This window comes from Ostrea edulis, chromosome 5, assembly GCF_947568905.1.
Source record: "Ostrea edulis chromosome 5, xbOstEdul1.1, whole genome shotgun sequence".
NCBI lineage: Eukaryota > Metazoa > Mollusca > Bivalvia > Ostreida > Ostreidae > Ostrea > Ostrea edulis.
In genome coordinates, this window is record NC_079168.1 from 65516265 (window position 1) to 65588353 (window position 72089).

Consider the following 72089-nt stretch of genomic DNA (forward strand, 5'->3'; position numbering starts at 1 on the left):
TATAATGGAATCTGCATCTGGTCAATTTGGTATCCTAGAAGAGCCCGTTAATTACGCTTAACAGATTAAACCAAGTTGATACTCACGGGTGATTAGTGTTTCAGATAATGGCCCGCTAATCTGTCAGGGGTTGTGCGTATTTAGCCTTTCTTCAAAGCAGGGGTAACACATTTAGAAAACTAAATACTGGTGAAAACAAATAAATAAGACTAAAGTCTGACTGGATAATATGACGTTTTAAAACGTGTACACAAATCATACAGAAATCATCCATGTAACTGTTCATTACAATTTTTTTTAGCTAAAATATTTCCTAAATTTTGGTTCCAAAGAAGATGTAGACCAAATATCAAGGGCGCTAAGTATAGTGACGTTGAATTGCAAGTGTTCAAAATGCTCAAAACGGTACGAATATCTAGTGACAAACTTAATATGCAGGACAGAACACAAATTTTTGGTCAACGCTTTAGAAGACGGCAATAGAATTATGGCCTACGCCGTCAGAGCCTTGATATCCTGCTACGGAGGGGACTGTCGTAAATCGTGCCAGAAATATTGCTTCGCGTGTTGGGCCCTTAAAACGAATAATTTGAAATCTTCTGTGTTAAGGAGACATTTTGATGTTCATACGAGTGACCTTGACGGGCATTTACCATGAATTATCTGAATTTCTCTTTAGGACATAAAATTAAAAATAAAATAAAAGTTCTACACTCTACGCAGAAATACGAAATCTCTTAATTGGGTTAATTTACAATAAGGACATTGAATCAAGAAGTCATAGAGTTATGTGTGATGCTTATGAATATCAAGGAAAGTCCATCTAACAGTTGCGCAAGGCAGGAGGGGAGGGGAGGGGTTATTGTGCAATATATGTATTGTAAAATTTATGTGAAATTTTGATACGTCTTTTGGATGTGTTAAGTGTTAAAACCGCCGGTGTATGCTATGTAGATGGGTGTTTATACAAATATTTCCGATTTTCTAGCTGTATAAAGCAAAAAATACGTTGTTGATACGTATTTAGATGTAATTGATATTTCGCATTGTGTATTGCGTCATGTTTCTTGAATGACCTATTAAAACACCGTTTTGTTGCTCAAACCTCTTGTTTTGATATCCTGTACTGATTTTGAGCCGATGAAAAGGGAAAGGACTGAGAAAAACGGGAAATTGTGAAATTCACGACTTCCTTCAAGGTATCACACCGGTAATTATTTTCACTATATATTACTATAGAGGAAAAAAATTCATTAAAAATCAGTTTACAGAATTGATGCCGAATAACGCAGTCAGAAATGTTCTATGTTACCTATCTCGTCTGCCGACACCAGAAAAACACCACCCTACGCGGCATTTTCGAAAATAAATTACCCGCAAACAAGACTACCCTCAAATCCACGTGTTTTTCATATGTGTGTAAACAGCCGGAGTACACCTCAGGAAGTAGCCTCAGCTACCAACAGCAAATAGTTCCTTTGTATACACTTGGTTATTTCTACAAATTACACAAAATTTCCTAATCAGGGGTGCAAAAATTAAGAGAAAAGAAGAAGAGGAAATGAGAAAAATCGCGCAAGGAAAAAAATATTTCTTTAAATATATGGAACTACAATTGACTAAGTTCATTTTGATTGGACAATTACCGGTGTGATACCTTAAATCTCTGTTGCATAAAAACCCACATGTTTTGCACATCACTCGGACGCCATATTTGTTGTTTTGGTATATGTAAAATCTAAACCGAACCGAAATCCGGAATTTGTAATTGGTGCATCGAATCGAATGCTATGAATCGCGGTGCACCGAAATTTTCGGTGGACCGCACATCCCTAATAGTGACACACCGCGCATTTTGTGAAACTGTCTACGATTACGAATACATACATGTATACTCGTTCCATCCCGCTCGCACCGGTAAGTGAGAAAGTTTCCCAGTTTACTTTCGGAAGGTTGGTGGTGTCTTCCCAGGTACATTGTGTCTGGGTTCTCTCTTCCACCATGCAATAAAAACTGGGCGCCACCATATAACTGAAAAATTGTTGAGTGTGGCGGAAAACATCAATCGATCAATCAATCAAACCGTGATATCACAGGTACGCGACTGAGGCCTAGGAAAATCTAGATGTACCCTATCCATCAACATAGTCCATGATGTCAACGACATTCGCCACCAGTATAAGTCCTACTGAAGTCGTTCCATAGACCGATTAATAACCTGGTGACCAGTGGAGGGGATATCATGGCAGAGGTGAATGACCTCGACACACAGCTCGGTACCAGGAAGCGTTCCGGATCACCTATGTCATCTGCAAATCGTAAATGATAACAGTCAATTTCTGGGTTGCATCCGAAAAGTTCCCCCTGAGGCGAGCGTGACCGGACGAGAGGGGATGCTTACTCCTCCTAGGCACCTGATCCCATCTCCGATATATCCAGGGGTCCGTGTTTGCGCAACAGTCTATTTTGTATTGTTTATGGTTGTTATGAAATTGATCACTGTTCGTTGTCTTCACCTTTCATATTGAGACGTCACCAGCTGTAGGTGAAGTACCAGAAATTTAGATCTATTCTTAGCGCTCAAGGCCGTGATAGTCTTATCATGACAACGCCAGTCGCGACACGGGACCTCCGTTTTTAAGGTCATATCCGAAAGACCCATGATTCTGACTTATAAATGCCGAGCATTTAGCAAAGGAGCAATTACCACCTTTTTTTTTTTTTAAAGTTTTGGTCGCCATTACACGAGCGGGGCTCGAACTCCCGAGCTCCCGGTTACGAAGTGAACGCTCTACCACTGGGCTACTGCGACCGGTCAATCTAAATTGAATGAAGACAAGGAAAACCCCTAAATGCCTGACCCTCCCTATTATCAGACCTCGCCCCCTTTACCTGACACAGCTGCACTGTACTGCTAGATTCATACATCGCATCCTCTCTCATTACGTCATGGATATAGAGTTTTAACCATTTTTATCATCCCACCCCAGTTGTGGCTGTTAAAATATCTAGCACAAGTAGACCGTTCAGACACCCAAACAACCCTCAGAAACCCGCTTTTGCACCCCATCCCAACGAAAACGGGCTTTATGTCTGCTGCCTAATCCTATCACTGCATATAACACTGTATTACGGCACCGCAATATCGGAAGAGAGGAGATATTTGTTCCCCAAGAAAATTGATTCATTTTTCTATTGTTCCATCTATACACCTGTTATTTTCGAATGTTTGATATTTGTGTTGTGATAAAAACGTTGTTTACCTGGTGGATAACATTACATGGATGGTCATGATATGGAGTCCCGGATTTTTCAAACACTGTTCGTTAGATTAATACGTAGAATTTATAAAGAAACCATGGGCTCATATCGCTCACTAAATTATAGCAGTTTCTCCCATGTAGAGCTTCAAAATCCTATCGTGGCTCCATCATGGTCACGGGGCAATGTCTAATTGAAAAATTATTCTTCCGTCTCTTTATTTAAACATCATGTTCATAATAAACTCTAAATAGATCGTTCGCCCGGCATGCGGAAGGTCTGAGTTCGAATCCCAGCCGTGACAGACCCAAGCCGTTAAACAGGCAATGACAGTTCCATCGCCAAACGCTCGGCATCGGGTTGGAAGGTCACTGGTCTTCGGAGATGACCTTAAAAACGGATATCCCGTGTCACAATAGGTGTGGCACGCTAAAGAACCCTTACTGCTCAATGGCCATAAGCACCAAGCAGTCTTCACCGGTAATGGTGACGTCTCCATGTGAATGAAAAATTCTTGAGAGGGACATTAAACAAGATATAATCTTGAATCTACAGATCGTATATACAAATGTATAAGGATACTAACATATTCAGTTTACGAATTGTAGCGATCTGGCTCGTAGGGAAAATTTTAAAAGGATTTTTTTATGCTTAGGCCTAAAAAGAAAATTGTGTGTTTCGGGTAACACTGTTGAAAAAATTAGGGTAGGTAGGTAGGGATTCTTTTTTTTTTTTTATTATTTTTTTTTTTATATGTGTGAATACTGAAATATACGGTAGATAGAAAATCATGAGAATATTATTTTGTATTTTATAATTTAACTCCAACATGTTTGAAAAACATCAGACAACTAAATTTTACAGAATTTCATATTATCTTAATTTTTCATTTTCTCTTCATTTCTGCTGTGTCACAAAACCTTTAAATTACAGAAATATCAGTGTCAGAATTATATTATCCAAAATATTTCCCATTCCATAGTTTCTCTGCATGAAGATGACATGTCAGACAGATAGAAACATTTTAAAATAGTGTAATGATTTCATGTTTTTCAATGTTGCAAGAGGCCTACAGAAACGGTGATCTAGAAACTTAACTATGGCTGATACATAATTAGCTAGCAGCGGGTGATCTAGAAACTGTTGCTGATCATGTGACCCACAGAGGGTATATATACAGCTGCAGCCAGTCAGTAAGGTTCTTTTTAACCCAAGCGGAGGAAGGAGAAGCATTATAACGGTTAGTTTGGTCAGGTGGATTGCCTAATATTGGAGGCTTGCCACAGGTGGATTGCCTTATATAAATATTGGAGGCTTGCCACACTTCTTTGTTATATAGGACCATTTGTTTGGAGTCTGACCACAGTAGTGGCTAGCATTTTAGAGGTTGACCTCCTGGAGGTTCGCCTATTTAGTTGTCATTCTTCCTCGGTTAGGGAAGGTGTAAGGCTTCAGAGGTTAGCAGTTCACTGTCCGTCCTGAATAAGGCATTAACACAGTAACTGCTGCTTCTGGAGTTGGACCACCTTTATTCGGCTAGGGCTTACCTCTTAGATAGTTGTTACTGCCTGAATAAGACATATCTCTATCTAGAGGTGTATAAACTCATAAATTAGTAATATAGGCCGACCAAGTGTGATTTTCCCCTAAGTAAGGAAAGGGTCTTATTTGTATATATTTGCAGACCAGTAGTTATATATATTGGAATCACTTTAGAGAGGAAAACTGTATCATTTTGTTCAATCATTTTTACAGAGGAAAATTATTTACTTGTTGAATTAATTCAAAACCCCAGATCCTGGAATCAACCGGGTACGAACCCCCTTGACACGTTACAAAATTTGGTGGCAGCGGTGGGATCTGGGCAACTTTTTGTTGGTTTAATTCATTGATTTTTGTCCCTCTTTTGTAATTCGGAGCTAATTCATATATTTTATCATTGTGTAAATACTTAAAATATTATGATGTCGGCGATAGAAAAAGAATTAAAGAAATTACAAGATAGCTTAGGATTGTCAGATACAGTCAGGAAGACAAGCGTCAGAGATTCAGGCATACCTGAAAGCAGGCATACCACAATAGGTGACAAGTCATTAGAGGGAACTGGAGCGAAACCTAAAAAGGGAAGGAAGACCACTAGTTTTCTTGAAGATGACGAGCCTAGTTTTGTAGTAAAGGACAATCCGTTAAGCTCTGATCAGAGTCGATTATCAAGCACGCCGTACATTGACACTGCAGCCTTTGATGAGGTTTATGGAGATAATGTTACACGCCGGCGCCAGAAGAAGACTGAACACGAGGCCGTCCGTTCTGGAGTGAAGACTGACAAATATGATGGCAGTACATCTTGGGTAGATTTTAAATCTCATTTTGAAATATGCGCTACCCTGAATAAATGGTCAGTAGCAGAAATGGGCATGCATCTGGCGGTATCCTTGAGAGGACAAGCCCAGGGTGTCTTAGGTAATTTACCTGAGGGAGAAAAGTGTAACTACAGATTGTTGTGTAAGGCACTGGAGGAGAGGTTTTTACCCACCAACCAGACCGAACTCTACAGAGCACAGCTCAGAGAGAGACGACAGAAAGCCACAGAGACATTATCCGAACTGGGACAAGAGATTCGGCGGTTAACAAATCTGGCTTACCCCACAGCTCCCGTAGAGGTAAGGGAAACCCTTGCGAAGGAACAGTTTATAGATGCTTTAAGGGACAGAGACATGCGTCTGAGAGTGAAACAAGCGAGACCTGCCGACTTGAATGACGCTGTCAGACACGCAGTAGAGTTGGATGCATTCCAGGCAGCTGACCAGCGTATGCATGAAAGCCCAATTTACGCTAGATCCACACATAATGAAGACGAAAAACTGGACCCCATTTCAATATTGACCAAGGCAGTGGTTGATCTCAAGGAGGAAATAAAGGTCCTTAAAGATGAGAAGAGGCATACTGAAAGCCTTCAGTCTGTACAGAGAAGAAGTGGACAAAAGCCTAAAGTTGTATGCCACTTTTGTAAGAAACAAGGTCATGTTAAAGCAAACTGTTTTAAGTACTTAAAGTCCTTGGGTAAAGCAGCCAGCAAATACGACTCTTCAGGCAGAAAGGGTTATCCTGCTTTCCGGAACAGCCGTGATAAAACAAATACAGGCAATAAGGAAGCAGGTAAATCAGGGGTTACCTGTAAAGTTGGTGAGGCAGGAATGTTTATACATGCTGAGATTAAGGGCAAAGTCGTGAAGTTTTTGGTAGATTCGGGTGCAACATTGAGTATAATATCTCCTGATATTGTTAACTCTGTTGTAGGTGTTACTTCAAGCTTCGCTAAGTTAGATAGACCTATAGTGACTGCTAACGGCTCACACCTGAAGACAGACGGTCTAGTCACCATCACATTTAAGTTAGGAAATGAAAATTTTGTGCAAGCTTTTGCTGTTGCTGAGATAGGTGTTGATGGCATACTAGGTTTGGATTTCTTACGAGATCAGATGTGTAATTTAGATATGTCTTCTATGACACTAAGAGTCAGAAACAAACTTTTTAATTTGCACCTTGAGGGTAAAATTGGTTGTTGTAGAGTTACCCTGGCTGACAATGTTTGCATACCACCAGGTAGTGAAATTGTTACAATGTCCAATGTTTTACCTCCATTGTTTGATAAGGTCCCGGAGGTAGGTCTTATAGAGCCTTCTTGTCGATTTGTGGATACTGATCGTGCTTTGGTAGCTAGAGCCGTTGTATGTGGAGGCAAAGTAGCACCAATTAGAATGATGAACTTGTCAGATCAAGCTCATACGATCTATAAGGGGACATTAGTGGCTAACTTGACACCTGTTGACAGTGTTTGTGCTGGGGTACAAGAAAATAAGAATTTTGTCAAATGCCAAAGGTTGCCCGATCATATAAAAAACCTGTATGAAAGAACTGTAGAAGGGATGGACTCCAAGAATGCCAAAATGGTGTACAAACTGTTATTACAGTATTCGAATTTGTTTGCCGCAACTGATGCAGACCTAGGCCAGACACGTGTAATTGAACACAAAATAGATACTGGAAGTGCACCTCCCATCAAGCAGCATGCAAGACGTCTTCCTGTCCACATGCAAGCAGAAGTTGATGAGCATGTGGATGACATGCTTAAAGGAAATGTCATTGAAGAATCAACAAGTCCGTGGTCTTCGCCTGTCGTCCTTGCTAAAAAGAAAGATAGTACAACTAGATTTTGCGTTGACTATCGTAAGTTGAACGACGTTACGGTAAAGGATGCCTACCCACTACCAAGGATAGACGACTCGATAGATCAACTGAGTGGAGTTAAGTGGTTTTCTACACTTGATTTAAACTCCGGTTACTGGCAGGTGGGAATGACTCCAGATGATCGAAGCAAGACCGCATTTGTAACACGACGAGGCTTGTATCAATTTAAGGTGATGCCATTCGGGCTTTGCAATGCCCCGGCTACCTTTGAGCGTCTGATGGAAACAGTGTTAAGAAACCTACAGTGGCGTATCTGTCTAGTTTACCTAGATGATATAATTGTGGTAGGGAAAAGCATAGAAGATATGATTCAGAATTTGACTCAGGTGTTTGATTGTTTATTAGCTGCCGGTTTAAAGCTAAAAGCACGCAAGTGTACCTTATTTGCAAGGAAAGTGGAATATTTGGGGCATATCATATCAGAGAAGGGTATAGCTACAAGTCCTGATAAAGTAAAGGCAGTTAAAAATTGGCCAGTACCAACCAACCTCACTGAGCTGAGATCTTTTATTGGTTTCTGCAGTTACTATCGAAGATTTGTGCTAAATTTTGCCATGATTGCGAAACCCCTGCATGATCTTACAAAGAAAAATGCAAAATATATTTGGACTGACAACTGCCAAAATGCCTTTGACAGATTGAGGACAGAATTATCGACAGCCCCTATCTTAGCTCATCCAGATTTTGAACAAGAATTCATCCTCGATACAGATGCCAGCAATGAGGCAATCGGCGCAGTACTATCTCAAGTACAGAAGGGAATAGAAAAACCAATAGCATTTGCCAGTAAAAGTTTATCGAATTCCGAAATAAAGTACTGCGTTACAAGAAAAGAACTCCTAGCTGTTGTAACTTTTGTAAAGTATTTTCGTCAGTACTTATATGGAAGAAAATTTAAAGTAAGGACAGACCATAGTTCGTTGAGATGGTTGATGAACTTAAAGGATCCCGAGGGGCAGTTGGCCCGATGGAATGAGGTATTGTCCTGCTATGACTTTTACATTGAGCACAGACCAGGAAGATTACACAAGAATGCTGATAGTTTAAGTAGGATCCCATGTAAACAGTGCAAGAGCGACCACCAGCATACCTGCTCAAGTCTGATACCAGAATCAGACGCAGTTGTAAATAGTATTATCGACTACTCTGACAGACCACTGAGTGAAATGCAAGATTCTGATAGGGACATTAGTAAAGTTAAAAAGTGGATTGCCGCACAGAAGAGACCTGAATACAATGATATATCAGGAGAGTCAGTGGCAGTAAAATCCTTATGGTCTCAATGGGATAGATTAGTTTTGCAAAATGATGTCATCTGTAGGAAATGGGAGGATTTGGTTACAAAAAGTCAGAAATTACAGGCAGTTATTCCTAGTGCAGAAAGGAGAGTAATACTTAAATTTTGTCATGATGATAGGACAGCTGGTCATTTAGGCATGCATAAAACCTTGTCAAGGATAAGACAGTCCTATTACTGGCCAGGCTTACAAAAAGATGTGCGTCAATACATATTGGGTTGTGAAATATGCTCAAAGAGAAAGGCATCAAGTATGTCAAACAAAGCTCCTATGCAATTGGTAGGTTCAGGGTATCCCATGGAAAGGATAGCCACTGATATTCTTGGCGAGTTACCTGAGACTGACAAAGGCAATAGGTATATCTTAGTCGTTGCAGACTACTTTACCAAGTGGACAGAGTGTTTTGCTCTGCCCAATATTGAAGCCAAGACAATAGCCTCCGTGATTGTGGAAGAGGTAATTACACGCTTTGGTGTTCCTGATACAATACACTCGGATCAAGGTCGCCAATATGAAAGCGAGCTCTTTCAAGAAACATGCAAGCTCCTGGACATTCAGAAGACCCATACTACTCCCTACCATCCGCAATCAGATGGTATGGTCGAGCGTTTCAACAGGACATTGACCACCATGCTTAGTGCCTTCGTAAATGAGCATCACTCAGACTGGGATGTTCATTTACCTTACGTAATGATGGCTTACCGGTCTTCCATACAAGAAACTACTGGCATGACACCAAATATGCTGATGTTAGGGCGCGAGACGAAAACTCCCGTAGACATTATGTATGAACCACCACGTAATGTTAAAAAGGCACCATCACACAAGTGGGTGTGGGAACTTCAAGAGCGCCTAGAAATTGCCCATAATACAGTCAGGAATAATATTGGCCAAGCAATGGTGCGACAAAAGCACTATCATGACCGAAAGCTAAAGTGGAAAACATTTCAAAATGGTGAAGAAGTATATGTATTCTTCCCCCGAAGAAGGCCTGGTACATCTCCAAAATTTACGAGCTTTTGGCAGGGTCCCTATAAGATTATCAGAAAGATGTCTGATTTGACCTACATGGTTAACTGTGGACCCCGAGGAGGTGAGCAAGTAATACATGTGGATCGCATGCGGAAGAAACATCCACAAATACTTGCTGGTGAAGAAGTTCAGGAAACAGAAGAAACTGTGTTGCCAGAGAGAGACACTGCACATGATACAGTCCCAGATCAAGAAAATTCAAGAAACAATTACAATGATCGCCCTGTTAGAAATAGAAAGCCACCTACATGGCTGCATGACTATTTTGTTGATAAATAGTCTATGTGATCAAAATTATTTATTAGTATTAATGATCATTTATGTAATCTCTCTGTATTGTAGATGGCAAAGACAAAGACAACTCCAAACTATGAGTTTCGGCGCTGCCCCATGTGTTCATACTCAGCTAAGAGTGAGGAGGACTACAGGGAGCATGTTTTCGAATGCGCAATGAGGACTTTTCAATGTCCAAGTTGTGACTTTTCTAATAACAAAGAAGCTAACCTGAAGAGACATGTAAAGAGATGTCACCCAGGATTGGCACAGGAAGATTTGATTAAGCTTGGGGTAAAAGAAAATAGAAGTGAAGAGGTAAATGAGCCGGAGGATGATCACGAATGGTTGTCTCAAGATCCGGGAGACCTCATTGGGGACGTTTCGGACAATGGGAGTGATGAAGATGAAGATTCATCAAGTCAAAATACAGATTGCTCCCCTAAGGATGATGACTGTCTTATGGAAGGAAGACTGTTCCGTAAACCAACAAAGCCTTCCTTACCAGTGTCTCTCAAACGGAAAGCGGATGCAGTGCCTCCAGTCCCTGAAAAGAAAACAAAAGATCAGGCGGTCCCGGTCAATGCTATAAAGAGGAAAAGAGACATGGGAACCCAGACAGATCCTGTCCGGAAAATCGTTAAAACCAAGACTGTAAAGAAATTCAGAGAAGGGAGCGTAGATACTAAGATTATTTCCGAAGAAAAAGTCGTGTATAATTAGTAATATGTGGTTGAATCATGAGCTTTTGTTAAATTATTGTATGTAAAGAAAAATTCTTTTGTTACTACAGGGATAAGTAACCCTGTAGTGTAGAATGTACAATAAATCCTACCCTGTGATTTACATCATGATTTTCATTTACATGCGGGTCGCATGTCATCGAAGGCGTGGGTAGTGTAATGATTTCATGTTTTTCAATGTTGCAAGAGGCCTACAGAAACGGTGATCTAGAAACTTAACTATGGCTGATACATAATTAGCTAGCAGCGGGTGATCTAGAAACTGTTGCTGATCATGTGACCCACAGAGGGTATATATACAGCTGCAGCCAGTCAGTAAGGTTCTTTTTAACCCAAGCGGAGGAAGGAGAAGCATTATAACGGTTAGTTTGGTCAGGTGGATTGCCTAATATTGGAGGCTTGCCACAGGTGGATTGCCTTATATAAATATTGGAGGCTTGCCACACTTCTTTGTTATATAGGACCATTTGTTTGGAGTCTGACCACAGTAGTGGCTAGCATTTTAGAGGTTGACCTCCTGGAGGTTCGCCTATTTAGTTGTCATTCTTCCTCGGTTAGGGAAGGTGTAAGGCTTCAGAGGTTAGCAGTTCACTGTCCGTCCTGAATAAGGCATTAACACAGTAACTGCTGCTTCTGGAGTTGGACCACCTTTATTCGGCTAGGGCTTACCTCTTAGATAGTTGTTACTGCCTGAATAAGACATATCTCTATCTAGAGGTGTATAAACTCATAAATTAGTAATATAGGCCGACCAAGTGTGATTTTCCCCTAAGTAAGGAAAGGGTCTTATTTGTATATATTTGCAGACCAGTAGTTATATATATTGGAATCACTTTAGAGAGGAAAACTGTATCATTTTGTTCAATCATTTTTACAGAGGAAAATTATTTACTTGTTGAATTAATTCAAAACCCCAGATCCTGAAATCAACCGGGTACGAACCCCCTTGACACGTTACAATAGTATTGTTTGAACATCAATTAGTACATTGACAAAATTATAAACATATCAAAAGTTTCTTTGTGTTTTAATTACAATGCTAATTATCCATTTTTCCTCTCTGTGTGAACATTTTTTACTCCAAATATTGACCATGGACATAGGCGCCTGGGTCAAGATTATTGCACTATAACCCATATGTAGATAATGGAGGAAATTCGAACCTCGAATAAATATTTCTCTCCGACCTATGGTGTCTATTTATACATTTTTTTTTTTAATGTTTCACAGAACATTAATTTATCCACGTTTTAAAAAATGTCTATCCCACCGATTCATGAATCCATGTATCTAAGCTTCCTGAAACATAGTTGCAATAATGTAGCCCTCTCTGATTTTTTTTTAGGCAGAGGGCTACAACTCCTTAGGATCTCCGTAATGGTGCAAATGCGGGAGTGATTCACTCCCGCAACATTTGCTCACATTCTAAACATTTCCTGACTTTCTTTACGTAAATAAAATGATATTCTGTTTCTTAGTCAATATATAAATTTACAACCTGCAACTTTAGATTTGTGAGGCTATATTCTACCGTTTTCAACAATTTCGATAAATTCCAATTTCTCGATTCATATTTGTGCGCCATGTTTGATGTATTGACGTTTCAAATTCCGATTATCAAGTCATTTGCATATGCCATATACAAGTCATTTGCATATGCCATATAAGGTAGTATTTACATCGATGGACAAGTATGGAGGCGAAAGCTATTTCGTCGGTATTGAAAAGGTTTGAATTTAATATCAAGTTAAAAACCGAACAGCAGAGTGTAAATTCTTTCTGCAACAATATGATTTTCCTTTCTTTGTCGAAGTGGCTCGAGTAACTACATTTTCGCACTGATTGTCAATGTTTAGGTTTTTCATTAGATCCACCTACGAGATCTCGCGATAACAAGCATGGCGGAGCAGACGAAGAATTTTGCATGCTGTACATTATATTTAATGAAAAACACCTTTATTAGACATGCCCGAGCACAAAGTTTGTACTCCTTTTGGTGTAAAAAACATTTGGGACTAATACACAGAGTTTATTATCGGTTATTCATAAAATTATTTTGCACCATTGTAATAGTGTTTATTAATTGATTTAAATTAATAAATCTACACAAATTTGTATATAGATTTTAAATTAAACATTATCTGAATAACCACTACATTGAGATGTGTTTTATGCTCATCCAAGTAGAACAGGCAGTACCTGTTCTGATTTATTGAATTTTGCCTTAGGTCATTATAATTAAACTTTTGTAAATAGGTTTGAAAGTGTTCGAAGTTCCTATTGGTTTTAGTGTTGTTAGCTGGTGTTTTATTGGTCAGTTCTTTTTCCCTCCAAAAGTTCTTGGTGGTGTTCAGTCATTCTTTGTCTAGTTGGTTTATAGAGAAGTTGGTGAAAATATATGACAGATATTTGACTGTTGACTGATCATTTCTTTAACAAGGTAAGCTTATTTTCTAACTTTAATATTATTTCTAATTTGCAGTAAACTTAATAATTTGGTAGATTTAATTCCATAGCACTTGCACAGTGAGAATGATATTTTGTGAGGCATAAATCAGTTAGCTTGAAATAAGTTAAATTTATGTGTTTCACAGATTTGGTATATTTTTAAATACATGCTTGATATTTTTATGATGCAAGTTTATTTATGTAAACTTCATAATTTACAGTCAATCTCCATGGACATTTTTGTTAAATGAGGGATTATTGCCACATCACTTATTCCCATAGAATGGTATGATGGTGTTCATGATATATTGTATGATTATAATGGATATCTGTATAGTCATTATAGAAATATCATAAATATATAGTATCAGTGTTTTTAAGCTTTTATAATATCATGGTAACATATATTTCAAAGAAGTAATTTGTGTAAATAAATAATACTTTGATGTATTTGATTGTAAATATAATTATTTGTTTGATATGTTTCAGAGTGTCATACACATACATACATATATATCTAAAGCTTAGATTCTGGCAATAAAATGGAGGTGATCGACATCTAAGAACACATACAGGACTTTGTTGTTTAATTCGACAGAAACCCTGTTACACCATTACGGAGATCCTATGGAATTGTAGCTTTATCCCGAAAACGTCAGAATAAAAAAAATTGCATAGGGCTACATTATCGCAGCTACCTGAAACATGAAAACAAAATGCATAGATCAAACACAGGGGTACTTTATCCGCTCTGTTCTCTACCAAACATATATAAATACGTGTATTTATAGAGGGCGAAGCCCTCTCACGGTCCTTCGGGCCGTGAGAGCGGAGCTCTCCCTATAGGTAACACGTATATACATGTTTAAAAGGAAAATATAGGAAAATAATGAAAAATTAAACCATACCTATGGAACTTGAAAAGTTTGGTACCAATGGCGTCGATTCGAATATTAGCGCGTGGACATGTATTCTTCCATTTTAAATCTCGTCTACCCTAGTTCACGTCGTTCTGAGATGTTACATAAAATCCGTAAAAGCATGTAAATCTTATTTTCCTAATCATATATAATCACTCCACGATTAACGCCATGTTTTTTGTTGTGGTTCAAACGCTATGCTTGTTAATTTGCTTAATAACGACGCTGAATATGACGTCACGATGTACTGTTTACATCAATTGCGTTATATTTCCCGCGTTCAATATATAGGCGGATCAAATGTCCAAAATTAGGATGCTTTGATACAGCTCCGTCCGCGTGTTAATTTTTACTTCGGGTTGTTTTTGTCCTGTTTTGGATATAGATACTAATGCCAAAACTTTTTTTGCTTCGCCCTCAAACACGGTCACGCCGTAAAACATAGTATATGTGTGATAGAGAACAGAGCGGATAAGGTGCCCCTGTGGATCAAAGAGAAATATTTATTCCGGGTTCGAATTTCCTCCATTGTTCATATATAGGTTATAGTGCAATATCCTTGACCCTATGACCACGTAGCACCCTGCCATGCCATCGGATCCGTCATTAAAACGCTTGCATGTTGATTTCAATATCGTTAATGTTCACTGTAAGCCTACTTAGCTTTTTGAAGACATTTCTTAAGAATGAGAAAAAAATATTCTGATAAAAACGGATTTTAACACACAAATAATAGGAATTTTAATCGGATAAAAACGGATTTTAAAAAATCTTTAGGATCGGCGCATTTTTATAGGTAAGGTCGGGTTACCCGAAACACACAATTTTTTTTTTTTAGTCCTTACCAATGTAAAACTTAAAACGTTCAAATTGATAGATACGACAAATCGTTCAAATTCATGGATACAACTTTGTAGGTATAACAAACCGTTTACATTCACAGACACGACTAACCGCTCAGATTAATAGATACGGCAGAAACTTTCAAAGTCATAAATTGGACAAAACAGTTTAATTCATTAATACCACAAAACAGTTCAGATTCATAGAAATAAACGTATTTTGTTGCAGTTTATTAGTCCCCTACCGACGAGGTGGAAGGGTAGTTTAGGTTTGCGCTCCGTCCGTCCGTCAGTCCAGTTTTCCGCATTTTTCTCTCTGTTCTTGCAGCTATTTATTTGATACGTAGCTTTGCCATAAAAAGTTACAGATCAAGTTTGAATTTGGTCCCGGTCCGTTGATATTTCACTTAGTTATGGCCCCTGGACTTAGAAAAATAACATGAATTATCAGTTTTCCGGACTTTTTTTGGTTGTGCTTGCAGATTTTCATCTGATATTTGGTACATTGCTTTGCCATAACAAGTTACAGATCAAGTTCGAATTTCGTTTTGGTCCATTGATCTTTCATTAAGTTATGGCCCTTGGACTTGGAAAAATAGCATGAATTATCAGTTTTCCGGACTTTTTTAGGTTGTGCTTTCAGATATTCATCTGATATTTGGTACATTGCTTTGCCGTAACAAGTTACAGATCAAGTTCGAATTTCGTCTCGGTCCATTGATTTTTCATTTAGTTATGGCCCTTGGACTTAGAAAAATTGCATGAATTGTTAGTTTACATCCAAATTTCTTATCTCTGTAGATAAGAGTACTACACTCAATAAAACTTCTAGCATAGTAATACAGCAATATAGCTAAATTATTCATGATCACCTATATGTTACAGTTTATTGACTTGGTCAAAGACCTAAACCTAATTATAAATTTGTCTTTTTTCCTGGTCCAGTCTCTACCCGAATAGTAGTGGATTTCCAGCCATTCTTAATATGCTGGTTCCCCAATTTTTCTTTTACCATAACCTACATACTGAACTTTGAATATTGTTGTGGTACAGGAATTTTTGCAACCGGTAAGGGACTATGTATTGCCATGCCGCAATACTCTCAGATTGCTTGTTTTTCATCTCATCAATATTTGTCTGTAAATGTTTTTAATCAAATTTCAGAACCTTCTGTGTTAATTTAAAGTGTGAAAAACACGAGAATAAGGCTTAGTACGTAACGATGATTTCTGACTCGTAACAGTTTTTTCTGCTATATTTCATCCCATAAAAGGTGATGCTTTTACCCGAAGCACTAATAGTGAATTGATTTGTTTCAGTACAATTTCTGCGTAGGAACGTCTGCTTGAAGTTTGAGCAGGTGGTCTTGAATGAGAAATCTATGTATTTTTCAAAATATGAAACATTATGACACCACTTCAAATCCAGAAGAAATCGTCAGGATACCGTAAAATGTTAGAAAAAGCAGAATACAACTGATATTCTGTCTGAAGACATTGTTTTGGGGAGATTTACCTCCACAGACACTAGGCTTTGTCAACACTAATCACGAAGACAGACACGTGATATTTTTGAGCTATTCATCTATGACAGGTGAATTTTACACGACTGTCTGGTCCTTTTTTTGGTTGATCATCTGTATTAACTGTTTTAGCGAAAGTCTGATAATTTAAAAAGTAGGACATCGATCGGGTTGTCTCATATACTCACTTTACACAGCGTGACAAATGATTTGTGTAGGTTAAGCAACATACTAGGATATATTTAATCAATCATTTATCATACTATCGGTGACTATGCATAGAAGTATGAATATATTGGCACAGAGGGTGGGTGCCATGGTCAGTGACAGCTATTAAATTTGAACCATATGGACAGAATGCGAAGAAAAAGCCATTTTGGTAGCGTTATATCACTATAACGCTAGCACACGTCATCTGTCTAAATCTTATAGCAATGACTCGTGGCCGAGTGGTTAGAGCATCGCGCTCAAAATCACACGGCCTCTCACCTCTATCGAATCCCACTCGCGCCGGTAAGTGAGAAAGTTTCCCAGTTTACTTTCGGAAGGTCGGTTTCCAGGTACCTTGTATCTGGATTCTCTCTTCCAACAATAAAAACTGGGCGCCACCATATAACTGAAAAATTGTTGAGTGTGGCGGAAAACATCAATCAATCAATCAATTTAGCGATGAGTCAGCATCGTAGGAAACTTTTAGATCTGTAAGTTTCTTTGTTGTTGTAAGACCGGTTGGTAAACAATAGTGTTACCTTCAATGTATTGGTAACGTGTTTGTCGTAACAGTTTTATCAATTCAAGCCTGATTTCAATGAAACATTGCGCAATTCTTTTTTCCAATATTCATGTCTCTCTAAATTGGAGATAAATTGGTTTGACACGTTTGTCATTTTGGGCTATAACTTGGTTCCTTTTGCATGGAATGACTTCTGTTGCTGTCCATTATTGATCGATAAAAAATGCAACAAGAAACAGAATTTTAAGAGGGAATGAGTACCAATCTAATTAAAATCAGATCTTCTCTAACCGTTACACTGGAGAAAACATTTTATTTGAAATTGAAGTTTTTAATAGGCTTTCAATACAAGTCTATATAAATTTCAAATACTTCAAAACCTTTTCATACATTTTGAATATATGATAAATAGTAGTTCAGAGACACTCAAAAGCAAAAAGAAAAAAAAATGGTTTGAAAATTCTTGATTTTTATTTCCTTTTTATATATATTGTCAATAACATATTGTCAATAACATATTTAAGGTGGGCAGCAAAAAAGTAGGTAGGCGGGGTCTGGAAACCTGAAACACACACATATCTTATTGTGGGCCGTATTATGTAAATGATTAAATAAAAATATCGACTATTCCTTATGCCAATTTACTGAGCGATGTAATTTTCCACCCATTCCATATATCATGCAGGGATTGCCCAATCCCCTTAACTTTATGTAATTATACCCCCAGAACGAAGTTCTGGGGGGTATATAGGAATCACTCTGTCCGTCCGTCCGTCTGTCTGTGCAGATTCGTGTTCGGGCCATAACTTCTTTGTTCTTTGACTTAGGCATACCATATTTGGCACACAGGTGGATCACCATGAGACGATGTGTCGAGTACCTTCATTACCTCTATATGACCTTGACCCTTGACCTCTAGGTCAAAATTAAAGGGTTTTTACAATGGATTCGTGTCCGGGCCATAACTTCTTTGTTCTTTGACATAGGCATACATATTTGACACATGAGTGTATCACCATGAGACGATGTGTCGAGTACCTTCATGACCTCTATATGACCTTGAACTTTGACCTCAAGGTCAAAATTGATTATAGGGTTTTGTCATAGTCATACCATAAGACATGGGTGGATCACCATGAGACTGTGTCATGTACCTTCATGATCTTGACCCTTGATCTCAAGGTCAAAATTATAGGTTTATGCCATGGATTTGTGTTCGGACTATATCTTCCATTTTCTTCTACAAAGGCATACCATATTTTTATACTCAGGAAAGAGGTAATTTATACCTATTAACAACACCCTTTGGGAGATTGGGGTAAGCGGGGGTATTCTTAGTGAGCATTGCTCACAGTACATCTTGTTAATGTAAACATTGGTCCAGCTGCTGCTCTATATTGTGCAATATTGTTTTAAAATGTACACTCTTCGGCATGTCCAGTGCTTGTATTGTTGCATCTTCACAAGTCAAGGGTTTATTGTTTCGTTACCTCACACTAACCCTTGACATCAGTGACTATCAAAAAGTTGGGCTCGTTCTGATTGTTTCCACAAAAGAATGGGAACCAATGAAAATGCGGTTCTATTTATAACAATGCGAAGCAAGAGATTCAAATAAAAACACATGTATTAATACCTACAGTTATGGCTATTTCAATCGTTTAAGCAATATTGTCATTAGCAAAAAGGTTTCCAAAATTGATCTACAATCAATAAACGTAATTAGTGGTGTAAATATTACAACTGCGCGTGTTTATCAATACAGCAGTATGATATCGCATCATTTGTATCCATGTACACCATAACAAGATGCCGTGATTTCATTGGATGTTTTATTTATAGTGGATTGCGTAATGGTCTAATAAGCCCAACTTTTATATAGCGACTGATGTTAAGGGTTAGTGCGAAGTATCGAATCAATAACCCTTGACTTGTGAAGATGGTATTGTTGTTGTTTGTTTTATTGTGTAGGGATATTGAAGTGTTGACATGTCTCTTCATAATTATCACCTCACCCTATCTTGTGTACTGATGACAGCTGGATGATACATTGTTCCAGCCTAGCCATCTTATTGTTAAAACATGTTAATCACGAATGGGAATAATTATTGAATTGCATTTATGCTCTTCATTTTTATAAGAATATAAAATACTAATCGAAGAAGCCGGTTTTCTCATGTCCCGCAGCTTTGTTATTTTTCTTGGCAATTAACAACATAATACATATTGTTGGTTGCACTGACGTAACAAAACACCAGTCAGGCAGGGATAATATTACATATATCATACCTATCGACAGTACTCATGAGATTCTGTAATCGCTCCACAGAACGGTAGCAGGAAACACAAACACCCTGGGTCTGATCATTGATTGTGATCACCTCATCAATGCATACTTCAATTGATTTAACACGATCGGTTGTTAATTTCAGTTTTTTGTTAAAGTGTTTTACACATCGCTGGGTCCCGTCACTATCCTCAACAGTTTCCACAAAACGAAACCCACATATTATGCACTCATTGTCGCTGAAATATATTTTCTGCGGCGTTTTGCTCATGGCCGCCGCCATCTTCTTCGATGAAACTCCCGCGCTTCTCGGCATTTATTCCCGTGCTTACGTTAAATACCAAGGATGTTCCGATATCACATCTAAATTTCATGTTATCGGAAGCCGTCATTTGATTGGTCAATTGTGAAAGGTGAAATAACATGACCTTAAACGCAATGTCCAGTGTAACGATTAGAGAAGATCTGATTTTAATTAGATTGAAATGAGTACAATCATGGCAGTAACTATTAATGTTACGAGAACTGCAGTAATCGCATTGTTACATTTACGTATATAAGTTATGATACAGGCACCTAACTTTTAAAACTACAGTTCATCCTTAGGATACCTCTCGATTAATTGTTTAGAAGTAATTAAGATTAGATATATATATATATTTATACCCACTGAATGGCACAACATATATACTTGAAAATACGAATGTATATTTAATTGCTGTGATAAAATTTAGAAATTCATTTCAAAATTAAGGATTATCTCCCTCGTGCATAGCTCTTATCCTTAGAAGAATTTGGCTCCACTTTTTTGGCACTCTGCTTTTCCTTAAAATAGCTCTTAGGGTCTACAACTTTACTGTTATTTCGGATTTCGGTTGAGCATCACTGAAGAGACATTATTTGTTGAAATGCTCATCTGGTGCATCATAATTGGTACCGTATAAGTTTTACATATAGGAGTCTTAACAGTCACTTGAATATTACACAACAAATATGTTCTTGGTATAATGAAAGCTTCTTTCAAACTGAATGCTTCAGTGTGAAAATCATCTTTTATAAACAGCCACAATCTGTTTTTACTTTTAATTCGTCGTCATCCGTCGTGCGTTAACATTGACAATATCTTCGCAGTATTTGGTGATCAGATCTTCAGTCTGTCGGAATTCTCATAGACACGAATTGTGCTCCTTTATTAGCTGGCCTGTTTTCATATTCTTATGAGGTAGAATTTATTCAAAAGCTTCTATATGATATTTAAAAAAAATCTTGTGACCTTCAGCTCAACATTTAGATAAATCGATGACGTTTTAAGATACAGGGCTCACCGCAGGTGTGACCGATCGACAGGGGATGCTTACTCCTCCTACGTACCTTATCCCACCTCTGGTGTATCCAGGGGTCCGTGTTTGCCCAACTCTCTTTTGTATTGCTTATAGGAGTTATGAGATTGATCATTGTTCGTAAGCTTCGCCTTTCATTTATCAACAATATTAATTTTTCGTTCATATGTCCATTCGATATATCCTACTGAACCCGAAATAAAAGACACCACAACCACAGTCTTCCATATCTGTTTCATAATTAAGATATTTTATTGAACATATCTGATAACGGCATACTAACAACTCGACTTTTTGACAAACAGGATGATTTCAGTTTCTCCATTGTCAACTTTCCATATTTATGTTGCAATATTCCATTATCACCTGCATATGGTGTTTATGTCTCCCAACTAATTCGATACGCAAGAGCTTGTTCTGCGTATGATCAGGTTTTAAATGGAAGCAAACTACTGACAAACAAGTTGATGTTACAGGGGTTTCAACAGTCTCATTTGAAATCAGTATTTTGTAAATTTTATGGTCGCTATAACGATCTAGTTTGACAATACAACCTGCCATTGGGTCAAATGCTGTCTGACGTGTTTCATACCACTGTTACAAGTATGTTCGTTTATAACGAAAAACACCCCAAAACAACAATGGTCTAACAGTACGGAGAAGAAGTTATGAAAATGTTAGACAGCACGATGGACACGTTTAAAATGAGATTGGGTCATTGAAATATCATTGGGTCAAATGATGTCCGACATGCTTCATACAAACTGTTAGGCTGTTCTTTACACACTGATTTTGACTACGGGTTAATCTGTTTACCTGATCAAGATATAGGGCTCACAACGAGTGTGACCCGTTGACAGGGGATGCTACATGTAACTCCTACTAGGCACCTGATCCCACCTCTGGTGTGCCCAGGGGTCCGTGTTTGCTAAATCATTAATTTTATATTCCTCATAGGAGTTATGAGATTGATCACTTCGTTATCTTCACCTTTTCATTTGAACAGTGACAACTTCTCAAATACTACGGGCTATTTTTATCTAAATTAACATGTGGTAATATGGTTAAGGGTGATATTTTTGTTCCCGTGCCCCCCCCCCCCCCTTCTTCACTAACCAGGAACTAAGGGGTGAGTAAAAACCCAAATAGATTGTAATCTTTCAAAATTCCATTACTCTGCGAAATCTAGCTGACATGATGTACAGTGTGTACAGTCATGATTAGCAGATAGACCTCAACAAAATGGGAAATTATTGACCACTTCTGGGTCATGTAATTTGGTGGTAGGGCCGGTATACATGGCTCATGTGGAAACATTGCAATGTTTCTTTCACAATCTTCTTGTGTCCTTCCTATACATCAAACTACCGTTCCTGTGGGGATCCAAATTAGAATAGGTCCTCAGTACCCCTTGCTTGTTGTAATAGATAACTAAATGACCGCCCGGCCCTTCGGATGAGACGGTAAAAACCGAAGTCCCGTGTCACAGCAGGTGTGACACGATAAAGATCCCTCCCTGCTCAATGGTCATAAGGTCTAACTTTTGCAGCCCTTCACCGGCAATGGTGACGCCTCCATGTAAGTGAAAGATTTTCGAGAGGGACGTTTAACAATATACAACAAACAATTAAACTACCAAACTGTGTACTTTGAAATAGTAACCTAAATATGATTTTAAAATGAGGAGAGAAAGCACAACGGACATTGTGAAATTCATGGACCCTGAGGTAGGGGACCTGAGGTAGGGGACCTGGGGCTCTGTGACTCATATAGTCAGAACTGAGAATGATATTATTATATTTTTCAAAATGGCTTCTTTTAAGATAGTAATAATGGAGGTCCCCTCCATTATTACGTTTGTGATAGAAATGACGAAATTGATCTCCTCTAGGACCGGGACTTTAATTGGTTCTTCTAGAATGGTGTTATGGTTCAAATACTAGTAGTGAAAATGCATTGCTTTACACAATAGATTAATTGAAATGATGGTTAATGTGCATGGAACGATAAACATTCATCTCTAGAATTTATATATATTCATTCAGTTTAATTTGTCCTTTTAATAATATATCCTTCATAGATTTATTGATTGTGGTTGTTTTACGTCCCGTTTTTATTTTTTCAGTCATATCGAGTCGTCACCAGCTGTAGGTGAAGTACCACAAATTTAGATTTATGCTTAGCGCTTAGGCAATCTAATTAAAATCAGATCATAGAACACGCTCAGAATCGCTATGTAGAGTATACGGCGCGGATCTAAGAAGTCTGATTTTAATTAGATTGGGCGCTTAGGGCAACAACGTCTATCGTGACATGGGACGTTTAATTTTAAGGTCGTATCCAAAAGACCCGTGATTCTTCTAAATGCCGAGCGTTTGGCGAAGGAGCAATCACTGTCTTAGATTTGACGCGGCCATGGCACGAGCGGGCTCAGTCTAACGAACGACCTCCCAGTTACGAAGCGAACACTCTACCACACAGCTACCGCGGCCGATATCTAATATAGAAACAAAGAAATATTTCTATAAAAATGTGTAACATTGATTCTGATGCATCTCAAAATCAGTAAAACTTTTTTATTTAGAACAGCTTCTATCTCTTTAAAACACATCTCCCAAGGGGAAATATAATCTACTCCGATTAAAATTTTGGATTTTAATAATTCAAAATATAATAAGAAGACTGTAGTGAAAAGTGTTTACAAGAGTGTGAGTGTCTCGAAAAGAAACGGAAAAGCTCAGCATTATTCAACCAACGCTTTTGGAGAACATAATGTCGTCGTAACCTCTATTTGTTTACGTATCATATCTGAACAATCGGCCATAAATTCTAAATGCATTTCAGTTTGACAGCTAATCTGATTTCTGAAGACTTTATGGATAGCAATGTCCTCCCAAGAGCTGTCGTTAGAATCGTCGATGTCTGACATCTTTGTGAAAGTGTGCTCTTAGGCTTAATAATGTGGAGATATGAAAATAAATCAAATGGTAAAACCGAGATGCAGTAATTTCAAAAAGAAAATTGCACGAAGATACTTCTAATAGAAATGTAAGAATGGTGTCACAGGTCGACAGTCCCTCTCACTTACCTCTCTCACCGCTACGCCCTGACTACCGACAGGTCGAAAATTGTGGCACTTCAATAAGAGTGAAGAATTCTTGTAAGACATGATACATGTAAATTGCATCATTAGCAAGTATTGCAACTGTAGATTCTTTGATTGAGACTCTACGTGGACGTTAAATGCATTTGGTACAAGTCCTATTTTTCCAGTAATGTTATCAGACGTCACGTCCCATCTTGCTGATTTACGCTCTTGTCACAATTCTAAGCAAAATATGTGTGGTGTGTATCTAATTACTCAAAGTCATGGAGACAATCCTGAAATTTTATTTCATGCGTTGCTATACGATGTAAACGTTCAGATGTTTCTGTACTTCATTACTTCCTTACAGAGATATGATATTGATCTATGTTCGTTATCTTCACCTTTCTTTAACGTAATTCCTGGAGTCCATAGCTCTTTTATATACATTTACATATCCCGAGACTACAAGACAGTCACAACTAGATGGCTAAATCGTCATGTGACAATAAATCAAGACAAATTAAATACAACATTTCTGGATTCTCGTTGGAATCCGGGTTAGAACAGATCCTTAATTACCCCTTACTTGTCATAAGAGGCGACTAAATGGGGAGGTCCTTCGGTTGAGACCGCAAAAACCGAGGTTCCGTATCACAGAAGGTGTGGCGCGATAAAGATCCGTCCCTGCTCAAGGGCCGGAAACACCAAGCATAGGCCTAAATTTTGCAGCCCTTCACCGGCAATGGCGACGTCTCCATGTTCAGTGAAAAATTCTCGAGTTAAACAATATACAACCAACCAACCAAAATTTCAGGACCTTAATGAAATCTAGACATACCCATAAGGACCCTACATATGTAATTGTCATCCGAGGATCACTGTAAGAGATTTGATTCGTTCTGCTGGTGAGAAAATGGATCATCGCCCTGAAGACTTAAAGACATTCATTGTATGTGTTCAGATGATCGTTAAGATAGCATTCACGTTTGTTCACATCTTCTTTGATCATTCGGTCATTACCTCTGCCTCAACAGTGACCGTACATGTAATACTCTCTCTACGAGCTTTTCCGCTGATATTCCACTAGTCCGAAATATTCCACAAGAACACGTTTCTAAACATGAAAGCGACGTTGAAAGATATTTTATGTTAAACATTAAAATGTAACTCATTTAAATTTGACAACCAATAGGCCGTCTTAATACAAGGATAAGCCTTAATTCTGTGTTACGTGTATGTAAACAAGAATCGAGTCTTGTTTATATTTAAATAATTTGATTTTCCTTGCTACACGCAATTTGATTGGTTCATTTGACTTTATCAACATTCTTTATATCGTATAAACAAAGTTGCTCTTTATTCCCGCTATATGACGTTATAGGAATGACGTCACAAATTCACAATGCGTTTAGCATTCTCTCACCAGAGGGCGCGCTACGCAAGCTTCACCTTGTGGAGCGTAGCGTAACGTCCTCTGGTGAGAGATTGTGCGTTTGGTCGTTAAGGATGTACTCTCGTGGTGATTTTACCGCAAGTGAGTCTCCATACTTTTTAAGGTAATTCCCCGTACCACGTCAAATAACGCTAGGAACGTTATTTACGCGTTACGTTATTACGTCATCTCCGATCCCGACGGAATATGGCAGACGATGATAAGTCCTATCGTGATCATCGGGGACGATATATCAGTAAGAAAAAAGGTATAAAACTCCAAAAGTTAAGAAACTTTAATAAATTCCATCACAAATCGAAAGAAAATCATTCCGATCATAATTACAGTAAATCTACATGTGTGAATCATGCACTAGGCCTAGACACTGACTGCGTCTTTAATGACACAAATATTATTGCAAATGAAATAACTCTTAAAAATGATCGCAACGACGAATAGAGACACGGACGGCGAGTTGTAGAACTGCAGCTAATAGCTGACCAACTGGAGTGTGATGAGTGCAGCTCTCTTCTTCACCTGCGAGACATTCATAGAGAACAGCGGTATTGCCTCGCCAGCATTTTTGATATTTCCTGTCGGTCCTGTCACCGTATTAAAAAAAATATGTACTGGAAAACGAGATGGACACGGCGGATTCGATATCAATACGCAAGATCGCGACTACTTTTTCCGTCTCGGTTTTAAATTTTACTTTCCCCTTTCAAAGTCTCGCGAGACCCAGAGTATGCGAAAATTTGGGCATGTTGGTAAATAATACCAGTTCTGCAACTTTTGTCGTGATCGATTCACCCGATTTTAACAATGGTGTACTATCATTGCATTGCAGTAGACTGTAGTAATGACTCAAGAAAGAAATATAATACGCAGAAATATCCACAACTGATAGATTTTAATGGAAATGTGGTGGATTTTTCCCCACTGCTGTCAGCCAGGAAATTCCCAAAGCTGAGAAGAGCTTGCGTCAAAATATATAGCTTCGCGAGCTGAATTTTTCCTGTATCCAGACATTTTTACACACCTTTCATTTAAAAATGCTTTTAATTGTGGAATTAAGCACATGGAGGTTAAATCGTCTTCCGATGCCATGTTTTGAAAACAAAAACTGCCCAAGATCGACCCGCTTTTCCGGACTACCCTAAAAGTCACAATCACACCCATGTCTCGAGCTCACCAGGTTGTTGTTAGCCTTCAAACTCTTAGTTAAAAAAAACAAAAAACAAAAAAACATGTCCACACCCCTCACTTCCACATGTTTAAATGTAAACACATTCCAGACTAGGCCTATCACATAACACATGATCCAACAACGTCCCCTTTTACGACACAAGTTGTTTTGGTTTGATGTAATCCTTTCAATTTCAATAGGCTACTGTTCAATGCAATTCGTTTATAGTAAACACAAATCCCCATCACACAGACAAACACGTCACATTTTCTAATGACGTCAAAATTCAAGGGACGCAATTAGGCCTATTGCAAAATAAAAATTATCATGTATTTCCTAGTAATATCTCTATCAAGACATACGTTAAATATTTAACTCCCAAACATTCGCATGATGTTAATTAATGCTAGATATGGACCACAGTATGGTCTACTAATAATACAATTGTCTTGAAATAAAAAACAAAATCTAAGAGGTGGAGTTACAAACTCCCTTCCCCAGAGAGCGGCGGATTTAGCGGGGGGGGGGGGTGTAATGTAAATGCCTCAAATATACAAAATATGAGTTAAAACTTCAGTTTGGCACCCAAATTGCCCAAGTAATGTGGCTAATACTTCGATTTTCACATGTGCCCCACTTAAATAATTTGGATCCACCACAGCATCGTTTTCAAAGTAGCTACTTATCAATGACAATAACAAACAAAAATAAATAGAAATTTTTCTTATTGTACATCACATTTATTAAGGAACATTCATATTTCAGGCATGATAAACTCTGGTATGGGTCCAAGCCACGTCAATAATTTTCTGACAGCATGTAATTTACCACCAATAAATCAAAAGACTATTGCAAAGAAGCAAATGATTGTTGGAGAGAAAATTGAAGCCGAAGCTCGAAGGTCATGTAGTAATGCTATGGAAAAAGAGGCTGACATGTCAGATTGTCTTGAATGTAGCTATGATGCTGGCTAGCAAACTCGTGGAACAGGTTGGAACTACAACAGTAATTCAGGCAAGTTTTCTCTCGTAACAAATCTATAATGATAAAATGAGCATTGGAATTTAATGTGATGAAAAATCATGCATCACAAGGGTATGACATAGAAAATTTATATACAAAATATGAAAGCTCTACCTTGAATATTTCTGAAGATATTCAACAATAGACCCACGGACCATATCGCTCACCTGGGTCCCCTTGACCCATATTTAAAGGTTTCCCCTATATAATCGCATGTAAAACTTTTGATTTCTATTGTGGCTCAATTTGACAAACCTACCATGGGGGGGGGGGCATAATTTTTACAAACTTGAATCTGAATGACAGGAATCTTTCATGTAAATGTTAACTTTTCTGGCCCAGTGGTTCTTGAGAAGAAGATTTTCCCTGAATATCTGGATGAAAATTTTTATCCCCTATTTAGACCCCCCTCCTACCCCCAGGGGTCATGATTTTAACAAATTTGAATCTGCACCATTTCAGGATATATTCATGTAAATTTGTACTTTCCTAGATTTTTTAATGACCCCACCCTATTTTGCAATTATCTCCTCTTTGAAGGGGGCGTGACCCTTCATTTGAACAAACTTGAAGTCCTTTACCCTAGGATGCTTTTTGCTAAGTTTGGTTGAGGATGGCCCAAAGGTTCGGTAGTAGAAGTCGAAAATGTGAAAAGTTCTCAGACAGACGACCTACAACAGGCGATCAGAAAAGCTCCAATTCTTATCATTTTGACAGATTTGATTTTTCTTATCTTTTATATTCATATTTATCTGAAGAGTGATCTCCAAATATCTACATTTTGGAATAGCCTGATCACTGATAAACAAATTATATTTTGCATACGCACTGGATTTAAAATGTTTTACAAATATTCACAGGGCATGGTGCTATGATGGGTAAGCAGACAGGGAAGATTCTTCAATTTGAAACCAGAACAAAATGTTGTAGTGTCTGTGATCAAATTGAAGAAGGACCCTTACCTGTACATGTTTGCTCCAAAAATTGGGAAGGATCCAGCAAAGCCATGGAGCCTGATATGGCAATGTCCATGCTACACAAAATGAAAGACAGCGGACACCCAGTTCATGTACTTCATGCTGACAATGACTCACTACCTCAAGACTAAGAGTGGACTTTCCTGAACTAAAGAAGAAAGATGACAGGAATCATATGAAGAAAGGCTTTTCTAAAAAACTGTATTCGTTATCAAATTTTTTTAAAGAACTTAAGACTCCATCATTGATACCATACCTGGTCAGGTGCTTCACATACACAATTGCTAAAGCCAAATCCAGTCAGGACATCCAGGAAGGCCTTGAACAAATAGTACCACATGTCTTCGGGGACCATAAAAAATGCACAGACTGGTGTTTCTATAAGAAAGACCCTCAAAATTTTAGGTACTGTTTACTTATTCAAATACTAACACTAAATAACCATTTTTAAGACTTTTGTAGCAAATGATGCAAAACAAGATATGATCTGAAACAAATGGACTGCAACTATAACTCAAGAGGCCTATGGGCCACATCAATCACCTGAGTCACCTTGGCTCTGCTATTCTTCAGATGTTGTGAGTTATGAAAGATTCTTTTTTTAATCTTATTTTCACCGTGATTTTTTCATTTCACAATCACACTAAAGGATCACAACATAACTGAAGATGAATTCACATAACAATGATATGATTCAACATCAATGTGACAAACATGATCTTGCTGTTCTCATGGTTCTGGATAAACCAAGGTCACAAGGTCAAATATCGTGGTATGATATATATATATACGTATATATATATTTGTAGTGTCTGTGATCAAATTGAAGAAGGACCCTTATATGTATATGAGTGTGGGTGTGTGTACACACACATACAAAATAGGAAATCTCTATCTCAAAGTCACTAAACACACACACCATTGTATAACATGAAAGGGTCTTTCTATAAAGAATGTATATTCAAAATATGAAAGTACTAGCTTAAATAGTTCAAGGGACATTTTAAAGTCCCCCCCCCCCAAAAAAAATATGAACATATAACACTTTCGTCCCCTACTGCGACCCCAACCTACCCCCAAGAACCATGATTTGCACTAACCTGGGTCTGCTCTATGTCAGGAAGCTTTCATATCAATTAGAACTTTTCTGGTTCAGTGGTTCAGGAGAAGATTTTCCCTATAAAATAACTTAGATTATTAGAAAAATAGTCCAGAAAATTGGCTTCTGCTAAGATCCGATTGGTTTTCATGGTAATTCTGTGGTGATACCCTCTGGGTGATGCTTTCTGTGATGATACGCTCTGTATGGTGCTTCATCCGATCGATTATATCGAGGAAAATAATAGGAATAGGATTTCCCTGGCGCGATTACTAAAACCCGCGATCACGCGTGCGCATTGTGGTTCTAGGTATTTTTCAAATCTTGATCCCGAACCTTTGTGATCTGTAGCGTTGTAAACAGATACTTTTTTCTTTCTTTTTGTAATTCATGGATTTAATTTTTCAAAAAGCCATCTATATTTTTCGTCTAAAACGATACTTTACTATGGTATGCATTGAATATATAAAACTGGAAAAACTTTTCATTCCGTGCATATTTTTAAAAATAGGATTTTTAAAGGATTTTGGTATAGATGAGGCTTGTACGCTCTTAAAATGGCCGATACCCCCTACAGTTTTTGTGTCAAATTATAGGGAAATCGCAGAGTTCAAACTTAGTGAAATGTAACGGAAATCTGAAAGTTTTTATTCCAATGACTCCCTAAACACACCCTGCACGTAAGTCAAATTCCCCAGTATTATATATGCATTTTATCCACCTGCGGTCAAAATAAAAGGTCGGGAAATGAAAAATTATGAAAAGACATTCTATTGATGAGCATTTTATCAGATTTGGGAAATAAAAACTTTCCCCACCTTTTGCATAAATTTTGCAACTCAAAACTTCGATATAAGTACTGTATATTGTGTATTTTTGCGTGACATGATCTATTTTTAGCAATTGCTATATATAGAATGGGGCCGAAAGAACCATTATTAAAAATGTATCTATTCAATATATATCCTTGACAACATTTATGCAAAATTTAATAGAAATCTGTTGGATTTTGCAGAATTGAGATGGGTATGGGGAATTACCTTAAAGTCGTAACTATGAGGATTTCGTATACACAAAGTAGAACATTAATATGTGTTTTTGTTTTTAAGTATATGCTAATAAACTAACAAAAATTAATTAAAACATGACATTTTTTTTTTTTTTTTTATATACTTTTTTCCCTCATTTTACGACATTCATGATGACGTTACGATTGTAAACAAACTCGAGCTCGAAGACGCACACTGTACGATGTCGCATTTAGTCTATTCTAAAGCAGTCCAGAAACATACATGGACGATTCGTTAGAAGTAAAACGGCAGTTATAGATCAGACTGCATCCGATATTCTCACAAGTGAGTGGCAGACAAAGAAAATTACAGACAAGCAGGCACAACCACACACATGGTGACGCAGTACGTGTGCTGTACATAGTGTCAGACGAGAGGGGAGAATGGAAGAATGTAAGCGATGTATAGTTCCCGAACCAGAGTTGCTGATATAGTGTTGAATGAATTTGTAAGCTTTTAAATATGCAAGACAGTTTTTTTTATGAAAATAAAATCTACAAACTAATAGATATTAACTTGATCTGCGATTTTCCCGATCCCGCCTAGTCGGTCATGAGCGAATCTCGCTCCTAACGTTCAATGTATCATTATCGAAGCATCATTTTGATTAAAAAGTGTAATTTATATCATTGTTTTAAAAAATCGCCAACGTATACAGCGAATTTAATTCATTAAAAAGAATTCAAAGGGGAAAGGGGGTTTCTCCCATCTAAAGAACTATGGTGCGCCGTTCGTGTACAAATTAATTAAAACAAAAGATAATTTTGTTGACTATATATACATGTATAAATATGTTTCTATTGGGCTACTACATCGATAATTTGTTTCTGATCAGTTCTGGAAAATTAAATTATTTTATCAAAATTTTATTTTAATTATTCCTTTAAAGTGTAATTGTCAAAAAGTTTTAATGTTAAAATTTGTTTATAGGGTATTGAAAATGCACATTTTAAAATAATCCTGATTAGAATTTCAGCATATATTTCATAAACAGTTATTTATGCACAAACAAATTCATATATGACATTTTGCATAAGAAATTCTTTAAGAGTAACAATTCGTTGAGCAGGGCATTAAAACATAATCCCTGGCTAGCCAAATATTGGAGTTAGTTGAAGTTGGTGTATTAACAGTCTGGTGGTAAACCTAATACTATCTTCTGTTCTATTGTTAAGAATTTACAGTATTGACAGAAATTGAGTTCCAATGTTTGCTTTTTAGCTACATCCATTTGGTAACCACAGTGAGAGGGATGAGTCGTGATATCATCATATGAGGAACCATACCAGGAAGTGCAGATTTCTTCCTCATGGCTACATGGAAGTTGACTCAAGTACTCTGCATTCTATTCAAACCAAATTTGGACATATGGATACATACAAAGAAGGGAAAATGCCTATCAATTTGGGGGTCAGAAGGTCAAAGATCAAAGTCACAGTGCATGGAAATTAGAAAATGCTGATGAAGGGGCATATGTTTTACACATTCTTTAGTTATAAATGAATTAGTATTGTACATATGCATATATTATTTTGTTTTCTGATTATTTATCATATAATGAAATAAATGTATAGAATTTGTAAATATGAATTGAAAAATAAACATTTTATAACAAATCGTATATTGTTATTGTTTAGAATGTAAAACTTATACGGTACCAATTTTGATGCACCAGATGCGCATTTCGACAAATAATGTCTCTTCAGTGATGCTCAACCGAAATGTTTGAAATCCGAAATAACTATGAAGTTTTAGAGCTAAATATAGCCAAAACCAGCGTGCCAAAAAAGTGGAGCCAAATTCGTCCAAGGATAAGAGCTATGCATGAGGGAGATAATCCTTAATTTTGAAATGAATTTCTAAAGTTTATAACAGCAATTAAATATACATCCGTATTTTCAAGAATGTATGTCAGTGTAAGAAGGGGGTGGGGACACAAAATGGTTCAAATCTTTGTTCCAATGTACACTACCCCACACATTTTTTTCATTTAGAATAAGCAAAAATATTATTCAAATCTACATTAGTAATTTCAGAAAAAGTTTGATACAGATATTCTCCCAAGGTTGATTTTTTTTTTATGAAATAGGTCTTCAAATTTGTGTGATATTTTATCCAATTATGTTAATTAATACTTGATTTTTTGTAGAATTGGTGATATATTTTATGTAAAAGTTATTGAAATAATCAATTATGTTTAATTTTCATAAAATCAAAGAAAGTCAAGATTATTCTGTCCTTAATATTTGTTTTATAGTGTGTTTCTTGTGAAAATTGGTGATTTTTCATGAAAAATTAAGTTTCAGCAAAGGGGCAACTTTGAGGGGCTGTAATTCTTTAAAGTCCACACTAACATACTCTTTTTTATGTTTTAAATGTCTTTCGGGTAAAGATGTATCAGTTAAAATGGTTTATCAAAAAAGTTTGATACTTCTGAAAAAATTCAAACCAGGAGAGAACATCCATAAGTTGTTACGGCGACATTGGTCCGCGTCATATAAAATTGATATTTTCTTTAGAATTATTCATCAAATAATATCAAACGCGGTTTATTAAATTAAATTATAATTTATAATGCGTAAACTGCCCCAACTTACTTTACATCGTATAAAACAAATAAAAATTACTTTCATTTCTTAAATGATAATCTTGTTATTTAAAGAAATTTTCTGCACTTTTTTCATCATGCTTGCAGATACTCATTTAATATTTGGGACATCGCTTTAAGTTTACCATGGCAAGTTACTGATCAAGTTCAAATTTTGTTCCAGTCTATTGATTGTTTCCTGAGTTATGGGACCTGGTTAATATTGTGTATAAACAGTTGACGTACATCTTAGGACTATTCACACAGATTATTACACATTTGAGGGTTGGTATGGAGACGTATATTGCTATGCAATACGTCTGAAAAGAGAAAACAAGGGGAAATATGCAAGGGAGTGTTCCCATAATTGCAAACCTGTCAGGGTTTTTTTTTGTTCAAGAAAAATAAATGTAGTAAAAAAAGAACTGAAAATATAATGTAGGCTAACATGAAATACGAAGTAAAACTGTAGATAAAATTTAATCATTTAATGTTTTTGAAGACCTTGATCAATATGTAGGCGTGTCGGTTATTTCCACCACACCAAAAAAAACCCACACTATTGAAAGGGACGCTTTATTGCTCGTACACGCCAATTGTAGATACGTGATGACAAATGAATGAATGCGTTGCACGACACCTGTCGACTGTACCTTTCCGCCGTAGTCGTGTTTGTAAATAAAGGTTTCAAATTGAATACTGGTCGCACATTGGAAAAACATGTAGATTCATTTTTGACATGTATATGAAAAACATTTCAAGGTTGTTGTATTTACGTTAAACTTGTGGACAATAGGGTTGTTTTTTAAAAGCTCGTGTGAATGAATGCTATCACACAGACTTGGTCACGATGTAATTTCAATAAGATTAAATTCGTCGTAAAAACAAAATGAAACTACCCAACAACAATAATAAATTGTTTTAAGTTTAAGATAAATAAATAATAAACAACAACAATAATTTGCAGCATTATTTCTCAAATAAGTGATACATAGATATGATGTATATATATATATTCGCCCCAGCCCAGGGTCGAACCAGCGACGTACGGCACCCACCGTCTAGCAAGATTGTCAAACCAGTGCGTAAGTCCACTCTGCCACAACGACTTCCCTAAAAAAGGAAGTTTTGTTATGCTCCTAAAGCGCTACTTATACACACTGATGCAATCTCACACAGTCGCTGTGTCATTCAGTGTTTAAGATATATTATATATACATTGTATATGTATATGTTTATTTTTTCCCCAGTGATACCGTGTGTGTATTTTATGTATATATTTTATATTATGTTATCTATTTTTCTATTCTCTCATTTATCTGTCTGTGAATATGTTTTATACAGGACCACAATGTAAACTAGTCATTTGTACTAATTGTGCTATCCTGTCTAAATAAAAGAATTTATTATAAATCAAAGTACTACATGCATATCAGATTCCTATAGGTTCCCAAATAAAGGAATCCCGTGGGGATCCGGATTAGAATCCTCATTACTCCCTTGCTTGTCGTAAGAGGCAACTAAATGGGGGGTCCTTCGGATGAGACCGCAAAAACTGAGGTCCCGTGTCACAGCAGGTGTGGCACGATAAGGATCCCTCCCTGCTCAAAGGCCGTAAGCGCCGAGCATAGCCCTAAACTTTGCAGCCCTTCACCGGGGAATGATGACGTCTCCATATGAGTGAAAAATTCTTACCCTTTGTTGAGGAATTGTGGATATATTGACATCTAGGTTGTCGAACTGAATTGTTAATTATGTCCAAAGTTCAATGTAACCAATATTGAACTATTTAAATCACTTTATTGGGGATTTAGTTTTAATTCATTATATAAACAGATAGTTCAATATAAGCCACTTCAATATAAGTGGAGTACACTGTATAGAATCCAATGACGATCCCAGTTTTCTTGTCATGAATTCGTTCGATTTATAGTCTAAAAACAAGTTATTATTTTTCTCATCTGGCTAAATCGTGAGATTTATGTTAAAAAAGAACATCAATACAGATAAATGATGTTTAATTCGTTTTAATGCTACACTTTGAACCCCTTTACTTCAAACGTTTGAGCCTATTGTCGGCCTCACATGGGTGAGTACTATCTAGGTGGGGGACTAACAAACTGAAGATACCCCAATTGGTATAGGTCGTTTAAGAATTATTTTAAGTTGCCTGATGTTGTGGTAGCATACTGTCTTTCCGTAATTAATGAAATATTAAACTATCCGAATTTACTCAATAATTATAACCGTCGACATTTTTCATCTGTACTTTAGGAATATAATTATATCAACACGTTCCATATTCATAGTACCAACGATTCAGTGTTACCAATTATTTCTTTTTACCATATTTTTACTGTGAGAGATTAAAACCATTCTCGTGTACTGGTACTGATGGATTTCGTGTATTCGAAATCATAAATTCGCACGTTGCGATTATGCAAGGCATTCAGAAGATGTCAATATACTTTGTTACAGCAACAGTGAATTATTGTTTGCAATATAAAACCTCTCTACAAGAAATCTTTTGACGGATACTGAAACTTGTGAAAATAGTAGGAGCGGCTGTTAGAATAAATGACGTCGATTGAACGTTATGTATTGAATGTGAGTATTTACAACAAACATATATGTAAGAGAACATTTTGTCACTTTACACTGCGGTTATGGAGTTCCGAAGAAGGGGGAGGGGGCAAGATGATGCAAATACCTATGGGATGACAAGTTAAGATAATATGAAATTAATGTTCGTCGATATGCCCTCGAAAAGGAACGTTTGTTTCCAGATAATCAATTTATAACGTTATATCCTGCTTGATAATGCAAAATATTTGTTTTCAAATAAAGGCACACATACACAAATGTCGCCGATGCCCTCATGAAGAACAGCTAATTCAGCAATACTTGTTAAATATCATTGACCACACTTCATTTGGTACGAACTGCTTTTGGGCCACATGTCTAGAACTACATTGAAACAAGCTGTGCAGGGAATGATCTACGTTTTTAACTGTACCACATAATTATTTTTCATCACACAATATCACAGCCGTCCTTACGGGACTAATATCCTTTGTAGAACACTGTTGTGAACAGCATGGTGGAATGGATTTAAAATTGACTCGTACATCATTGTAAGTGCTTGAGGACAGAATAAATAATTGATAAGGTGAAAATGACAGAATGATTATTTTTAAATTTTATTTGAACCTGGAAAGTAGTTTAGGTCATCCAGTTTTCAATGTGTATGTTTTCACGTGGAGATCCCGGTTAGAATAGGTCCTCAGTACCCCCTTGCTTGTCGTAAGAGGTGACTAAATGGGGCGGTCCTTCGGATGAGACCGCAAAATTCGAATCCCCGTGTTACAGCAGGTGTGGCACGATAAAGACTCTTCTGTGCTCGCCGTAAGCGCAGAGCATAGGCATATATTTTGCAGCCCTTCACCGGCAATGGTGACGTCTCCATATGAGTGAAAAATTCTCGAGAGGGATGTTAAAGAATATACAATTAATAAATCAATCCAGGGTATTTAATAGTAAACTTGCTTCATTCTACATACATGTATTAAAAGTTTTCAAGAAGTGATTTAAATATTCTGAAACTTACAACCAACACAAAATGGCGACCGGTTAACGTCTACACTTTCAAGGTTGCATTGATCCCTTGCAATGTCTAAAGTTCGACAAAGATCTATGGATTGATAAGAAAGAAACTCTAAACTCAATTCACTATTAATGTCTTCGACTTCACTTAGGAGCGTTCCGAACTTCCTCCACAGACAGTTGATATGTCGAGTAATAAGACAACCTTTTCATCTCCGAATAATTAAATCATCCTTTCAGTAAGATCATAAACTTTAATCAAATCCAGGCAGTCTTGCTTACAAATACTTATTTATGTTTGTTCAGGGATATTTTGGTCAGCGTGGGAATAACTAATTCAAGGACCACAACGCCCACTTTACTCATACGGAAATCGTAACGAGACACCAATGGCAGCTCGCAGTAAGTCAAGTCTTCCTCTTCGATCATTATGTACACTACATGTATCCGATTGTTTGTATATTATTTTCACACACTGTGCATAATGCTACAGTCTTGTTGAAAAGATTCTATAAGAGACTAAAAAGATCTTGAACTCTAGCCAATGGTATTATATAATTCAGTTTAAGAAACGTAAGAGAGAGATATAGTCTATGGTGCATGTACGTTTATAAGTAATAAATTCAAGGAGAGCGTTCACAATTTTAAAAAAACCCATTAATTAAGCACTTTTACTTGTGACTTTTCAGAGTGTAACTATATTTTTACATAGTAATAATTCCAGTTTAATACATACTATATATTATTTTCACCACGTGTTCCCCTTTCTGCACTTGCTGACGGTTTCGATCCGTTTTAAATTCGCCCAAGCGCATTTGTGTTTAAAGAGAGATAAGAAGAAAAAATAATTTCGTCCAGTCATAAATTCGCGCAGACACAGCAAGGGCGAAAATAAAACGGGGGAAATTGATTGTTTAGATGTTTTCCGCCACACTCAACAATTTTTCAGTTATCTGGTGGCGCCCTGTTTTTGTTGGTGGAAGAGAGAACCCAGATACAATGTACCTGGGAAGAGACCACCGACCTTCCGAAAATCCACTGGGAAACTTTCTCACTTACCGGCGCGAGCGGGATTCGAACCCGCGCCGACCAGAGGCTGTGTGATTTTGAGCGTGATGCTCAAACCACTCGGCCACGGAGTCCCTAGATGTTTTACTGATTGATTGTATCTTGTTTAACGTCACGGGTGAGAATAGTTCCCTGTATACCTGTGTATTCAATAACCAAGCCTTCTGATTGGTTGATAAGGGAGCTGCTCAAATCACTTCGATAAACTTTGTTTACCTCTGGCTACGACTACGCTGTCTCGACGATAAAAAAATGTCCTGCATTATACAGTCCATTAGTAACCAAATTCTTCAATTATTAGGCGCAAATACAGCAACTCCCTGGGATTCGCATCTTCACAAGTCAAGGGTTATTGATTCGTTACCTCGCACTAATCCTTGGCATCACCATACAAAACGTGTTCGAGGCGGAGCATATGATTGGTGTTGCAACCTGTAGCGTGAAGCCAATCAAAATACGGTTTTATAATCGGCAGGAAACGAAATTAAACACGCATAATGACAGCATCATGGTGTATAATTTGTGGCCAGTTACCAGTACACAGATACCGTGGATTGATTTTCGGAAATTGATTTTCTTTGAAGAAACAATTAGATAAAGTTTTAGATGCTTTTCACTTATTGTACGCAACCAGTTAGTATAGACGACAATTAAAAGTTTTCGGTACAGGTGGAGGAAGCACATTCGTTTTTGTTGTTTTTATACGCCCGTATTTAGACAGAACGTATCATGGTACAGCGATGACTGTACGTCCGTTTGTCCGTCCGTCCGTTAGGGGTTTTCTGTTTCTAATTTCATTTCTAAGTCTCATATCAAACTGGAACTTGCTATGTAGATTCTTTGTGGATCACAAGATCATGTTGCAATTTTGATCTATTTCAGCCTCTCTTGCAGGAGTTAGGGTCATTTATTTTAAAATTATTGTAATATGGAGGGTACATAATTTGTCCGGTGAACTCCTCCCACAATTTTCAAGTGAAGGTCATCTTGTTTTACAGAGTGTTTGTATGGGTATTGAAGATGTGCATGTGGCAAGGATTTTGATTTTCATTTTTGGGGGTAGAAAATTACAAGTTCTTGAACGTAGTCCGTTTTGAGGAAATATTACATAGAAAGTACATGATCTGTACGGTAAACTCCTCCCACAGTTTCCAAGCGTGAACCTTCTTATTTTACAGAGTGTTTATATGGGTATTGAAGGTATGCATGTGGCAAGGATTCTGATTTTGTTCAATTTATAAGAAAATTACAGGTTGAACTTAGTTTTGAGGAAACAATGCATAGAGAGTACATGATTTATCTGTTTTTTCTTTACACAGTTTGCAAGTGAGGACCTTCTTATTTTACAGAGTGTATGGGTATGGAAGATGTGCATGTGGCAAGGATTTGATTATCTTGAATTTATGAGAAAATTACAGGTAGTTGGACTTAGTCCGTTTTGGGGAAATATTATATTAAAATAAAAAGCCTGGTTTGTCCTTTTAACTCCTCTCACAGTGTAGAAGTTAGGGTCTTTGTAAATAACTTAAAAGATGTGGATAGTGCGAGGATTTTAATTCTCAACAATTTTTGATTTTCTTTAACGATTTCAATATGGAGAGGTTGCTGAACTTGGTCAAATTTGGGGAAATATTTTACACACGGAGCTCTTGCATCGTCTATCTACCTCTTGTTACAGTTTTTTAAGCTAAGACCCTTTTTTTCATACAATGCAAAGAAAGTATGTCACAACCTGATGATGGCTGATACTACCTGAATCAAAGTTCTACAAATCGTGGTTTAAGAAAAACACCCATGTAAGCAATTTCACGGGCGTTTTGTGGTACTCTTGTTCTTTTAATTATTATTTTACAGTGAAAATGTATTTAGTAGATATGTTATTTGTGTACAGGTATATCAATAAAATATCAAATGTTTATTATGGTCGTAGTAATGATCTTATTCCCAATACAACTTGCCACAAGGTCGAATGTTGTCTGAAGTGTTTCATACCATTTAGGCCATTCTTTACATACTGATTTTGACTACGGATTACTCCGTTTACCTGATCAAGATAGAGGGATCACAGCAAATGTGACCTTTCAACAGAGGATGCTTACTTCTCATTTGATACCATCTCTGGTGTTTGTCCTACTCTTGATTTTGAATTCTTTATGGGGTTTATGAGATTGATCTTCACTTGCAGTGTACAGTGCATATCTAAAATAATTCAGTTACATGTTGCGCCGTACAGAAAGGTAGAAAATATATTTAAGAATATCCTTACCGTATCTATAGAGCGATTTTTCCCCCTCACGAAGTTATGCGAGACCAACAATATATATAAATATATTTAATTGCTTGATACTTTCTAATGTCCTAAAAGAACTACAAGTATGTGAACAAACACTACATTTATTGAGAGTTCATCCAGTTCCCACGAATCGTAATACATCCTTCAGACCTTCAGTTTATTAATGTTGACTTCGAGCTCATTTGTATGCGTTGAGCACCACCTAGCGGCAGTTGAAAGAGTGTAAAAAAAATATCCACGAATAGAGCAGGGAAAACGTGAAGGTGAAAGCGTCCGTCTAAAAATAGACTGAGAAATTTGAATTATGTAATTATTTTTCAACTATAGTGTTATATACATTGTGTACTTTTATCTTGTTTGTACTCCAAAGAAGATTCAGGATCTATTTCATGCAAATATGTATTGCAACTCCTACACCAGGCAAATGATACATGCTGTATCTTCACACTGTCGAGGGTTGTGCTTCACATAAATATGCAAAGCACAAACCCTTGACGATGTGAAGATATCGCAAGTATGGATTCATCACCTAATCTTCATTGTAATACTGAATTATTCTTGACTTTGAGAATGATTAAGTATTAGAGCGGATCTAACATGAACAAGTTAAGATAGCGAACAGTAATCAATCTCAAAAAATCCTCTAATTATGTCTCCCCTTCCCAGATATTGTGTGAATTCTTCCTCCGCTTCTCCTACAAAGTTTCTCCGGACCATACTTTTTTTTTGACGTAGGCCTTTGATATTTAGTATGTGGGTATACCATGATACGACAGTGTGACGCGTTCCATTTTCAATTGCCTCTTATGGAAAGGTCAAATAATATATATTTTGGGACATTTTTATCCGGACCACCATAGGGCTCCTTGGGGCCAAAGTTTTTTTTAGGGTGACACCCTTTACTGGAGACTTGTAGCTCTGGGGGTCGATGGGGCTAGAGGACCCCAATTTGGGGTGGGGCCTAAGAGGGGTCCGTTCTCGGCCCCTGTGGGGCAAATTGGCTCTCTAGAGGTCAGGGGTCCCCAGGGATGCGATAAGAATTTTTAGACTGCTGACTGAGCCCTACTTGATGGGGTCAGACCCAAATTTTTCTGTGGGAAAAAGTTATGGGACTCCACTCTGTGGCCCCATGGGGTCGTTTGGGTACTAAGGCCAGATACCCCACCCCGACATTACCCTTTTAAGAAGGTGACCCCAAACTATCGTTGACTCTTGTTGGGACCTGCCCTTCCACAGGTCGTCAGATGGCCCTTCGAGGGGTCGAGGGGCAAAAAATGGGGTCTTCAAGTACTTCCAGTCCCGAGATATGAGACCTCAAATTTGCCCCTTTTTGCCGATTTCGACCCTTTTTTCAAGTTTTGGGGCTCGAGATTGGGTGGGGCTAGGAGACCCTTTGGGGAGGGTCTTCGAGGGGATCACCCTTGATACCTATGGGGTCAATTTGCCGTCTTGGGGCCGAGTTTTCCCAGGTTGCCACCCTTTACTAGAGGAATTGTGGCTCTGCGGTCGATGGGGCTAAAGGACCCAAATTTGTGTAAGGGGCCTAAAAGGGTCCAATCAGGGGTTCCCGGGGGCGAGGCTAGAATTTTTAGACTACCGACTGAGCCCCTCGTGTTGGGACAAGACCGGATCCCATTGTGGTGAAAAAATATTTTGGCCCCATTCTGTGGCCCAATGAGGTCTTTTGGGGGCTAAGGGCCAAAAACCCTACCCTGACATGACCCTTTTAAGAGGGTGACCCAGGGGTCAACATTAACGTTTGTCCGCTTGTCCGGTACCAGTGGAAAAACATTTCGGACAAGTGAATATTGATGGGCACTTGTCCGATTGGACAAGTGCCTTTTCTATGTAAAGAAGTCTCCAAACAATTTTGTGAAAAGTTTATCGGTAGTTGAGAGTCGGAAGTACATGTGTAATGCATGGAAAATGAACTTCGATCCCGATATCAATCGCTATGTAAACTAGCTGAGTCAAACTCAATCGAGATTGGTGTTCACTTATTGCGTACTACTTTCAATCATCCATGGATTTTACGAAGTCATTGATTCAAGATAGGAAGTCTAGATAAAATTTTGTTTTATGCGTTTGTTGTTTTTATCAAGAGAATAAGATAAAAAAAAATCAATCAAACAGGTATAAAAATAGACTATATATTAAGTAAATTAAATACAGTTTTCAAGTTGACAATATTATATCCTTTTTTGAAAATTTTTCGGACAAGTGAAGTTGAAGTTCGGACGAGTAAATATCTTTGTCCCTTGTCCGAATGGACAAGTAGAAAAAAGGTAATGTTAAGCCCTGTGACCCCAAACTATTTTAGTACCTGCCCTTCCAGGGGGTCGTCAAAGGGCCCGTCGAGGGGCAAAAAAATGGGGTCCCCAAGTACTTCTGGTCCCGATATATGAGCCCTCAAATTTGCCCCCTTTTACCGATTTCGACCCTTTTTGCAAGTTTTGGGGCTCGAGAGTGGGAGGGGCTGGAGGGCCCAAATTTGGTGTGAGACCTTCCATTGGATCGCCTTAGGCCCCTATGGGAACAGCTGGGCCACTTGGGGAAGGGATCTCACAGGTTGCCACCCTTTACTGGAGGCCGTGTGGCTCTCGGGTCGGTGGAGTTAGAAGATCCCAATTTGTGAAAGGGCTCTCATATTGGGTCCAAATTCGCCCCATGGGGCCAGGGTCCCGAGTGGGACCAAAAGGCCCAAGTCGGGGAGAGGACCCTCGGAGGGAGTCGTCGAAGGGCCTCCCGAAGGGTTCAGGTTAAAAAATCGGGTCCCCAATTACTTCCGGTCCCGAAAGGTGAACCCTCCAAAATAACCCCATTTTGCCCCCCACTTCACCTGTTTTAAGTCTGGGGGCTCTAGAGTGGGTGGGGTTAGGGACCTCAAATTTGGGGAGGGGGCTTCTATGTTATCTCCCTAGACCCCTTGGGACCAATTTGCCCCCTTGGGCCGACATTTTCCAGGGTGCCACCCTTTACTAAAGGACCCTTCCCTCTGGAGTCAATGGGGCTAGAGGGCCCTCAGAGGGGGCGAACTCGAACCTTGTGGGGCAAACTTGTCCCTTGTGATCAGGGGTGGCGCCAACTTTTTAAGACTTCTCACTGAGCCGTAATTGATGGAACAATACCGGAACCTTTCCGTGTGAGAAATATTCTGGCCCCACTCTATTGCCCCATGGGGTCCGTTTGGGGCTTTTAATGTAGTGAGGTTGTCCCAAAAATGAAATAGAAAATTACAAACACATGAAGTTTTCAAGACTATTTATCTACTGATAACCCTGAAAGAAAATGAAATACCGTATTTTCTCTGTTAGTCCTTTTTACTAGAAAAGAACTGTCACTAAAATGAAAAAGAAACAGTTCCGTCCTTTGTTGAATTCCATCCGGTCCGGTTCCGCTAAAGCGTCTGGGATAAGTTGCTGTAAAATAGACATAAACTACATTTACTGAAGATGTAATTATGATTTGAAAATAATATCTTCGATTTAAGAAATAGCTTACCTCCCTGGGATGGACCTCTGTTGCTTCCTAATCTCAGTCCTCACTCGGTCTGTGACCTTTTTCATGTAACCTTCTCCAAGACGTGCTTGGCACTCCAAGAGCAGAATCCTTCCTTCCTCCGTGTTCTGCAGGGTAAGTATGGCCTGCGTCTGGCTGCAGTGACCCGATGGGATAATATGTGCACAACCATCTTCTTCCGTGCGAGGTAAGTGTCTGTAAAAAAGACATAAACTACTTTTACCGAAGATGTAATTTTGATTTTAAATGAAGATTTTCGATATAAGAAAGAGTCTTACCTCCTCCGATTCCGGTGCTGGTTCGATTCTATTGGTGTCTGTAGGGTCCTCTGACGAAGCTGCTGTGATGGAGGTGGCTGGCGTGGTTGGTTCGGTGCATGTTTGACTGAACCCCGCTCATGAATTTTTTTTTAGCCAAGTCCAAAAGGGTTCCATGACGGCAAAGTGTGCGGGGGCCATCTAGCCAGTCTTGTGTTTCGCCACCTGTCAAGAAAGAAATGATTAGAAAACACTGCAGATCAATATCAAGAAAAGTAACTAAATAATCGTAAAAATAACTTATCGTTAATATGGCTCCCTCCGCGCGAACATCTGCTTGGCTTATAAGTCTGGGGGTGATTGACATCAGGGCCCCTGTTCTTTGGCCGTTCTCCATGAGGAGCCTAAACATTATGTAATTTCTGCATTTCCTCAGTACGTCCAAGGAAGTGAACGGGGTCGTCCTGGAGAGCCTCTTCTGGACGGCACGCGCGTGGTCGCTTTCGATGACTTGTACTATCTCCTCCGGTTTGATCATGTTGTCTGTAAGGAAAGCAGACATGAATAAGTGATGCAAATATGTATACACGAACATCAGAAAACAATGAAGGAAAGAAACTATCTCTGTGTCCTTTTAAGCTCCGCAATGGCGGCTTCCGTTTCATGGGTGGCTTCGTTGCGGTGTGTGGAGACGGTGAATTCCAGGAAACTAATCGCAGACCCCAGGTGGACTTGGTAGACCCTGGCGTGAAGGCCTTGAGAAAGTCCTCCATCCACTGGACTTTGATGTTGTCGGGACTTAGAAGATCGGACAGATATCCCCTCTTCTGATCTCGGACCAAATCATGAACACCTACCTACAGTGTTGATAGATTGTGCGCAGGTCTTTGTCAACATCAACTGATGTCAGCCATCGGTGGAATTGTCTGAGGATAGGTACTGAAAAAGAAATGAATGTTGAATACAAATGTAAACAAGAGATGTTTGTAAAATACATATGCCCCCATGGTGAAAATTTGAAAAGGGCTATACACACACATCATTTAATTGAGAGTAGTATCATCAATTCAAAATATTGAGCAAACAATATCTTCCTATGTCAAGAGTGGATTGACCATGTGACCTAAAAATCAACAGGGGTCATCAACTCCTGAAGATGTACCAAGTTTAATGTCTGTCAAGCAAAGGTTTCTCAAGATATTGAACGTACAGTATATTCCTATGTCCAGTTTGACCCTTGACCATGTGACCTCAAAATTATTAGTAGTCATCTTCTCCTGAAGATGTACCAGTGTACCAAGTTTGATGTCTGTCAAGCAAAGGGTTCTCAAGATATTGAGCGGGCAGTATATTCCTATGTCCAGTTTGGCCCTTGACCTTTGACCTCGCGACCTCAAAATCAATAGATATCATCTTCTGATGATGTACCAGTGTACCCAGTTTGATGCCTGTCAAGCAAAGGGTTCTCAAGATATTGAACAGACAGTATATTCTTATGTCCAGTTTGACCCTTGACCTTTGACCATGTGACTTCAAAATCAATAGGGGTCATCTACTCCTGAAGATGTACCAGTGTACCAAGTATGATGTATGTCAAGCAATGGCTGGGTTCTCAAGATATTGAGCGGACAGTATATTCCTATGTCCAGAGAAGATTGACCCTTGACCTTTAACCCGAAAAACAATAGGGTTCCCCTTCTTTTCATAACCAACCCACATATGAAATATCATTACGATCAAGTGAATGGTTCTCAAGATATTGAGCGGACAACATGTGGGGAGGATCGTCCAAATCCGGAACGGGTGGTCTAAAAGAAGGAAAAAAGTATTTCATTAGGGTTAGGGAGGCCTTTGCTATTTAGTATGTTGGTAAGTTTACTACCATATGTTCACAACACTGTTCCTTGGTTGAAACACACACACACACACACACACACACACACACACACACACACACACACACATATATATATATATATATATAATATATATATATATATATATATATATATATATATATATATATATATATATATATATATATATATATATATTATAGGTAACTGTTATGTGCCGTAATTCTTAATTGTCCGCTTTAAAGATAATTCCTAAAAACGTTTTTTTTAATCATGGTAATGGAAGGGGAGACATCAGTATTTGTGTACTAAAACAAGTTTTCCTAGTTTTGATTAAATGTGTTTCGTTAGATTGCTTGAATATTGTTTTACGTCCCTCTCTAGAATATTTCACTCATGGGGACGTCCCTCCCGGTGAAGGGCTCCAAAATTTAGGCCTATGCTCGGCGCTTATGGCCATTGAGCAGGGCGGGGTCTTTATCGTGCCACACCTGCTGTGACACGGGACCTCGGGTTTAGCGGTCTTATCGGAAGGACCGCCCCATTTAGTCGCCTCTTACGACAAAGTATTTCTAATGATCAACCAAAATTTGATTAGCAGTTGTTGAGTTACAAGTGATATACAGCACTCACAATTCTCTGTTATGTAAACAAGGCCCGTGTCATGGTTTTGCTTACATATAGTTTACTTAATAGAAAATACTATGTCTAAAACAAAAATGAGATGTGACAAACCTTAGAAACTGTTTAATTGTGTTCAGAGTGAACTTGTAAATTTACAAAATCTGTTAAACGAAACTTACTAGTAAATTTAACTAATGTAAAGAAAAACATGGCACGAGCCTTGTTTATATTACAAAGAATTGTGAGCTCTGTATCTCCCATGTACTTCGACAACTAACTTTCAAATTTTTGCTGACCATTGGAAATACCTTAATAAATTTTGAAAATTTTCAACCCAAATCGTGTCCATCTCTCTTTAATAATCATTTGATTGATTGACAGCAAACGTGGTATATCATAAGGAGTAGATTACCCCTACTGAATTTTAGGTCATATGGTCAATCCACTTTGGACATAGAAAGATATTGTCTGCTCAATATCTTGAATTGGTTTGACACTAGTGTCACTAAGTGATGCATGTGTATAACCCTTTTCAATTTTGCACCATTGGGTGGGGTGGGGTGGGGTGGGGTGGGGTATGTTTTACAAACATTTCTTTCAAGATTATTCTAGTGCTTCCATACCTAGAGAACTTGACAGACTCTCAAGGTTGGTGACATTCATCGTAATAAGTTTGCTGTTAGGTTAGATAAAAACATTGCACCTATTGTTTCTCATCTTAACATCTCTTGTAAACAGATTAATCTATGCCCAAAATACATAGTCATAAGTTCAGCAACAGCAAAATACCAGCGGAAAGTCTTCGACGAATCCTTATTAAATCCGATTTTCAGAAACAGCAGGAATTCCAGTTACAAAATACCAGGATCCATGTTGCGGCACCTGTTTATATATAAGACATTACCAAACTTGGGAGAAAAAACAGTTTGCAATCCATTATAATATGTTGCGCCAAAGTGAGAATCTTATATCCGTTATAACATGTTCTGGATGTGGGGACATTTATCGGAGAGACAGGAAACACACTTCAGGAAAGGATCCGGGTTCATAAACAACATCTACAAATTGAAGTAAGCGAGCTCTTGGACGTGTGTGGAAATAAACAATTTAAAGTATTTCTTTTCCACAAAGTATGTAACTCAAGTATTATCGAAAGACGCGAGATGGGTTGATTATATATTGTTTAACGTCCCTTTTGAGATATTTTTAATCATAGTATAACCCGAATCCCACGGGTCGAAAGACGCGAGAAAGAGAAATATTTTACAACGACTTTTAAAGGGGCATGGGCACGACTTGAGCTGAAAGTTTTCTATTTTTATTTTCCAATTTTAATGTTTAGAATGCCTTAATACGGTATTTCTAATGGTCAGCAAATATTTGAATATCAGTTGTCGAGGTACATGGAAGCAATTCCGTGTTACATAAACAAGGCTCGTGCCACGTGTTTTGTTTACATAGGTTACATATAAGTATACTTAGTTTAGTAAAAGTTTCGTTTAAAGCAGATTTTTTGTTCAATTTTGAAGTCAATTCTGAACACAATTAAATACTTTCTAGTGTTTGGCACATCTCATTTTGTATTTTAAACATGCTATTTTCTATTAAGCAATCTGTTTATGTAAGCAAAAACATGGCATGAGCCTTGTTTACAAAGCAAAGAATTGTGAGTACTATATCACACTTGTAACTCAACAACTGATATTCAAATTTTAGTTGACTATTAGGAATACTTTAGTTAAGCATTGTAAACAATAAAAATAGAAAATTAAAATTTGAAAATGTTCTGCTCAAATCGTGTTCATGCTCTTGAATCTTATAGTGTAATGTAGCACAACTATGACTTTACACGTATACTGCTAAATTGATTTACTTGTATGTATTTCATTTGCATTGTGTCACGTACAGGAAAAGAATGACGTCATAGGCCTACAAAAATAAATAAATGTTCATTTGGTATATACATAATACAAACATAAATACCAATGATAACCCATGAAAGCTCGAAAGCTTATTTCCAATAGGGTCCTTTTGATGCACGGATGTTTGCGCTAGGGGGTCATTTATGTGGGAGGGAAACCCACGTGTCCGAGCGGGGCGACCACCATTCCCTCTCACATACAACCACTGCCGATCACGGGGATCAAACTCGGGTCGCAGCGGTTAGAAACGATCGAGAGCGCTTCCTCTGCGCTACTTGAACAACTATAGATACTGATACTTTTAACGTTATGATATTGAACATGGTGCAGTACATGAGTTTATTGAAAGCGTTTATTCATGTTTTCGCTTTTTACTTTATACACAATATCTACCACTGTGATTTTGTTTTTGGAATATTATATATATTAACTCGACCAGACAAATTGTAACTTTTTGGTTATCAATTAAGAAGATTTAAAAACGATTTTCATATCTACTTTTTGGCCGGGTTGCACGAAGTGCAAATCCGGTCTATAGTATGGTGAAGGGCGGGCGGGCGGGGAAATTTTGTGAAATCAACTCCTCCTACAGTTTTTTATGTACAACCTTGAAACTTTGCAGAAAGTAAGTATATATATTGAAGTTATGCACTAGGTTTTTTGAAGTCTGACCTTTGTCGAATATGGGCGCTACAGCAAAAAGTTGTTACTAAAAATAGAGTTCAACTTGAAAAAGGTAAGTGAGATTATCTTTTGTGGTTAAATTTAGTTGCACTACCTCTGAGGAAAAATTCAATTATATATGAATGTCAAATTTTCTGGGCATGAGTTGTAAATTTGCAATATAAATAGAGAAATTCTGTTTCTTTATCATATAATCATATACAATTCAAGCACCTGAAGTTATTGTTTATTTTAGTTATTATTACTTAATATTACATACACCAGCAGTGCTCCAAGTTGCGAGTAAAACGGTCACATTTGCGTCCAGAAAATCAATTTTGCGACTAGAGATTATAATTAAGTCGCATTTTCGCGAGTGAAGAAAATTTGGGCAACCAGTAAAATTTTAGAATCGGGATCGGAAGTCTGAATAAATATTTTTAGTCTCGGTCAAAACAATCAAGATGGCGGGAAAACGAGGTTTAGAGCACTTTGGATTTATCAATAGTAAAAAACAGAAGCCTCAGCCTTGTACATGTAACAAAGAAATTCAAGAATCACACGGGGAAAGTTCTGCATCAAAAGATGGCGTAGCAATGTCTAAAGAGAAATGCAAAAGTAAAGGAAGAACTCCAGTCCTGAAATGGCGGAGGAAATTTTCGTGATGGCAAAATGTTTTGCAGAATTTGTGAGGCCAATAAGCCAGCAACGTCCACAATTTCTAGACATCCATTGTCTTATTTCGCCACGACCGAGTGTACATCTTTCAAACGTGGAAATGTGATTATTCACGGTAACAGTAAGAGACATGTCGTTGTCCGTGACTGCATTATTAGCAGTAAGTCGAGCGGGGTAACTGTTGCTGTTAATTTTCAAAGACAATCAAACTCGGGATGTAGTGTTCTTATTGATGCTGGTACTAATTGTTCAGCAAAAGATCCAACAAAACTAGGAGCTCTTATTCGCATAACATGATAAGCAGTGAAGGCCCACTTATTGATAACTTTAAAGCAAATCCTTGTGTAGAACGCTGGGTTTCTTCTCCAGAAGCGTACTGTAAAATATACAGGATGGCCCAATGCAATACAACTTTTGCCAGAGTAAATACTTGACTTATTAGCATCCAGCATGTTTCACAGTACATTTCTATTCAGTTTCAAAATACAAACAAACAAAATGTATACATGGTGTTGATTTTTTACTTTCAAGATATTCATATTTTTTAAAAAAACCTTGTAAGTCTTATATTTACAAAAGCTTTTACTATGGCGAGTAGAAATTTTGAACATGGCGACTAGAAATTTGAAAATGGCGACCCGAAATATTTTTAGGTCGCCATTTTGCGACCTGATAGCAGATGCGACTTGGAGCACTGTATCATGTTTTTTTTATTAATCAATAAAAGCCCTGCGGCAATATGTGATGTGGTTTTTTTTATATATATATATCGGCATTTTTACAAGACAAAAATCCGTACCTGTATCCGGAAACAATCGTGTCCGCTTACCGATACCGATACGGAACTAACATTTTCTCCACTCGTCAAAACTCGTTTTGATAATTTACTTTACAATTCTGCCTCCTTCAACACTAAGGCCATAACAAATCATAACAGTCCTCCAGATAACTACCACCAAATAAATCCCTACCCAAATTATTTACTCTAAATATTGCAACCCGGCCAATTGAGTCTTTGACCCATTTTTAAAAATTTATCGATGCCTCGCCTTACCCCAGGGGTAATAAATGTGCATTAGCTTGTACCCACACAACAGAATGATGTGTACGTACTAATTCGACAAATGTATATGTGGTTCTTAGGGAGGAATGCTACACCAGAGAAATTTGATATGGGTGAAAAGTGGAGGATATGTACAACAATATTTTTAAATTGAAAACTTTATTTAGTCAAAAAATGCAGTTTTAGTGGAAACAATCTGGACAAAAATTAAATCACTGCTGGACTCGAACCCTTGATCTACGGTTCAGCAGTTGACGTGCTAACCTACTCGGCTTGGCAATGATTTCTGACATAAATAGACAAATATTGCTAATATTTATATTTTCATCCATGTTTTAAAAGGAAGTCAGTCATTATGACGATGTAGAGTATCTCCTTAAAGGGACTTTAAAGAATTTTCATACAATAAAACCTTAAACCACTATTGTGATCCCGAACAAATACATGACCAGACCCATTCTCTTCCAAGGAGTTATCGGTCCTTTCTCTCAGATCCCCCTTTTTATAAACAGGAAGTGCAACTCGATTTATTTAATATACATCGAAATTTCAAATCCCTCCAACTGTGTCTTCAAATAAACCCGGGATCGGTGTACACCATGTTTTATTATCGGCGAATCTATTCGTTAGAATGTGCGCATCACAGGCAATTATATTTACTATCAAAGAGTAAAGGTATAGAACTCTAAATATAGGATACCCAAGTTCGCCGGTGCAAAAACAGTAAACCCAATGGTATAAAAATTCTACGCTGTTTTCTAATATACTCGCACATAATCAATCTACATTACTACGAAATATCATCCCGAAATTTTGTATACTTCCCAAGATATGCAGAAATGAATTCAGAAAAATTCCTATTAATTTTTGGTCGAATTTTAGCTGGGCCCTGGCACTTTACCACCAAACAGAATGTTTGAGCATTTCAACATAGAATGTGCAACATTGGATATCACTTTAAAGTTAAATTTCTTACCCACATTCATAAACTGAATTCCGTAATAGCTCCAAGTGACTGAAAATTGTAAAACCGTTTGCACTTTCACTTATTATTAATCATTACATGAAATGGATACATAATCATGTCTTCTGACAATAAAGATTTTTAGATAATTACTTTTTTTGCACTTGATATACGAAAAAATTCCATGATATCAAAGAGAGTTTAAAAGGACTTATTAGGGGTAATGTCAAATTAATGGCGAAAATTCAGAATTTTTATACAAAATTTCGAGTAAACTAATTTAAGCATTTTTTTTTAGAATTGGTGTTCTGTTTGGAAAAATATATAAATCAAATTAATAAATTACAACATTTGATCTAGTTCCAAGTCTCAACTACTTGTATCATAAACAAGAGGTACTGTGAGCAATGCTCACTAAGAATACCCCCGCTTACCCCAATCTCCCAAAGGGTGTTCCATGCGATGAAAAAAGCCGTTAAAGAATTTAAATGGAAACCATATTGCTACTTCGATGTCCAGTGCGCGTGACATTTGACCTTTTGACCCCAAAATCGATAGGGAACATCTTCATCCCATGGGTAGTCCATATGTATGATATGGTGACTGTAGGTGGAAAGGATAACGCTTTAGAGCCCGTAAACCATATTGCTACTTCGATGTCCAGTGCGCTTGACCTTTGACCTTTTGACCCCAAAATCGATAGGGAACATCTTTATCCGATGGGTAGTACATATGTATGATATGGTGACTGTAGGTGGAAAGGATAACGCTTTAGAGCCCGGAAACCACATTGCTACTTCAATGTCCAGTGCGCTTGACCTTTGACTTTTTGACACCAAAATCGATAGGGAACATCTTCATCCCACGGGTAGTCCATATGTATGATATGGTGACTGTAGGTGGAAAGGATAACGCTTTAGAGCCCGGAAACCATATTGCTACTTCGATGTCCAGTGCGTTTGACCTTTTGACCCCAAAATCGATAGGGAACATCTTCATCCCATGGGTAGTCCATAGGTATGATATGGTGACTGTAGGTGGAAAGGATAACGCTTTAGAGCCCGGAAACCATATTGCTACTTCGATGTCCAGTGCGCTTGACCTTTGGAATCCAAAATCGATAGGGAACATCTTCATCCCATGGGTAGTCCATATGTATGATATGGTGACTGTAGGTGGAAAGGATAACGCTTTAGAGCCCGGAAACCATATTGCTACTTCAATGTCCCGTGCGCTTGACCTTTGATCTTTTGACCCCAAAATCGATAGGGAACATCTTCATCCCATGGGTAGTCCATATATATGATATGGTGACGGTAGGTGGAAAGGATAATGCTTTAGAGCCCGGAAACCATTGCATCTACAGACGGACGGACGAACAGCCCGATTCCAGTATTCCCCCTCCCCACAACTTGTTGCGGGGGGGGGGGGGTATAATTATAAAACTAAAATACACTTATAGGAGTAGAAAAATAGAAGATATATTGGATGAAGCAGAAACTGTAATATCACGCAGATTTAGAACTTTTTGATTAATCAATCCTTCCGCCACAAAATATAGTCCCTGCCAAACCCTTTCAAAATTTGAATTGACACTGGATAGGGTTCAGTAATAGATATGTAATATGTTTGCACCAATGGGTTCAGTATTGAACCAGTAAATACTTAGTTGTAGCATCCTGCGCTGTTGTGCTAAAATGCTCATGAGCTAACTTCCTCCATCGATGCTGCCCTGTGCAGAAGCAAAATTGTAAAAGCTAATTGACAACATTGGGCATTTGTTTTATACGCCCGTCGAAGACGGGGCGTAGTAAGGTATGGCGTCGTCCGTTTGTCTGTCCGGACCTTGTGGGTAGGATACAGACCGAACCGTAAGCTCCAGGATTTTACAACTTGGTACATTTGATCACCATGGTGAAAGGAAGATGCCTTTTGTTTTTCAAGGTCAAAGGTGAAGGTCGTAGTATCACTTACTAGGAAAATCTTGTGGGCAGGATACAAACCGAACCGTAAGCTCCAAGATATTGCAACTTGGTACATTTGATCACCATGATGAGAGGAATATGCCTATTATTTTTCCAGGTAATAGGTCAAAGGTCAATGTCGTAGTATTACTTAGAAGGAAAACCTTGTAGGCAGGATACAAACCCAACCGAAAGCTGCAGGATATTTCAACTTAGTACATTTGATCACCATGATGAGAGGAAGATGCCAATTGTTTTTCCATGTAATAGGTCAAGGTCGCAGTGTCACTTAGTTGGAAAACCTTGTAAGCAGAATACAAACCGAACCGTAAGCTTCAGGATATTGAAACTTGGTACATTTGATCACCATGATGAGAGAAAGATACCTACTGTTTTCAAGATCAAGGTCACAGTATAACTTAGTAGGAAAACCTTGTAGGCAGGATACAAACCGAACTGTTGGGGCTAGGACCGTCAAACTTTGTACACATACACTTTATGTCAAGTGGAGGATGCCTATTGTTTCTTAAGGTCATAGTAGCAGGATGCAGATCAATTCGTTGGGGGCTAGGACCATCAAACTTGGTACACATACACCTTGTGCCAAGTGAAAATATTACATAGACAGTACATGATTTGTCTTGTTTTTTCGATCCAAAGGAAGTATGTCACACCCTGATGATTGCTAATACAACCTGAAGCCAAGTTCTACAAATCATGGTGTAAGAAAAACACCCTATTATAGCTTTACACAGGCGTATTATGTACCGTTGGCGGTACTCTTGTTGAACATAGAAGAATTCGACATGATTTAATCAACCTGAAGAAAATTGATGTTTAATGTGTTAAAAGATTATGAATGATTAAATAACATTTTGAATACAAGTCCGTTTCTGCATCGGTGAATAAACTTGACTGAAATACTAAGTAGTTAGGGAAGACACATTTTCTTATAAAATCCACAAGATTTTTCATATTAGCCTGCATTAAAGGGACTGATTCACGATTTCCCCCAAAATTTTGTTTTTCACTTTTAATGATCAAAATCTACTGTCTAAAGTGTATTGAAAGATTTCACATGAAAATTAAGGTTATACATTATCACAGAAGCTCATTTTAGAAAGTTTATTACTTGTTTTGTAAACAAAGATTGTGGTATGCAATTGTTTACGAAATTTTCAAAAGAAATGGATATCGATCTAAGTTTATTATATCTTTTACATTTCAAGCATTTTTGGGGTAAAATGTGTCATCTAAAAGTTAAAATTTGTGACTATGCAAAATTAAGATGTATTATATTACAAAATCAATATTTCACTTGTTTGTTTGTTTACATAAAAAGACTCGAATCTTTGTTTACATAACTCAGATTTAAGGCTAAAATATTGCATTCATTCTTGCATTCAGAAGGTCAAAATTTTGGCTGTCAACAGAAAATTAGTTATATTGTTAATGATTAGCATCAAAAATGAAAAATATTTTTATCAAAAATCGTGAACCAGTCCCTATGAAATGAAATAATTTAACAAAATGTCCATCTTAATATAGATAAAGATAGTTTATTGCCAAATAATGGGCCCCTAGGGGCATAAGCATAAATATTACCATATTTAGGACTTTTGTTGATGCTAGTTTTATCTTATATCGACCTATCGAACTGGTTTAATTTGTTGCGGGGGTTAGGGGGTTGGGTTGAATTCTAATTGTATCAGTCAAATTCGACTAGATATAAAACAAATTAGTATCGAGTCTTGTTTGTTTTTAGTAGTAATAAAACTTATCATCTATCTTGTATATGAAAATGTTTTTCAGGTTATTTTAGTTTCCTAAAGAGATAAGGAGAGAAGACAATGGAGAACGCAGGTAGAGATGTTAAATTCTGTTTCTGTAATTTGTTAAATTCGGTTGCTGTATTTTCATTCCAGTACGGAAACTGTCTTTGAATCACTACTGTTTTGTGAACACTGCAAGGTTAACTGAGATACAGAACAACACCGATTCTTGACGTAGTTTGCTATCACCGTGGAAATTAGGACGTCACAATCGACACGGACAATTGCAACTCTTATTATAGTCTCTACAATAAGAGTTTGCAATTGTCCGTCCAATATGCAACAGCTGTCTCTTATTAAGAGAACAAATCTTCACTAGAAACGCTAAGAAACGAAACGTGAAATTCTGATAGGAATCTCATTGTCCGTCTGTCTGTCCGTCCTTCTGTCTCTTGTTCTAATTGTGTATCTAATAAAGTGCACATTCGACTGTCCTCTGTCTTGTTCTCCTCGACAACTACGGTCATGTTATTAAAATGATTAACAGGCTTTTAGTGTTTGTATTCACATTATACACATATGCGTATTCACTTTCGTATACGCATATATATACATTTTAATTTAATTTTTTTTATTGTCTCCACTCCACTTAATGTAGACTTTTTAAAAGTTTCTTTTCAACTCTTCAACTCAATTCTTTAAAAGAAAAAAATCCTGGCCTAAAATACAATACGTGAAGATGCTTTCATTTTGATTCGACAATTGGTAAAATTGTTCTAAAGAAGTTTCCCATCAGTTTGATTTATATTCTTATATGAACTTTGAACCATATTCGCAACATATTGTGAAAAAATTTGAATGTACACTTCACGAGGATGCTTACATATTGATTTGACAAATTGCATCTTTGTTGATCTTACGATTTAAAAACCTATTTAATTTTTTTCTTCCGCCCCCCCCCCCCCTCCTCATTTTTTAAATTTATTCCTATGTAAATCCCAGTTGTGGCCCTATCGAATATACTTGAATCTTTATTCTTATCTAAGGAAACGTTTGTACTAATCTTGGCCTTTCTGGTTAGCAGTTTTCCCCATCCTTTTCCCAAGTATGTATTGTGGCAAGTTTGGTTGAATTTCGACTAGTGATTCTGGAGAAGTGTCAAATTCTGTCTGTTTGTCTGGCAAAGCGCTCTATATCAAAATGTGCATATTTAATCATTTACTCTCTCTCTCTCTCTCTCTCTCTCTCTCTCTCTCAGAGTTCTTGTTGCTAATCTACTAATCTATAGCTACGCATTCATTATTCAAATCGATTTCCATCATACTCCAAATCTCCAAACATTTGACTCCAAATGGCAGATCCTTTTCATCTTTGAATTAAATATCTTGGAAGAGCGCGCAATTATAATATCGTATAAGTAACACATTAGGTTGCTGTGAATGTACTCTTCATCAAAACAGATAAGCTTTGTGCCATACCGTACATTCTCCATGGTTATTGCATTCTATACATGTATCTTTAAATATGATATTTACTTAAATTTGATTCTCTCTCTCTCTCTCTCTCTCTCAATGACCCCATGCTGCTAATCTATAGCTACGCATTCATTATTCAAATCGATTTCCATCATACTCATAATCTCCAAACATTTGCCTTCGAAATGGCGAATCCTTTCATCTGTGTGAAGATTTGTGATGATGGGGTGCTTCATCTGTGTGAAGATTTGTGATGATGGGGTGCTGCATTTGTGTGAAGATTTGTGATGATGGAGTGCTTCATCTGTGTGAAGATTTGTGATGATGGAGTGCTTCATCTGTGTGAAGATTTGTGATGATGGAGTGCTTCATCTGTGTGAAGATTTGTGATGATGGGGTGCTTCATCTGTGTGAAGATTTGTGATGATAGGGTGCTTCATCTGTGTGAAGATTTGTGATGATGCACGAGAAGTCTTGCGCGAATTAATCTTTGGACTTTTGACCCCAATTTTAATACAGCATATCATACTCTTGGGGGGAGTCTGCAAGCGTATGGGATGTTACGACAGAACGCAAAATTATTCAAATAGATTCCGGAAACCATTTTGATACGCCCCGTAATCATAAGGAACGTATAGTGAGGCAGCGATAGTCTATTGCCCCATCTGTTTTCGGCACCGTAATTTCCTGGTCTCTGATGCTCACTTGAATTCAGAGACATGCTGTGTACTTAAAGTTTCCGTATGGAACACTACCAATCATGAATGACTTGTTTTGCAGTTCACACACAAAGTCATTTACCTGAAATTAGTTTTTATAGGGCTAGCCTATCTGTTCGTTCAATTTCATAGCACTATCTAGCACGAAGAAGCCGCTACGATCTGTGTAATAGCGGATCAAAGATCTGTTTTTAATCAGATTGATTACATTTAAACAGTACTTAAAAGTATCGTCACATGTTACTCGTGATTAGACAAGAAGCCTGTGGTCTTTAAGATCAAAGGTCAAGGTCAATTTTATAGGCAAAAAACAAGATAGAAACAGTACTAATAAGGCTAGAATAATCAAACCTTATATATATATATATATATATTATAATTCAAACACGATAGATGTGCATCTGTCTGCGTCATGTAGGTCAGATAAAAAAAAGGCAAGAATAATCAAACTTGGAAGACATAATAACTCCAATGATTATAAGAAGCCTTTTGGTTTTCGAGGTCAAAGGTCAATTTTACCCGTGTAATTTCATAAGACCAAAGCAAAGTAGCAACATCTAATTGTACGTGGACCGATTCGAATGTTCCCTAAACGCCCCCCCCCCCCTTTATTTATAAAGTGGTTTCCATTGTGATTCAGCCCAACCAATCCGCTTTTGTAGTATGTACCTATGGTGTCAATATCGTTCCAGTTTTCTCATTTATTACGAGATTTACAGGTTATCTAAATATTGACCAATCAAAATTGAACGCGCGTTGTGTAAGTGATTTTGATTAAGCTAATTAGTTCTACAGAGGCTTTAAAGCATTTACACTGGTTACCTGTGCATTTTTGGATCAAGTTTAAAGTTGCATGTGTTGTTTTTAAATGTCTCAATGATAGCGAAAGCCCAGCATACTTAAGAGAAGTGCAGAGCCTTCGAACATCACCATACAACATTAGCTCCCTAAACAATGACGCAAAACACTAAATGTCCCTTCAGTCAAACGCAAAACATTTGCTTCGAGGTCATTTGCCATGTCGGGACCTATCGTGTGGAATGAACTTCCAACAAACATTAGAGCAATCAGCAATTATAATATTTTCAAGCGCCAGCTTAAATCGTTGTATTATATCAGTGCTTTCAACTAACTTATCATTCCTTCATGGACATTGCTATGTTGACAATTAGTCAATATTAATGTTTTAAACTTGTGTATCTTTTAATGTACAGCGCCATTGATTGCATTTTTGTTTGTAAAATTGTGCGCGTTTATAAATTTTAATAATAATAGTAGATACTCCAAACACATACATGTATCTGTCAAATAAATTTCAAAATATATATATATATATATATATATATATATATATATATATATATCAACAACGCCTGATGAAAGAGGGTAAAGATTATAATGGTCGCACATACCTATATTGTTGATAGCATTCATATTGTAAACCTATATCAAAAACTTCATTTCATTTTTGTCTCTGATTAGTATCAAAATGAGAGAGAAAAGGTCACGCATGTGCATATACACGCACGTACAGCACTTTGGTTGATATTTTTCAACAGTCAAGGTATATGTCTACCCACGGTGTAAGTTTCTTAATGTTTGTAAGCAAGTTATACAGTAATTTTAAAATCGTCCAATCAGATTTCAGCACACATGCATGCACGTGTTGACCAGTAATTTTGAAGATAACAAATTGTAAGGACACAAAACATCGACTTCAAAAGATTTTAAAAGATTTTAATTACTATCAGAAACATCAAGGTCCTTCAGGAAATTAACCTTTAATAGAGAATGCACATGAGTATTAGCAATATGTTGTGAATATCATCCCATTCCCATTATTCACAAGAGTGCTATATACGTTTTATTATTATCCAATAACAATGAAGCGCACGTGCATATTAGTGATTTTGATCATGTCAATCGATTAAGGGTCTCAATGTATACCTACATTGTAAATCTCATATGTTTTGATGTTTTAATGTTAATACTGGTACACCTATTATTTAAATCCTTTCATCAGTGTATGCACTTTTGCAGGCAGTGAAGTTTTAAGAACACATATTGTTTTATACTGTTGCTGAACATTAAAATTTACAATTGTAGCTTATATATTCAGAACAGAATTTTTTTTCTAGATTCCATAGCCCATGGTAGTAGTGATACCTTTTCACTAGTATTCAGGTGACCGATAAGGCCTGTGGGCCTCTTGTTGCGATTTTCTATATATGATCTACATGTATATATGATCTTTAATTTCGACACCTTTTTTGGAACATGCAAATTTTTTTTACCAATATCTTAGACCCTATGCTTTTAACAAAATCTTCCTCGGACTAATTATTCCGTGGGGATCCGGGGTTATAGATCCTTAGTACCTCTTGCTTGTCATAAGAGGCGACTAAATGGGGCGGTCCCTAAAAACCAACGCCTTGTGTCACAGCAGGTGTGGCACGATAAAGATCCCCCCTGCTCAAGGGCCGTAAGCTCCGAGCATTGGTCCAATTTTGCAGCTCTTCACCAGCAATAATGACGTCTCCATATTTGTGAAAAAATCTCGAGACGTTAAACATCATTTAATCATTGATCGGACTAATTAAATAATTATTAAATACTCTTAGATATCGGAGAAAGTGCCAAAAGAACACTATAAAAGCGATTTCGTTTTATCCAGTGAATGGTGTATCTGAATGCTAAGCCTTTTTATACGCCCGTCTTTAGACAGGACGTATTATGGTACAGCGATGTCTGTACGTCCGTCCGTCCGTTCGGGGTTTTCTCTTTATAATTTCATTTCGCTTTCACATATCATGCTGAAACTTGCTGTGTAGCTTCTTTGTGGGTCTCGCTGGATCATACTGCAATTTTTATTCATTTCGACCTTTTTACCAGGAGTTTTGCCCCTTTATTTGGAAATAATTATTATATGGAGGGTACATAATTTGTCCACCCTACTCCTCCCAGTTTTCAAGTGAGAGCCTTCTTATTTTGTGGAGTGTTTGTATGGGTATTGAAGATGTGCATATGTGGGATGGATTTTGATTTTCTGCAATTTTTGAGAAAATTACAGGTTGTTGAACTTAGTCTATTTAGAAATTAATATTCTATGAAGGGTACATAATTTGTCTGCCCAACTCCTCCAACAGTTTTCAAGTGAGGACCTTCTTATTTTGTGGAGTGTTTGTATAGGTACTGAAGATGTGCATCTGGGGAAGGATTTTGATTTTCTTCCATTTTTGAAAAAAATTGCAGGTTGTTGAACTTGGTCCATTTTGAGGAAATCTCCATTTTTAAGCTAAGACCCTTGGTTCATATGAAAGTTTGTCACAGCCTCATGATGGCTGATACTACCTGAAGCAAAGTCATACAAGTTATAGCACAAGAAAAACACCCATGTAAGCATTTCACGGGCGTATTATATACCGTTTGCGGTACTCTTGTTTATAACTGCTGCATTTCTAAATATTCACGTATTGGACGGGTGTGATTTGCGGTCTAAGTTTTGCTCTCTTATATTGCGGAATGTAAACCGTTTGTCGTCTTAGCTTCTCTCTCAGTTGTCAAGCTAGGCCCTTATCAGTTCCCACTTTGTCTAGGTATTAAAAATACGTGCACGTTGCTATAATTGTATTTACGTTCATAATTGCTGGTTGTTGAACTTGGTCAACTGGAGGTTTTATACACACAATCACACTTCATCAACGTCCAACAACTTTCACCCTCCCACCCCATATCCTCACATCAATGAATGTGACGAAACACAACTCTCAAGTGAAGGGAGCCTATTGGTCGCGAAACCATCGCCTGCTTCCGGTCGCTGAGACCTTGACCGAGTAATCATACACACAATAGACAATATTATTTCACCTCTTTAAACGCGGCATCATCCACTTGAACATCTCACCTAAAACAATGTACAGTGAAAAGGCTAGCCATCAGTAGGAAACACAGTTCGGATGCTTAATATTTATTCAACTAAGCAATGATGTGAAACTTAATATTTAACACATTATATACAAAATTATACAATCAATACAATCAGAAAGCTCCTATCCATTTCACTCGGCAACGACCTTTAACCCGTGTTATTATGAATACTGATTAAGAAACTAACAACCGTATACAGGAATTTCAAAGAAAAGTTACTTTCAAATTCCCATGGAATTTGTAATCTCATCTTAAATAAGTGTTATTTAATAGGTGCTCCAAATGTTTAGAGAAGGAAATCTCGTAGTCAAATATAACACAACTGACACAATGGAGGAAAATATGCCCTATATTCTCGCCAGCACTGCATTTTGTACTTAAATGTACAATTAACAACTTTTACATACGGCCCTATCGTGTCTACACAACATTCTATAGTGTTGTGTCTCTAATTCACCTGTCAAAATTAGAACAAATGAAAATGTTTCTACCCTCTGTGTCAACTTTTAACACATTAAATGAAAACATAAGTGAGAATTCATGATACAAATGGCAAAAGTCATGTGTTAAAACTCCCGTGTAACAATGTGATAAATCAAGATGTGTCAACTGAATGCAGAAAGAAGTCTCGTTAAGTGTTACAATTAATCCATCAATTAGACAGATGGCCGACTTATCGAGTAAGATGTTTCCTGCCTCTTGCACAGTGCTTTATCGGCACTTACACTGAAGTTCAATACCAACAGAACACTTAACAATACTGCAAGGACACTGACTTTAGAACACTGCCAGGGACACCGAATGTCAAGGACACCAATAAAGGCATTGTTGCACAACCGAGGCATCTTCACGCATTTTGGATTAATGGTTTTGCATCTTGACTTCAACAAATGTCCAAAATTCGTCAAGAATCCTCAGACTTTATAATAGGAAAGGATTTAAAATCAAAGTGACAACAAAGACAGCGTCTTCAGCAAAAGATCACAACCCATAAGTCGTCCAAATTTTCTCGGATAAATCTGCCAAGTTCGCAGTAGCAAATTATTGCCCACCATTTCCCATAGGAATTAGTTTTCAGAGGTCTATTTTCGTCTGATAGGCGAGTCACCTATAATAAAGATTTTCCTGAAGTCTGCATGCAGACTTCAGAAAGATCTTCGTCATGGGTGATTCTCACCTATCAGGTGAAAATAAACCAATATAAATTTCCTTGAGAATATAACAAAAAGTCAGAAAGTTTTCCGAAACGAATATATCCAGCAGGTATTCTATCACTGTGAATCGGCGTGGCTGGTACATTCATCTTTAACTTTTACTGAAATCGAAGATATCACGTGCCATAGAAAGTCCTGTAATCTATTTCATATTCTGAAAAATTTCAAGTCCACAACTCCGCAAGGACAAAACCGATCAATCTGAAATTGAAAGGGGACTTCTACCTTATTCAAGTATGTGTAAAATTTATTTTCAAAAATCGCATCCAGCAAACTAAGTTATCGCGTGCAACTGAAACAAACTGACGGACGGGCGGAAGGACAGGGATTCGCCGCATGTTGTGGCCCTAATTATCAAACGATGGTATATTAGACGGCAACTTGGAATTTCCTGCGAAGTAAAAGAGCGGTGGGTGCCGATTTGGCAGATTAATCCGAGAACGTGTTACTAACTTGTATTAATACTGGTAAAATTCAATAAAGTGAATGGCAGTTACACCCACCAAGCAGTATACTGTAGCATCATGCAGTCTCTCTGTTCGTATCAATTGTTGAATCAACAAGTAATATTTCCGAAAGAAGAAACTAATTGAGCACATTTTTGGAATAACAAAAATAAAGCTGTTCTCGCACCAATTAGAAGAACTTGTAAATAATCGTAGCTTCTGTGTCACCAGTATTGTCCAAATATCAAATTATATTCACCTACACAAAGGAAATGTATGTAAGTAATACAATATAAATCTTACGTGAACCTCAAAACAAATAACAAAGAGGATTCCTTTACAAGAAATAGACATACTACAGCAAGACTTGAGCATTTACATATGAGGTATTCCGATTTAAGGCATGACGTAATATCATACAGTATTCATTACGAGGTGTGACTATATACAGAATTAAAACCCGATGACAACAATTACAGAATAATTGATTAAAACTGTTGAGCAAGGCATATACACAGTTTCCATTGTACATGTATACCGACATTCTAAATATTTGATGACGGCATTCGTTCGACGATGTCGTCGTACGGTAACACTACAATCGCGTCCTCTTCAGATGCTTCCGGTCCCGGGTGTTTAATAAAAATATCCTTGACGCCTAGGTTGTTATTGAATTGTTCGTCATCACTTCCGGTAAACTTTTCAATGCTGGACATATTGAGGGGTGCCTCCACAACATCAAGGTCCGTAACATTGGTACTGTTGCTGTCTGCGCTGCGCTGCTTTCTATACACACGCTTTGGCGACTGGGAGTTTTGACAGCTTGTACAGTTTATGACCTCACTAAAACTTCTGCTAAAGTAATGAGAAAATTTGTTATATATTATTGGTCTTGCTGCCAAGTCCACTAACGAAACGCATTCCATTATTTTGTCTACTTTGCCAAAGTTTAAATACTTTTCTAACTCGTCCTGATATTCTAACATTTCCGAGGGGGGCGTTTCGGTGATTATTTCCTCCACTCTTCGAGATTTATAAAACGAAATCATACGAGTAATTTCGTACGGCAGTTTGAACACTGCCCAAGTCAGAATTAATAACGTCACCATTCTGGACAGACGACGCTCCCTTCGCGAGTAACTCTCGGCGAAGAACTTTTTCGAAAAGTAGTGCGTTAAGAAATAAACCACACCGATGACAAGTATGGGCAAACCATACGAAAACGTTAGTCGCAACCATTGGTTTCGTTCTGTGGCCGTTTCTAGGTCTGTATCCACCTCGACACACACACCCATACTCGTAGAAGATGTATTAATCCCGGGGATATTCATCAGGAGAATCACTACCCAAATAATCAGGGAACCTATTATGGCGTGTTTTACATACGAACGCACATGCATTCTGTCATTCAGTAAAATACAACGGATTACACTCAGTCCTACTAAATGACAGGCCGCTACGTACATGCTGACGTCACTCAGATAGGATACTGTTTTGCACCAATCCACAGTTAGGAGATCGCCGTTCTTTGTCCAAATAATAACAAAATAAGGCACCTCAAAGATAGCGCGAACCATGTCCGCTGCCGCCAGGCCACCAATGGCTATATACATAGGGATTTTGGGATATTTGAAAAAGATGAGTGTTCTGATAACAAGCATGTTTCCCACAATGCAAATGACACCAACGATAACGACGATGACGCATCGTATGATGACAACAATGTCTTTTTTCTCCGAGTCGAGCTCCATGCCTGCATCCATTGTGATAGAAGAACTCCCTCACCTTATCTCTGAAATGTAAAAGAGAGCGTTTATATAGTAAGTCCCCTACATCAATCGATATCTCGCAGAACGATTTCCATTGGACAAGACCTTATACATGAATTGTACTACTACTACAGTGTGATCTGACGTTGTTATTTCACCACTGGGTAGATGGTTATGTTCAACAACGCCTGCTGGAGGAACGTGATTTCAAAAGCGCTTTATACACACCCCTTCACTTACTTTAAGAAATTTTTGCAAAAAATGAATTCATTAATTTCTTTTCGGACATCAACTTTATTTTGTACTTTAACTTCAACCAATTATATGTGAAAGGAATAAACCTGACATAAATAATCACATAGTTAACAAATTTATTCAGACAGTCTCCCAAAATAACTACTGAGGTATAATAATCGTCTGCATGTTTCTTCTAATATTCAAAACGGTTTGTTTTTGTTGTGAGCAGATTTACGTACCTGACTGAACGTAAATCGCTCAATCTTTGCTATCAGTGTGATTTATGTTATGAACATATATGTAATTTGTTAACGTTCTTTGAAAGAGATAAAAGAATGCTAGTATTTTAAGCATTTCAAAAATTCAAAGTTCCAATGTTTACTTAAAATAAAGAAATTTTCAAAATTCCATCGTAACTTTCCAGATTTTCTATTTTTGAGAGAAAAAAAACCCTGTTATACCAGGGTATAAATTACACGTGCTTTATAATTTCATATTCTCATAGTTAAACAATTACTTCGGAAAACTTTCTCGTGTAAACAATATTATTTCATTTCATAAACACCAAGCTATTTATTAGCTTACTATGGTAACTAGAAAACAGACCAATCAGAAAGGACCTGCAGTGAATATATCAGCGCTCTACCACGGAACCACGTGGATCTAGTCGGGTAGTGAATCAGCATAATTGTACATCCACCCTTAATTTTTATCTGGACTCGGAAGATATCTCGTGGCATAGAAAGTGCTGCCATCTAATTATCAGTAAAAAAAAAAATATTCCCATAACTCCGTAACGACAAAACCGATGATATTTGTTCATGTAGGTTTAAAGTACATGCATAGATTAAAACTGGACTCCTTGTACGGTTTCATACAATTTCAAATGCAAACTTTTTGAATTAATTCAATCATCGTATTGGAACTTTTTAGGTGAGGAGATTCTACAAAATCTTGAACAACGTACGTCACTGTTCGCGAAACACTCTACGAGGCCAGTTCGCGCAAACACCGTAAATTACGAAAAAATGACTGCGTGCTTGGGACTGTGGGTTTTTATTTTATTTAAATTCTAACAATTCATGATAAGTATTCAAAACACATACATATCTACTGCAAAATAAAAATAAGAGTACCGCAAACAGTACAGCATACGCCCGTCGGACAGTGATGACAAAATTTCAGTGCAATATCTGTAATCGTAATAAGAAAAAGTCCAGGAAAGTATTTGATCGACTTTTAACCCTAAAAAAGTAGGTCATGATGCACCAATTAATCTAAAATGCAAACTGAATCTGTATTTCTCTGAGGGATAGTTCGTGACTACAATTCAGGGCAATACCTGTATTCATAACGAAACAAAATCTTGAAAACTGTTTGACCTACTTTTAGCCCTAAAGTAGGCCACGGTGCACCAATCCAGCTGAAATGCAAACTCGCTCTTAAACTTCTTGAGGGAGAAATTGTGACCAAATTTCAAGGCTGTAAATGAAGTGACGTGGCGTGTAGTTGCCGTTTTTAACTCGTTTTCTTTAATAAATAGAGGATCTTGAACGAGTGTTTATGGCATATGAAATGAGTTGCCGGTTTAAATATTTCCGATCCTTGGCGAGAAAAATATTTAAACTCGGAAACGCTAAAGAACCGTCACTGCTCAATAGCCGTAAGCAGCGAGCATAGGCCTAAATTTGAAGCCCCTCACTGGTCTTAGTGACATCTCCACATGAGTGAACAATTCTCGAGAGGGACTTTAAACAACAATCAATCAATCAACATGTGACTGACCAACATGATTTGCATAGTTATTAACCATATCGTATTTCGGAACCCACGTTATGAACCCAGAAATAGTACCGTTGTTTATGAACCCGGAAATACCGTTGTGTGATATAAGGTGATTATCACTCATACAGAAAGATTACAAAAGCGGTAGTGTTCCTTATATAATTCTAAGAATCAGAAAATGGCGTTTAATTACTGTTGTGTCGTGACATCAAATATAAGTTCTTATGCCTGTAAAAAGTGTAATGAATTCATTTTTTATGAAAACGTGCAAAAAACAACAACAAAAAAACCCAAAAAAAATCCACCAACAACAGGACACTAGCCTTGTTTACATAGCAAAGAATTGTGAGCTCGATATCCCCATGTACCGCGACAACTGACATTCATTTTTTTGCTGACCTTAGTTAAGCATTTTTTAAACTTTAAAAATGGAAAAATAGAATTTGAAATTTTTCAGCCCAAATCGTGTTCATGCTCCCGGGATAGCAAAATTCAGGAGAAAACTTTTCCAGAAAATCAGCACGCGACAATTTTATCATAATGTGTGTTAAATGCCTTACAACTAGCAAGCTGTATAACCTATCACATTAACTGAAAAGAATGATAGGACTGCAAATGTCACTGATTGAACCAGAATGGCGTCACAGGCATACATACATTATCATTTTGTGCAAGATAAAATATATTGTGGTGTTCAGCATTCGATATAAACACAACACAATTCTAAAAAGATATACATGTATATTGGGTTTACAAGTTCAGAAAAACACGCTCCCAACTACGTCAAATAATGCACGTGTGCACGTTCTTTTTAAGGCTTATTCAGACATCTGGTGGTGTTTTGTTTTTATTATATGACCTAACATGTCTGAAAAATCATATCACGTGATTGTAAAATTACATAACATACCGGCATATAAAACTGAGACGGAGTAGAACTTTCCCTATTGAGCTTGGGAAGTCAGACCAAATTAAACAATCGTACACAAGGCCATACTGGTTATCCAATAATATTACCCTTCGGTTTTTTTTTTTTATAAAAAAAGAATTTATGGGAAAAAAGAAAGAAGAAAAGTGCCAAATTTCATTTAGATTTAAAAGTTTGAGCACCGACCATGGAAGCTTAGAAATTAGTGGAGTATGGCGGAAAACATCAATCAATCAATCACAAACAAGAGGTCCCTGGTCGCACGGTCAACCTAACAAGTAATGACTGTTCCTTAGTCCAGCGCTCGGCATTAGAAAGGGAAAGTCGCGGGTGTTTCGAATATGGAGGTTCAGTGGCACGGTAGACGTCAAATTGTTTATGGCGGATAAAAACGGTGGTTTGTAACCGAGAAAAATATTTTAAAATAATTTTACCTCCCGCTCGGGCCCCGCCCTGGTTCCAGGGGTAGCGGTTAGAACAAACTTTCTTCCTTTCATTTGGAGGCTTTCACGCATCTTCAGTTTACATGGAACCTTTCGCAAAAGTTTTGACTTTCCTGGTTAGGAAATGTTAAGAGATATTTTATGGTTTTCGAGAAGGTGTGGAAGTTTACAAAAATACGGACAAACTGGTTCAGTTGAGCTTTTGCCTCAGGGAAACTAAATTCAAGGAAGGAAAGAGATATGTCGTGTTAGGTAGAGCGTGAGAAAAATTCAGATTCAGAAGATGAAGACATCTGACCATGATTGAGAGTGAATGTTACAGTTTTTCTCCTAAAGATTGAGGAGACAGGAATCCCAGATAGGCATTCGGTTTCAGTTATCTGTAATTAGTGACAGAATATATCACGCACGCAGTTATTCGGTCAGAGTCGTAAACTCTCAAAATGTGTGCATTACAGCGGTTGATATTCTTACTTCCTATTCAATATACGATACGTATGCTGTGCCCAATCTTCGCTAGCCATGGTAGTTCGGTCCACTCTCCCAGCGAGCGGCGGGAACTGAAAACCCTTGACTAGCGAAGATGGCCGTATCCAGTGTTTGTTCATATTCTGAAAGTCAACAAAGTGTACAAACTACGACATTGTTACTTTTCATGGTAAATTGTAGTTTTCTTTGACAACAAAATGTGAAATCATCCGCACAAAACTGCAGAAAAAAAGATGAAAATAAAAACAGTTTGGCAGCCGAATCCTTTATCATATCGTCGTTAGGTATCTGGTAGGATCTGTATTGTATATTTCGATATGTTTCTGTGCTCCGTATGGTTGTGGAGATAAGGTGTAAGTTACATAACGCAATACCAATTTAAATATTCTCATCAGTTAAAAGTGGTAGGCTTCTTATCCCCAGGAGAGTGGTGATAAACTAGGTCAGAAATCAGGGCAGCTCAGATTCTCCACGGTTCAATCTGCTCTATACTAACTTTCCCTTGCCGAGAATAATCGATATGACATTATTCAGGGCAAATGTTTTGCTCTGAACAAAGAAGTTTACAAAATTCAGACCATAAACTCAACGGGACATGAAGTGTTCTGACTCGTTCAAAATGGCAGATCAGATTTCAGGTTGTATCTGATCATCTCAAGTGCTCATGTTCTTAAAATTCGTTTTAGACACATTTTACTCAAAATTAAATATACTTGAACACTGAAAGCAAATTTAAATTTTACTGCGTGTTATAGCATTTAATTATTTCGCGACACGGGATTTTATTGTACTACGTACTCTTGGAAATGGACATAAAGTGAATAAAACGTTTACAATAATGTAGGTGACCAATAGATGCTGTTTAAACGTTGCACAAGATGACAAGTACTGGTATATAACCCTGATTCGTATTAACGGATGTTAAATTCGCTGATAATTTCGAATGAAATTCATTGAATATACATGAATAATATTAGACAGAGTAAAGTCATAATTTGTACAAACAAGTATTTCCGTAATATATCAATGGCTGAAGCATGAGAAGAACGGCATCCCTTTTCAGAGTAAAAATATCTCCACAATTCTAAAGCATGTGTACCATAGCTGAGTTTATTGTATTCCATAATGAGTAAGCTCACAATAATACAGCTTGTCACCATCAGCCAACACTGTATATATTTATACTTTCCTGTGTTCTACCATACATCACCAGCCAACCAGACTGTCCGTTCAGTATATGTATCAAAGCCTCCTTGACCCGTCTGTGCATTCCAACACGCACGCATGGTATCTCCCTCACACAGATATATATATATATATATATATATATATATATATATATATATATATCCACACACACATATATACCCACCCTGTTTTCCAACAACGATCGCAATATCCTGGCAATATCCATACGAATTTCTTCCATTACTAACGAATGATAAAGTGCACCTCCACCAGATACAATTGATACCAGAGATACATGTATATCATTATTACAGTACTCCAAACTTGTCTAAATCTGATAGCCCGGTCGTCGCTGATTGATTACAATAATTAAAGTAATACATTATCTTGCCCTTATCTTATTTTCCGGTTTCTAAACTTAAATACATGTCATGGACATTCATGACAACGCAGTAAAACATTCTGCCAAAAACCGCACATAATTTAAAGGGTTTTTTCTTACCTGAATTGCAAACTAAACAATGCTATATTCAAAATGGCACATGGAGTTTAAAATACACAACATATAACCAGTTCATCAGGAGGTTCACTGTTTGTCCATCATGATCGAAGCTTGATATTCTCGATAATTTAAAAATATCCTTCCCAAACCGCATGTTGTGACTCCTAGATTAAACTGCTTACCGACCTAGATATGAACACAATGTATATCCCCCAAGGTCACTTAGCAGCTAAATATAACTACAGCTCGCTGGCGATCACTATAGTCACCCCGAAGCTGTACATACGCCCGATATTGTCAAGTACTCCCTCCCGTTCTCTCCAAAACTTGCAAACAAGTTAATTATCATCTAATTACCGTTGGCAATCGTTCTCTTGACCTCATTTGAATACCGTATAACTTGTATACCGGTATGTTTTCTAGAACAACTGTATAACACACCACATTCGTTTATTAAGAATGGACAGGTTAATAATAACTCACAAAACCCAAACATTGAACACCAAATATTAAAACATATTTCATTTCAAAAAGCATAAATTGGAGTCAGTTTCGTAGAGGTCGCTGTTGTCAGAATGAGGTCAATCTTTTGTGTCTGTACTTTGTTTCACGTCCCATTCGAAAACTGTTCACTCATATAGAGAGGGTACGGATGTTCCGTTCATCAACAGTCATTTTCTCACTCAGAGAAAGTTTTGACTGTCAACATTTATGTCGCTCTCGGTTTCGTTTGCTCCCGAGAAATTTATGATTGTCAAACATTCTTAGCAATTATGTCACTCTGTCACTACTTTATTTTCCATTTCATATGCAAGGGCAGTTATATGCATCGTCAAAATTTTGGCACCATAAAGATTTAATTTTTCTTTGTAAAACAACTGCTATATGACAGTTGACATTTCCGTGTATTTTTGTCGCCATGCACCACGCTGTAAACGTGTCAGAGCGAAGCCTATTGTAACAAACCAAACTCTGCAATTCAAAACATTGGCCAGAAGTCCCGTGGGGATTCGGGTTAGAATAGGTCCTCAGTACCCTTTCATTGTCGTGAGAGGCGACTAAATGCGGTCCTTCCGATGAAACCGCAAAAACTGAGGCCCCGCGGCACAGGACAGGTGTGGCACGATAAAGACCCCTTCCTGCTCAATGGTCGTAAGCGCCCTGCATAGGCCTAAACTTTGCAGTCCTGCACCAGCAATGGTGACGTCTCCATATGAGTGAAAATTCTCGAGCGTCCCGCTCAATATACAACCAACCAACCATTGGCCCCAAAAGGAAATCTCAACCAGAGGGCGCTGTGTAAGCTTCA

At 37.6% G+C, this 72089-nt stretch overlaps 2 protein-coding genes, 1 long non-coding RNA gene and 1 pseudogene across 9 annotated transcripts in view; 2 read left to right on the forward strand and 2 right to left on the reverse strand.

The window, feature by feature from the left end:
- Window positions 1-10184: 10184 nt before the first annotated feature.
- Window positions 10185-10838, forward strand: LOC130054676 (RE1-silencing transcription factor B-like). Its single transcript, XM_056165154.1, has one exon. It carries the CDS (start codon window positions 10185-10187, stop codon window positions 10836-10838), a length of 654 nt encoding a protein of 217 aa, XP_056021129.1.
- Window positions 10839-22629: 11791 nt separating this feature from the next.
- On the forward strand, window positions 22630-32101 carry LOC125651067 (uncharacterized; annotated as a pseudogene).
- An 11528-nt stretch (window positions 32102-43629) lies between these two features.
- Window positions 43630-47518, reverse strand: LOC125648747 (uncharacterized). Its single transcript, XR_007360411.2, has 4 exons — window positions 47422-47518; window positions 44174-45091; window positions 43878-44090; window positions 43630-43795 (listed from the first exon to the last, which is right to left on the reverse strand). It is a non-coding gene; the product is annotated as an uncharacterized LOC125648747 (long non-coding RNA).
- Window positions 47519-61807: 14289 nt separating this feature from the next.
- LOC125649815 (neuropeptide Y receptor type 2-like) overlaps window positions 61808-72089 on the reverse strand; it is a 13552-nt gene continuing 3270 nt past the window's right edge. For 5 of the 7 annotated variants that reach the window (XM_048877617.2, XM_056165155.1, XM_048877621.2 and 2 more), the window contains one exon: window positions 61808-65231. In XM_048877617.2, the coding sequence (XP_048733574.2) occupies window positions 63985-65202 (1218 nt within the window). In that variant the 5' untranslated portion in view covers window positions 65203-65231 and the 3' untranslated portion in view covers window positions 61808-63984. Of the gene's footprint in view, window positions 65232-70462; window positions 71111-72089 lie in introns of those variants that run through there. The other 2 variants (XM_048877618.2, XM_048877622.2) reach the window with 2 other exon arrangements.

Coding starts and splice junctions, on each gene's coding strand:
- LOC130054676 (XM_056165154.1), top strand. CDS start 10,185: ATGGCAAAGACAAAGACAACTCCAAACTATGAGTTTCGGCGCTGCCCC.